This window comes from Astatotilapia calliptera, chromosome 22, assembly GCF_900246225.1.
Source record: "Astatotilapia calliptera chromosome 22, fAstCal1.2, whole genome shotgun sequence".
NCBI lineage: Eukaryota > Metazoa > Chordata > Actinopteri > Cichliformes > Cichlidae > Astatotilapia > Astatotilapia calliptera.
Window position 1 is genome coordinate 12,161,623 of NC_039322.1, and position 70,608 is coordinate 12,232,230.

Genomic DNA, 70,608 nt, shown 5'->3' on the forward strand with positions numbered 1-70,608 from the left:
ACGGGAAGCCGACGGGCAAAGTGATCGTTTTTTATCGGATTCCGTCGTGGAAAAGAAATTGTTCAAGCCGTGTTTCCGAAATAACAAAGAGCCGACGGATGGCCTGGATTGCAGCCATTCGAAGACCAAATATAACGTTTCAGAACACTTCAGCTCACATGTTAGTCTGCTCCAAGCATTTCCACAAAGGTAAGTCTTCTGTTGTAGTTATTACATAATTTATCACAACATAATTGTTGATGTAGGTTACAAATAAGTCTTAATTTTAATTGAATTTGTTGCACTATGCTGCTTTGTTCGCGGTGGCTTTGCGGGCTAATGTTTGTTGTGTTTTGTAGGACAACCAGCCTACAAAATGCTGGAATGCAATCCAGACTGGACGCCCTCTATCAACCTGGGTCATACCGAGTTTAAAGCTGCTACCACAGTGAGATTTAATCGGTTAAGAGAGAGAGCGAGATCAAAACAGACACGAAAAGTCCCGCATATATGTGCTCAAGTGTTGTATTGAAGCAATCAGCTGAAGAATAACTGTTTTCCAGTATGCTGTTTTGCAATGTTGTTGGGGTTTTTTTGTTGCATTGTTGATTTGTTTTTCACCGAAGCAGCTAATAAAGCACAATGGAATACAATTTTGCGTCTTTCCTGTAAGATTCTATAATAGAATGAAATAATAATGCCAGTTATAAATAAAGACAATAATTGAATGAATTACGAAACTCTTTTTTTTTTTATTAGATCCGAAAATGTTGTGTAACACTACAACCTGAAATGACAATTAGATTGCGTTGGCCTGTACAGGAGATAAAGAAAAAAAATCTAACAACAGCTGTGAAATGGAATAGTCCAAATCACCAAAGTAAACTGGACCTGGGCTTGTTGCAGGGATCTGAAGTTACTAAACATTTTGTGAGTGTATGCACTCACACTTAGGACCATATAATAATAATAATGTGCGTGATGAAAGTTGGGCAGCACGCTAACGTCCTTATTCCACTCTGTATGCTTGTATGGGTCTGACCCTTTCACTCCTTTGATTTTTTTCCTCATACTTTTTTTTGCCTTTTCGTCAAGTCTGTCTTTGTATGGACCTGCCGTGCATCGTTTTGTACATAACTGTTTTTGGGGTAAATAAAATGCAAGTAGGGATTAAAACTGCAGAATTAATGATTACCGGTGCTGGAAATGCTAGCGCTTGATGCAGTGTTTTGATTTTGTTGCCACTTGTACCTACAATGCAATGCGCGAAAGTCACGTTGTCTGTCAATCTCTATTGTTGCTGGCGACTTCAACCACACAAACTTAAAGACAGTCCTCCCCAGATTCCACCAACATGTCTCCTGTCACACCAGAGGGGACAAGACTGTAGACCATGTTTATTCCAACCTGGCTGGAGCCTACAAAGCAACACCCCTCCCCTACATTGGACAATCGGACCATCTCTCCCTGTTCCTCACACCTTGGTATTCACCACTCATCCAATGTGTGAAACCTGCTGTGAGGACAATTAGAGTGTGGCCAGAGGGGACAGACGCAGTTCTCCAGGACAGATTCAAAAACACGGACTGGAATACGTTCACCCACACAGACCTGGACCAGTATGCCTCATCTGTACTGAATTACATCTCCAAAACTACTAGCTCAGTCGGTAGAGCATGAGACTCTTAATCTCAGGGTCGTGGGTTCGAGCCCCACGTTGGGCGGTGAAATTTTTTTGAGGGTGGCTGTAGCTCAGGTGGTAGAGCAGGTCATCTACTGATTGGAAAGTTGGTGGTTCGATTCCTGGCTTCCCCTAGTCTGCATGCCAAATATCCTTGGGCAAGATACTAACCCCAAATTGCTCTCCGATGCATCCATCGGAGTATGAGTGTGTGTGAATGTTAGCTATAAAGCACTTAGAAAAATGTGCTTGTGTGAATGGGTGAACGCCCAAGTTGTATAAAGCGCTTTGAGTGCTCAGATGAGTAGAAAACAAATTTCCCACCTGTTGGACTAATAAAGCTTATTTTATCTTAAAAGCACTATATAAGAACCAGTCCATTTACCACCCAGAAACGGATCACCATGTACCCCAACCAGAAGCCTTGGATGAACCGGGATGTTTGTCTCCTCCTGAAGGCCCGCAACACCACCATTAGGTCAGGAGATGCACACGCCTACAGCACAGCCAGGGCTAATCTAAAGAAGGGCATCAAAAAAGCCAAACACCATTACAAAAAGAAGGTAGAAGAACACTTCTCCCACTCCAACCCCCGACGCATGTGGCAAGGACTCCAGACCATTACAGACTACAGGACCACCAAACCCTCCCCCGCATCCTCTGATGTCTCCTTTCTCAGCGAGCTCAACAACTTTTATGCTCGTTTTGAGCGAGGGAACCCCACAACCACAACCAAAGCAGACATGACACCAGGCCACCAACCTCTGACTCTCTCCCCCACCGATGTAGGAGCGGTGCTGAGCAGGATCAATGTCCACAAGGCTGCAGGTCCTGATGGCATCCCCGGGCGTGTTCTCAGAGCGTGTTCTGGGGAGCTTGCAGGAGTGCTGACAGACATATTCAACCTGTCCTTGGCCCATGCTGTGGTACCGGCCTGCTTCAAATCCACCTCCATCGTCCCGATACCCAAAAACTCCAACCCATCTAGCCTCAATGACTACCGCCCAGTAGCACTCACCCCCATCATCACAAAGTGCTTAGAGCAGCTGGTCCTAGCACACTTCAAATCCTGTCTCCCCCCCACCCTGGACCGCCACCAATTCACATACTGTCAGAACAGGAGCACAGAGGATGCAGTCTCCATCGCACTGCACTCTGTCCTCTCACACCTGGACAACAACAACACATACGCCAGAATGCTGTTTATAGACTTCAGTTCAGCGTTCAGTACAATCCATCCCTCGCAACGCATCAGGAAACTGACAGACCTGGCCATCAGTTCCCTCATCTGCAAATGGATACTGGACTTCCTGACCAACCGCCCCCAACATGTCCGGCTGGATAACCGCTGCTCATCTACAATCCCACCTGTCCTCAGACATCCTGGTGAAATCGCTGCACTATCGAGAGCATCCTGACCAACTGTACAACAGTCTGGTACGGGAACTGCTCTGCCTCGGACTGGAAGGCGTTGCAGAGGGTTGTGAAAACTGCCCAGCACATCGCCGGAGAACCACTTCCTGCCATAAAGGACATCTACAGGAAGCGGTGTCTGAAAACGGCTGGGAAAATCATCAAAGACCCCAGTCACCCATCACATGGACTCTTCACCCTCCTGCCCTCTGGGAGGCGCTACAGGAGCCTCCGGACTAAGACCACCAGGTACCGGAACAGCTTCCCCACAGCTGTCAGACTCCTGACATCTGACTCACATTAAACACATGGACTGGACATACAAACACCCACAACCACCTACACACACACACACACACACACACACAATGGACAACTGTACCCTCATACACACAATAATAACATGGACTGAACCACCACTCACAACCACTCTGTAGAAATTATCCACATATCTCACTTATCTTAACTGCACTACTGTATAATTCTGTATAAATAATCATTCTGTACAATACGATAATTTTTAATTCTACAACTGTTTATAACTTGCATAGTTCACATTTCTGTATAGTTTTTCATACTTATATCCTGTTCATAGCCTGTACCCACTACAGCCTGTACATACTTATAGCATATTCACAACATACCTTCATACCGTGTACATTATAACATACCATAATAGACCCATTTCTGTAATATACTTACTTACTAATATATTATTATTGCTAATATATATTGTAATATATCTGTATCATGGCTAAAGCACTTTCTGGATGGATGCAAACTGCATTTCGTTGCCTTGTACCTGTGACATGTGCAGTGACAATAAAGTTGAATTCTATTCTATTTAAAATTCTTAATATTCTAAATAACTATCTGTATATGTCTTTGTGCTACAACACAGCAATATAAAAAGTCATAAAACAGAAATAATATCAACAGAGAACGCTGTACTTTCATACAGTCTTTGAGCACATGTTTTTACCTTTGACTGTCAAACTAGAGAATTTTCTTGACAAAATATCAACTCAGTGTTTGTTTTTAAGGAATCTTCACCATCATTAACTTCAGGTACCGCATATTACTCTCAATAAACTTTGACCTTCAAAAACCTCATAATACTGCTTGCTAGGGAGTCAGTTCCAACACTTAATTAATTATCAGATGAGGCCTATAATAAAGACAATTATTCAGATTAGAAGAAGGAAATCAGAGGCTACGGAGCTAAATGACAAGCACAGTTGGTAACTTTGGCTACAGATAATCATCTTTTTAAGTATTAAATATTCTGTGTAAACTGCCAGTAGCAGTTCATATATTCTTAATTAGGATTAATGGCAGGCCAGCATTAAAATGTGATAGATAACGAGCATTACCAACTGGGGAGGTGGACATAAGAAAAATGAAGTCGTGAGGGCAGGTGGTAAAGTAGGGGTGGCAGCCTGCAGTCAGCACGTAGCGCCCCCGTGAGATGGCTCTAATGAGATGAGTATTTTCACCTCAGCAGTGCCAGTACACACAACATTTTATGGGCTCCGTTCCACGGGGTGCATTAAGAGACCTTGTATTTTTTGGTCTGAATAATGCCTCACCTCAAGTCTCCCCCTGCCTCCCAACGGACCTCGACAGCTCCTGTTGAGCACAGTGAACAACATTAAGATCTGAGCAGCATGTGACCATCAAAATGTCACTGTGCTCGTTTCTCTGCCAGAATAATGTGCCTGTGGACTTGTTAGTGGCTGCCTTGGGACTTGTAACATGCTGCACAGGGCCTCTCCTGTTCCTACAAACCTGAGGCTAATTTGGAGGCAAATGTGTGTTTTTTTTTTTGTTTGTTTTTTTAAAGATGAGGACAAACACACAAGACAGTTATAAATAAATCCAAAAAGTTGTGACATTATACTTCCTATTCATCCGAGACCTCCTTAGCTGTTGAAATGTTTCCTGCCAGCAAACGGTCACATTTGTTCCTCGTCGTGAACAGCCTGCCTTCACTTTGTAACCACTGCAGCATATAAAGACAAAAATTGCTGTCAGATCAGCTTCAGCCCCTTAACTCAGTCATTCTGTGCCAAACTGTTTTGCTCTGAACTTACCACTTACAATCAGCGGCTCAGTTTGAACTGAATTTGCATAAATGTCACCCACACACGCAAAAAAATTACAGGTTTTATTCCTCCAAATGGGGCAGTTAATGTAAGCCTGAGAGATGAATAAAAGGCATGAATGAAATGTACCTGAAACAGCAGCATGCTGGGCAGCTCAGGAAAGAAACGCTTATAGATGTGGTTAATATATCCTGAATAATATTTTGACTAATCTAAATATGAAGACATTTAAAGCCTCTCAAGTGGTCTCATATTTTTCCTCAACAAGTTAATCGGTCTGAGATGAGCACTGCTGTGTCTTTATAGGTGGACAGTCTTCACATTAGCGAGGTCTTACCAGACAGGAAGAGTCTGTACACTGCTAGAACGGTCTGAGAGCCATTTCATTTAACAGCAAGTGAAAATACTCCATGAAGCTAATTTATCCTCTCACCAGCCACTTTATTAGGTATACCTGTTCAACTACTCTTTATTATAAATCACATCAGCCAGTCTTGTGGCATCCACTATGTGCATGTAGGCATATAGACATGGTGAAGACAATCTACTGAAGTCCAAACGGATCATCAGAATGGGGAAGAAAGGTGATATTAGGGCCTCTGAATGTGGCATGGTTGTTGGTGCCAGTCTGATCTCAGTACCTCAGAAACTGCTGATCTGCTGGGATTTTCCCACACAACATCTCCAGGATTTACAGAGAATGATCTGAAAAACAGAAAATATCCAGTAAGCGGCGGTGAAAATGCCTTGTTGAGGCCACTCGTCACAGGAGATTGTCCAGACTGCTTCAAGTTAGTAGGAAGGCAACGGGAACTCTAATAACCACGTGATACAAACAAGGTACGCAGAATAGCATCTATGAACGCACGGTATGTCAAACTTTGAAGCAGATGGCTAATAGAAGATTAGAAAAATGTTGTCTGGTGTGCTGAACCTTGATTTCTTCTGTGACATTCAGATGGTAGGATCAGAATTAGGTACACACATTAAAGCATGGATGCATCCTGCTTTGTATCAATAGCTCAGGCTACTGCAAATCTGAAGCAACTGTGTGATGCTATCATGTCAGGAATGTTTCCAGCGCCTTACTGAAACTGTGCCATGAAAAAGAAGGGGGTCCAAGCCAGCACCAGCGGGGCACAGTTGATGCTGATGAGTGTACGTTTTGAGGGGAGTAAAAGAAAGCAGATCAATAGGATATTTTCCCAATATATAACTTTATTTAAAATATTGTTACAATTTATTACTCTACACAACATTTTCAAAACTTTTCTCTTTTTCTTACACTGGTTAGTAAACCTTCCTGGATAATTTTAGATATAAAACTCTCCATTTTTCCTTTTTTTTAAGCCTCAGGTGTTAATGTCTTTATACAGTAAATGAGACACCGCTTCTCTTTTAAACACCTTTTCTCTGTGTGTTTCACAAACGTTCCCCTCCTCGACACACACTCACACACGCGCACACAAACACACACACAAAAAAAAGATCACTGGTGGCTCTAACATTGTACACTATAATTTCCCCAATCTTTATAGTTTCTTTTTTTTTTTAAATAAATAAAAAGTTCTGAGTTGGAGAAACAAGAGTGCATTATTATTATTTTTTTGTCAGAAGAATATTCTTTTACTTTTTAAAACAGCTATTTACAGGTTATGCTGGAGATAGCAACAAGGCTTAGATTTGTAATCAACGTCGGTGTCAGCTTGCAATGGGAAAGCCCCCGTCTCTGTAAGCAATGAAGAGAAATTAATCACATGGAGGCCAGCACTTTTTGAACACCAATTACATCCACCCTTCAGATTAGTCATAGGGAGGACACATCAGCTAAAAACAGACAAGCCTACAGCTAATGTGCTCTGACCCAGATGTGCATTCCAGATGTGCATTCCAGAGGTCCAAAGACATCAAGTTTACAGAAAAATGCTGCTGACGACACCAACATAACCTCTGGACGAAGTCAAAAAAACAAAAAATAAATCAAAACTTCAAACAGATTAATCGAAACGCTGCAGCGTTCAAACAAACAGGCCTTCATATATTATCTGCCACTGAAAGATGTTATGAAAATCAGCACTGATTTGGCACACAAGACTCAGAAAACTGATGTGTTACTATAGCAACAGTATCATGTAGATGAGCGTTTCAGTGCTGGTTAGTGATGAAGACAAACTTTCTGAGCCCTCGTGTGCAGTCCACGCATGGACATTTTTTATTCTGCCATCACCACGTTTGCATTCACGTCATCTGTTAACCTCTTACAATCCACCCCGGTTGCTGGTGACCTAGTGCTAGGACAACGGGGACAACAGCATAGCCAAATGGCGGGAAAAAAAGCAGATTGGGAGAACCGTGAGGACAAAAATGACGTATGAGGATTAATCTGAATGTTAATGGTTCTGGAAATGTGCTCGTTTAACATGCAGATAAATCGCAACCAGGTCCCCGGTGACCTGCTGGATGTTAAAAGCTTAAGCACTGTGTGAAAATTTTATCTCATCTTCATAATTAAATACTCACTTTGAAGCCCAGGTGGGCCACGGCACCGCAAATACGCTGACAAACAGAAAGTAACACAGATCGACTGTACAAAGACATGCTTCTTAACATTCCCTTCATCTCTTAGCTGTCACCTACGCGCTGCTTTCTATGACATTTAGCTCGCAGAAGAAACGTCTCCAACGGACAACAGCTCACAGGGTACACACACCTGCCTGTGACTGAGCTTAAGATGGCATCTGGTGCAGACAAGACAAACCGAACCAGCGAGAAAAGAAAAGGAAAAAAACAAAAACAAAAAAACAACTAAACAAAAAACACAAAAAAACCACAGGGATAACAGCAGCTTTCTAAAAGCCTATTCACAGCAGCACGAGCCACGGGGACAGAGAACAAACATCAAACAGTAAAAACACACCGCTTTGAATACATTATTGGGAGGACCGAGTCAGTTGGCTGACAGGAATAAAAGGAACAGAGGCTGCACTGAGCGTGTGGAGACAACGTGGTGCTGCCACGGCAACCGCATCTCCTGCGCTGATGGGAGACCAACCTGGAGAGAGTACGAGCAGAGGACAGACAAACCTGCACGCAAGCACACAATCTAGCTTATACCCCCCACCCCAAAATAAAAAAAAAAAAAACCCCATCATGGTTGAATAGCTTTGATTCTTATGTCATCCATCTCTAAATTGCCTATTACTCTGCCTGTCAAAATGCCCATCCTGCATTGCAGTTTTTCCCCCCTCTTATTCCAGCTACTTGTGATGTGTTGCAAAGAACAAACAAACATGATACTACACTGAGGTATGTATTTCTATAAACTCCTGTATAACTGAGGCCTGTGCTCAGAAGCAACAATTGGGCTGCAATTAAAATATTTTGTGCGGCTGCAACAGTTTTGTGAGAGTAGCAGGGAGCTGGACTGGTGGCATTGGGGGTGGGGGGGTGCGCGTATGTGCGCTACGCTGAAAAAGCATGTGAGCGGCAAGGAATGTTTGCTAGACAATAGGAGACGCTTCCCCATTTGTCTCCATCTGTCTGGCGTCTCTGCTGTCGTACAGATACAAAACCCCCATCTTCATTTGCTGGCTCTGACACCGGCAGCTCATCAGACGCGGCCAATCAGAGCCTAAAAGCTTATCAGCAATGTCAATGATAAACACAGAGGACACACTCTGGCACAGCACACAAACATGCCCCAAGGTAACCGACTGAGAACAAATATACGGCTAAAACCTAGGCCTAAAATGAACAATTATATAGCCGAAACCTAATTTGAACTGTTTCAACTAATTTCAACTTCAGCGTAAAGGAAAACTTGGACCCGCGCTCCAAAAATTAGTGTCAGTTTCAGGGGTTTTTTTGGCTTTTTTTTCCCCACCCAATGCCAAGATAAACTAGTAGCCCTTGGTAAGATTAAACAAAACTTAAATCAATACATGTATGGAAAGAATCTGTGATTTTTCTTTCTTGTCAACATGTAAATCTGCTTTCTACATATTTCAGGTGAGAGAAGAGTAAAATCTGACTTTGACAGAGATAAAGAGAAACACAAGTAAACCTGAACTGTAAAATAATCACGAAATTATATTATATTACATTGACACATACACAACTAATACTGTATTCATTTAGGTGCAGCAGGAGGGGGACAGATGACTGCACTGCTATGTATGCTGATGGCTCACACAACCTTATGCACCATCTACTTTCTGCAGCACACGTGCACACACCCCATCTATCCTCCTGACTCTTGGTTAATGGACAAATTGCAGTGGAGTGATACTTTTGGGTGAGTTACAGAGCCAGAGGCATCGGTCTTTAGGAAAGTCTGAGAAGACTCCTCATACGTATGCTCTGCTGCTCCCTGCTGCCTGCTCAGGTAACTGCAGGCATTACAATCAAAACTCCCTGTTCGCCTTGACAATCTGTCGACAAGACAGCCCACATATAAAGGTGTGAAATTTAAAACAAACAAACAAACGCTTTGGCCCGTCAACCTTTTGTTCCAGAAATTACTCCTGCACAGAGCTAAAAATGAGAACGCCTCCTCTCCTCAGCTTCCAAGCCCTGCAAAATTCACCACAACAAAACACACACTGGGGGGGGGGGGGGGGGGGGGTAGCCATACTAACATTAACGGGCTGACTGCCAACAGATGTTGCTCTGTAGTCAAGGTGAAAAATGGAAATTAGTTATAGCATCTCGAATGAAATTCAGTTAGCGTTTCACTGTGTTATCTCAAGAAACCAGTTATTACAGCTCTTATATTAATCTATATTTTATCAGAAGTAAGATTGTTAAACATACAAATAATTACAAACACATTCTCTCAACATCCGTTTCATGTAGTTACATTTGTGCCGTTTATGATTTCTGATGAAACAGAGGACTCCAGAGACATAAAACACAACTTCTGTGTTAATGTCCAGCATCGGCGTAAAGGATGATTTTACTTTCGTCCTTTATCACAACTGTGAAAGAACCACCGAACTTTTTTCTGTTTCCCTCCATTATTATTTTCATCTCAGCTCAGTTCAGCAGACAAGGTCACCGCCGCGGGATCTGGATGGGTCCTGTTGGAAAAACCGAACGTCGCAACCTCAATTCTGGACTGTCAGCTCTCTCGACAAGCGGCGTTTCACTGCGGCGCTCCCTTCGCGCTGTGGTGACCCTGACCAATCACACGCTGTGGTGAGAATTCTCTCATGTCTTGCCTCACATCATGGGGCAGATGCATGGAGGAAAACAACAGTTACACTATGGAGGATCTAATAAGTGACGTGAAAGTTGGCTCTTGTTTATCTTCTTTCGATGCTCTTCCTACTGTTTTCATGTGTGTGTCTACATGTGTGTGTCCCCCTGGGTTCGGCAAGTGTTAATAATCCAATTTCCCAAGTCGGTCACTTCCAGTTTGTTTTTGGGGCAGGGTTCGCCTCGAGTCTGTCACTCAGTACTGGGTTTGTCGATGGGCTCTCTCTGGGGTGGCTGTGATGATGCAAGTGGACCAGTTTTAGTTCAAGTGATGACAAGTGACGGCTTTAGGAAGTTGCAATCTCTCCCCCTAGGTGGCGCCATCCCTTCTGCTGCGTCTCCAGAGGAGGCAGAAACTCTGCAACATAGATAAGACGATTCAGAATAGGAGGAAGTTTGAAGACGGTGTGAATTAATTACTGCACAGTCCCCGTGCAGCATCCTGAAGGCCTCTTATCTGAATGTCCTCAGCTTTCTCAGGCCTCAGCTGTCTGTTATCCTCCTGCCTTTGTGGTCTCTTGTCCATATTTCATTACATTTCACGTAAACTTTTACCATAATGCACAAAAATAAAAGCATGCATTAAATCTTATCCCTGCCCTTGACATTTTAACTTCTGTCATATTGGATTCCTTTGTTTTTTGCATAATTCATGCCGCCTGATGTGTGCCATCAATCAAAACATAACTCTGTACCAGATCTGAATGCAAATTTCTTTATGATTTGCCTCTGATCAAATTGGAGGCTCTAATCTTTCAGTGATGCTGTTTATCTCTTTGAATTGAGGGCAAAAAGGAGCACAAACAAACGCTTACTGCTTACCGTTGTTGCTGCAGTTTTTGTTGTCTTTATCAGACGCTTCTTCCTCAACCTGAGAGCAAAGAAATCAATACACCAGAAATATAAGACTAATCATTTTAAAGCAAAGACTAAAGAAAGGCTCCTGGATTTAAATAGAATACAAGAACAGGCTATGTTTAGAAAACCGAAGCTGGCATAGAGTTGCATGCTTCCCAGAATGAAAGAGGAAAGGAGTGGTTCTTACCTGTTTCCTCCACTTCAGCTCACAAAAGATCCGCTCAAAGCACTCGTGCATGTAGTTGAACTGGGAGGAAAAAGTAGACGTTATTGTAATCCAGGCTTCTAATACACCACAATTAGGAGAGTCACTGTGTAAAAGTCATGTTTCTGTTTACTTTTCCTGCTTCTCATTACTAAAGATTTTATTACACGTGAAGGAAAGTGGGTTGATTAATAAATCGGGGATTTTCCTATTTATTAAGCGTTTGTTCCCATCAAGGTGTGTCACTCTAAAAGCTGCTAACACAACAAAAAAACCAGAGAATGGCACACTTGAGTGTACACTTACATACGGAGTGAAGATCTTGACCCAGCGAGGTTTCTTTTCTCCTCTGGCATACTCAAAGCAGAAAGCCATCCCCTCCTCGTCCGTGTCCCAGCGCTGCATCTCCCCCCACTCAAAAGCTATTACCTGGTTCTGAGAGAGAAACAAGAGATGATAGAAGTTAAGCTCCATGCACAGAAATCTATACAGTGGTCCCTCGTTTATCGCGGGAGTTGCGTTCTAAAAATAACCCGCAATAACTGAAATCCGCGAAGTAGCCAACTTTATTTTTTACAATAATTATAGATGTTATAAGGCTGTAAAAAACCCCACTACACACTTTATACACTTTTCTCAGACAGGCATGAACATGTTCACATTTCTATCTCTTGTTTAAACACTCTCAAAGTTCAAACCTTGTAGAAAAATAAGTCCAGTATTATAGAATGAAACCAAAGGCACCCGAAGGTGACAACATTTCGTCGACAGTGTTGCGTGTTGGGGAGAAAACTTACAAACATACAGTACAACACTTCAGAGTCACACTGCTAGCGATCGAAGATGTATGTAAATTTGACATTCTGTACTGTGCAGGAGATACGGCACGAGATTGACTGACAATGCTCTACAGCCAATCAGGACGCAGAACACAATGCGCTGTAAAAAAACAAACAAACAAAAAAAACAAAGCATGCAAAATTGCACCAAAAAAAATCTGCGAAACAGCGAGGCCGCAAAAGGTGAACCGCGTACTAGCGAGGGAGCACTGCATTGACGTTTAGCTTAAAAATATAAAACGTTATCTATTTAAATGCTCACCTCCAGCGTGCCGTCCTCAGTGCAAGCATGCAACTTGAAGTGATTGATGCTGATCGCTGTGATGACGTGGCCCTTCCTTCTGGAGTCACAAGAGCAGTGGGGGAAGACCACCTCGTTGTAGCCCTCGCATGTCCGCAATAGACTCAGGTACTACGGTATTATAGAGGAAAAGTAACAGTCAACTTTATTTTCCTCCACAGAACACACTAAGGAAAGAAGTTAACTTATGAGAAATCTCATTACTGATGTGACAATGCTGTTTTTTTATTGTTAACACATTTGAGCTGACGGTCTCAGAAGAGCTTGCAGTTTGAGCTGTGAAGACTGACTCACAATGTGGATGAACTATAACACTGCACTCACGTCCACGTGTCTCTGTCATACAAACACGGCTGTAGATCCAAGTAAAGTATATGTAATTTTTCTGCTTTTTATTTTGTTTTAAGTTTAGAAAACCATGCTGAATACTTCCTAACATTTGGAGCTATTAGATAGCTTGTCGACACGTGAATGAACAAATAAATGAACCTTTTTCCTTCTAAGGCTGACATTCAAAGCCTCAGAAATGCTGCGTGAAAGCAGTAACATAGCTGCGAATGTCATCCAAATTTACACACATGCCACTTTCAGTTAATGTTCAACAAATATTCAAATACACCCAATTCCTTTATCTCTCTTTACACCACAGAGGGAAGAATTCTGAAGTGTGAAAGGCTTCTGAGACTGTCCATTTTTATTTGGTAGTGTTTTGGTGATAGCGCTGGTCAGCAGGCATAAAGTGTACTTATTCCAATCCCCTTCCTGAACAAAGACTGGTCTGTGGTACTGACCGTGGCCATCTTGCGCTGCTCTGCCAGTTTCTGCAGCTGGTAGGATTTGTCCTCTGTTTTTATGAATCCCTTCTTCACATCATCCAGTGCCTACACGAACAGGGAGAGGGGATGGGGAGACACAACATTTATCATTTAAGGTCATAAAATATAAACACATATATACATTAAGGCCATTCATCATGAAGGCATTCTCCCTTGTGTGAGAAAATTCAAACAATGACCGTAAAAATTACGTATGTGCATTTTTAGGCAGTCACAATGCATTTCTATATATTTTATTGAATGACTTTCAGCCTCCTAGCCCATAACTTTAATGCTTTGGTTCACTCTCGTCTCACAGCGTCATTTCTGGCTACAGCAGGCAGCTGTGCACCAACTGTTCAGCCTCTCTCTCAGCTGTCTTCTGAGAGTGTGAGAATATTAGAGTTATATTTGCCAGGTACAAATAAATGAAAGTGTACTTCATAACTGTGTGTGTAAAAAACAGCTTTTCACTGATATAACAATCTTTACCAGCTTAGTGGGTGATATGTCACCATTGTGTTCCCAGCTTTGCCCCCTTGGACAAACCCCACAAAAGTCATGGAGTTATTGCAGGTTCGCACACACTGGTGTGATTCTTTTTCATGAGGCACGCTTTAATGGGTCACTGCTGAACTTTGCATGCTTATCATGCTTCAGCTAGTGACCTTTACTGGTCAGTGGACAGCCTGTAGGTGGGTACTGAAGCTAATTTTAGTGAATTTAAATGAGGAGTATTTTTCTCAAGTTCACCTCTTCTACTTGAAAAACTGTGGAGGTTTTTGTGGATGTATTTGCATGAAAACTGACCCGAGGTGGGGCTTTGACCAGCTGAGAAATTATTAACTTTGGGTGTCGACCCAGATCTGGATCCAGACATTTTAATAACATTGTAAGACAAGGCAAAAATGGACATTTCACATCGTATCTACATAAACGCATATTTAGCTGAAAGAAGAAGAACCTGGGGATCATCTTGATGTCCTCGGGAAAAGGAAAAAAGACAGAGACTCTATTCACCCATCTTGTGAAGGGAATTTTTCAGCCTCGGAAGAAGTATGATATCTCCGAGCGCTCTTTTATTAGGGTGACATTATAGGTAAAGGCTTCTGTTATAGTCTGTGTCCAGAATTATAACAGAAAATACTCCTAAGCTAGAAATAATTCAGTCATCACAAAGTGAGAAAGCAGCTAGCAGGTGCCACAGTAGCTCACCTGGTTGAGCAAGTGACCTTTGTGCTAAAGGCTGCAGCAGGGATCCAGGCTCAAGTCTGGCCCTGAACATTCCCTGCATGTCAGGACTGATCCAGGGATCTTTTGCTCGTTAGGCCAATGTGTAAACCACTACACTACGGAGCCACTGAGACCAGTATGATCCGTTTAGTGTAAATCAGCAGTGTAATTGACCAACTTTCCCTCAATATGTTTAAGCATTTTCAGCTCAGAAGAATAAACTCTGAATCAAATCACTGTGTTCAGCTCCCCGAAATCCACGGCAAGAGGAATCCAATTACTGTTATTACCTGGTGAAAGCAGTAGTGCAGTGCCAGCGGATTGTCTCTGAGCAACTCCTCCTCCTGGAAGCTGAACAACCATTTGCGGAGTGCTAAGCAGGTCCCCGGGACGGCCGACGTGTAGTTCTGCACATATAGCTTGTGGGGAAACTCGTTAGGCGCCAGCTTCCGCACTGCAACAAAAACCGAGTAGAAGGAGAAGGGTGATGAACGGGGTTTGTTACTTAAAAAACCCCCCAACATACTAGTAACCTATACCAAAATACCTGCCCTTGCTGCCCATGATTACTCATATACCCAGAGGCCCAGTGATTTAAATTCAGAGGGTTTTATTTATTTTTAGTGGTCATGTCATAAACCCCCGAAACAGGATGTGCAAATTAAACAGGAGAGAATGTGAAAAAAAGGTCAGACATCTTTCCATGTGAAGTGCAACAAACACACGTGCAGCTCTTACCAAAGGAGTGGTTGATAACTTCAAACAGAGCAAAGTAGCTCGCCATAATACTGTCCATCCCAACCTTCATCACTAATGCCTACAGAAGATCAACACAACATCAGTTAGTTGTGGGGAAAAAAAACACTGATGGAAAATATTGTACAATATAGCTGTACAACTGGGAGTGGTCTTACCTGATACACCTGGTCTGTGGTACTGTTCTTACGGACTCTGACGGAGATGGTGGTCTTGTCTGGTAGGGCTATCCGCAGTTCTACATCTGACACGCCGTTGTAGTTCTGTACAGTGAAGCCAAACAGAATGAGAACAGCTGTAGAGCTGTGTTTACCCCAGTGGATTAATGAGGCTTTGTACGTGCTTGTTTGAATATGCAAGCCTTTGTTTGTTCTAAGTTACCACTAAGTACTTGTGGATTAAAAAACACAAACAAAAAACCAACAAGCCATAGCCAAACAAGACTTACAATCGGCAAGAAGTCTTAATCCCCCAAATTGCGCTTCTTTAAATGTGGGATTACATCAGTGCATTGGTATTTGTTTTGCTGCTGCACTTCCTTAAAACACCAGCAAGGTAACCAATTTCCAGCCTGCGTCACTGGCCAACACAGCTCTCAACTAAGCTCCCTTTAACCAGTGAAAGCTAAATGATACTAAATGATTCTCAAAATAGGCCAGAACAGTTTAAATACAGCTTAAGAGACTTGGAGTCAGATCCAATGCTGAAACCCCCCCTCCATTTTTGAGTTTGAATTCCTATAATTATGGAATACAAACAATAACATCTTCGGAAATTAAATCTCTAACTAAGATAGTACATATCTGATAATATAATATAATAAACAAAAAATGGACTGTTGAGCACTGTGCCAATTCAGAAAGTCACAAGTCCTAACAGTTTGGTAGGAAAAGAAAGTTCAACCCACAATATTTCAACACCCAGAATAAAAAGTCGCATTGCTACAACAATAATGCACGAGATGCATACCTCATCTGATTCCGAGAGAAACTCCTGCATGATGTCACTCTCCCCAATCACCCGCACAGAGCACACTAGAGACGAATAGGAAGGGAAAAGAAAAATGGCGAGCAATATATTAAATCAAGGTAAATAAAATAAACAAAGGGCAGCTAAATAACACTATGAATCCAGTGTTTAGATTTACTGTGTAATTTAGAAAACTAATAACAGTGGGTGCATGGTGTATTTTCCATCCTAACTACATATTCAATATTTAAATACATTTAATTCTTCTGGGACAGAAGAGCTAGTGATCTGTCCAAATCATCTTACCTCGCTCGAGATATTCCTCCAAGCCTCTACGTCGTGCATCCAGCTGCTGTTCTGATAGGGAGAAGGGCCATTTACCAGGAAGCTTTGGGAAGTTGAAGTTGGAGAATTCCCTTTTCAGGTTCTGGTGCAGGATGGCAAACTCACGATAGCGTTTTGAACACAGCTGCCTCCCTGACATATACACATTGTATACCTAGATGCATTAAAAAAAACAAAACATGAAGCAACTTTAGAGAAGACCGAGAGAAGGAAATGATTGCATCAGAGGGTTAAAAGTTTTCTTTCTACCACAGCATTAAAAAACATGTTTAGAGCAACCACAGGAAGCCGTTTCTTCTGTTTTGTTTTTTTCAAGAAAGAATTTAAGGTAACAGTGTTGCCTCTACAGCTGCCTTGGGAGGACGGACCACCTCCTGAGGTGAGATGGGTTGAAAGATCTTTAAGAACTGTCTTTAGATCGAACGCTTAAGCTCAAACATGTTATTCCACTTAAAACTGAAGACGGACAGGTCCAAAAGTATTTTAAAAATCAGGCAAACACACACACTCGTGGCCGCCCTCTCCACCCTTCCAGAGAAGCCCAGTCCCAGGCGGAAACATGTCAACTGTCAAATCAGCACTTACCACAAACCTCTCGGAGTGCTGTTCTACGTGCTTGTATGTGGGAATAGAAATGGGCACGGCCTGCTTGTCACTGTAGTCGTAGTTGGGCTGGACTTCCTCTCCTCCTTCCAAACCGTCAGCCTCCTGAGGTGGAACAGACAGCACAGCCAGAACCAGCTCCTTCTCCCCAGCACGGATCAGGTCCACCACCTGCTTATGAGTTGCACCTTCCACGTTCACGCCATTACTAGAAAAAAGAGAGAAAGAGCGCAGGAGAAACATGAGGCAAAGGGGAGGAACAAGCAGCTCTGACTTGTTCTCACACATTCAGACTATATTTGAATTGGAAGTTCATTCAACTCTCTACAAAAAAGGGAATGACGGATACAATTCAAAGCATTTAAAAATACCTCTGGAGAGATATTAAACTCTCTCCAGATTCCAATTCTATACAATAAATCAATGCATCTTCCAAAAGAAAAAAAGGACCTGTCACTATTATAAGCAGTTAAATTTAAAGCTAGACTGGTACAAAACAAACTTTAAAAAAAGCTTTGACCGAAGGGATTTGGAATGTGAGAAACGACCACACTGATAGATAAACTGCACTTGGTGCGGGCTGGTTATGTCGCAGCTGATAACTGATGCACTTAATGCAGTCACTACTGCTACAGATCAATGCAGCTGGGATTACAGTAACACAGTATAATCTATACATCATTCGAATAAAACTGGTACTCTTTTAGCTGCTAATGTACGCACTGTCCTAACATACTGTCTGGTAATATTAGCCCATTGTTCCCCATTTACTAACACAAGGCTGTGAGGCTTAAGCAATTAGGTTGGCTCCCATGTCCTTTTTCTCCTGGTGCCTTTTTGACTTCGCTGAGAGCAGATGGCACAAGCATCAGGTGTCTTTGCTAATCTTCCAATGAGAAACTGTGGGACAGACACTGAAAAGGAGGGGGCGAAGAAAAGTGTAGGCGTAGGCCTGCCCATTGATTGCCATGTTAGACGTAGCATTTATCTGTGTAGTGTCACTGACTTAAAATAGGAAGTTAAACATACAGAAAAAGAAGGGGTGTACATAATAGTTAACAGAAGAAGATTTGGAGTGGGGTGATGGGGGGGAGCTAATCTGAGTTGTTTGAGTGAAAAGCCAAATTAAGGGTGGGACAGAACCAAAAGGGTGAAACTGTCGTCATGACTACAATGTAAATTTGGCTAAGGCAGAAATAAAAACAGTATTAATACTTTTAATTGCTTAGTGAAACTGTTTGATGAAATATTACTCAGAGCTAAAAATAATACTAACAATAATAAAGAAATAATAATATAAAATAATTATATGCGAGCAGATATGTGTGTCTTGCAGGCTTGTACTGTTATTAATTATATTTTTTATCAGCCATTCCACTTGTTACTCTTTATTGTAAAATAAAGTCGCTGGTGAAAACTGATAAAAGCTCACTGATTAACAGTCAACTGATCCCCTAATTTGGCAGCTGGGAGGCACAGTGGTTTACACTCTGAGTACAGAGTCATGGGTTCAAACCCGTGGGGAGTTTTCATGTTCTGCCCATGATTCTGTGGGTTTTTCCCCAGCTGCTCTGGTTTCTCCCACCTCAGAAAACCGTACCAGGTTAACGGTGCTTATGTGGGCCCAGGATGCTCTCGCAAAAGAGGTTGTCGATCACTAGTTTCACTTCCTGGTTATATAATGTTTTACAAGTTGAACTTTACTGAACACAGCATTATCTTCTAAAAACACACACAAGGGCGAAGCAAGGTCATTTTTATTTGTTTCCCCTTTTTCTTGTCTTTTAAGGAAATCATGAAAAAAACAAAACAACTATGCTCACTCAGGCAGTAGTGATACACTCAGACAAGAAACACCACCTGAGCTGCTTACTGTAAATAAAGTACATTGCTGGCTTTCTTTGTTTGCTAAGTAAAATGCTGACAACTAACATATTTAACCGGCTGAAGTCCAGTTATGAGGCTTTTTTTTTTTTGCAAAATGGTCAAACGGGTTAACAGGTCACATGATAAGTATTGCCGCTATCATATGACAGCAGAAAGAACTAATGAGTAAAAAAAACAAAAAAAATAAAAAAAACCCAACGGAAAACAACATGCTGATGCCTCAGCAAATGGAAGTGAGAGCAGTGTTCCTTCTTTACCGTTTCTGTTCTTCCTTTTTCTAAGACAGCTTTATTGCTCCACTGTCAAGTGACATCAACACTACTCACACTAACTAAACACTGATTTTAAACGTAAGCAAAAAAGTTTGTAAGAACTGCTCTATTACCATTAACACTTCAGGTTTTACTGAAGGCCAGGGCTTTACATTCCTGCTTGTAGATTTGTTCACTTGGCTGACATTATTACAGGTTCTGTGTATGGACACATTTCCTGTTACATTTAAATGCCAGCTATGACTCAAAGGGAAGCAGTGTTTCACCGAACGCTGATAAATGGAAAGAGACTTGAAAGCAGACTTGACGAATGCTGGCACGATAGATAACATAAAAGCACTTCTAAAATGATCTCTTCACGTATATCAAACCCACTCGAGGTTACATATAGCGATAGAACAAAAGCAAACCCTAAAAATCAATAGAAAGCACCTCAAACTTCCCATGTAAACAGCACGGCTGGTGCGAATGCTAGCTAGTGAAAGCAAGTAAGACCACACACTCCTGTCATATGATGCTGAATTTGAGTGACAACACTGCCATCCTCTGTCATTTCACAGGCTAAGAACACATATGAACACTATTATGCATATGACAACGCAGTGGAAAGTGGACTGTCGTCTAAATGTCGTCCTACATCTCCCGCTGGAGCTGACACTGAGCAAGGAGCTAGCCAAACACATTAGCTACCTGGCTCGCTAGCGAGCTACAGCTAATCAACATGCACAGGCTGTTGTCCAACTTATGTAAGCTGGTTAGCTTTCTAGTTATCTCACCGGAGCTACAGCCTTAAATATTTACTCAGGTCAAAACGCTCCAAAGCTGAATAATTAATAAACTAGTGAGTTACTTTAATGGCAACAAGAAGCAAACCTCGAAGACGGAATAACACATGCTTGAAACTGGATCCACACAGGCTAAACTGGGTAGCTAGCTCCAATTGCTAACTCCGCGTCCTAACTGGAAGGGACAGAAGCTGACTTACACCTCCAGGATCCTGTCACCCTTCACTATTCCGGCTCGGTCCGCAGCACCTCCGGGTAAAACAGCGCTGACATGCTGAAGAGGGGCGTACAGCTCCCCGTTGATGCTCCGAAGCTGTCCTCCTTCGCTCACTTGACCGCGGACATTAAACCCGTAGCCGGACTCCGACTTGACGATCCTGACCATCCGCGGTCCCGATGTGACCATTGCTGCGCCGTGGCCCGCGGTGCCAGCCGACGAACCGACAACCGGACCGTTACGGGATGCCGAAGGGAGAACGGGCCGAGTTTCATCGCCTCCTACATCCGCCATCTTATTCACAGGCACTACCCCTCTCCAAATCGGCGTCTTCCAGCAAATTCAAAACAACACTCGGGCTCCGATCCTCTCTGTGAGGTTAGCTCCACAGACCGACTCTGTTGGTGATAACCCGCCCCCTGGCAGCGTCACGGGACACGGCCATGCAACGTGACCTGCCGGAGGCGTCACCGAAAGTGTGTTGTTTACTCTCGTTTCCATTCAACGCATTGAATGAAACAATGTCGTTGTTGATTAAAACGCATTCTTAATCCCTTTATTTTCTACTAAACCCTTTCTGTTTTATCTTAACAGACAAAGAGTGCCAGTGATTGCATTTAAATGATGCTGCAAACTTTGCAAACGGCAGGAGTTAAAGGATGAGAGGCACTGGACCCAACCACTATTGAGAAATATAAATGTATTTTTTTCCCACAATTTTAGTTATGATTCTACAGAGGAATCCAGAAATAAAGACATTATAATTATAAATACGTACAGCATTTTATCAGACATGTACACATATAGTGCTGTAAAAATATTTAGCTTTTTTCTGATTTCTTCTATTATTTTAATATTACAGATAACCTCGAGTAGACACAAAATGCAAGTTTTAAATAATTATTTCATTTATTACCAGAAAAAATAAACACACCTACCTTACCCTGCACTCACCCCCTAAACCTAATACCTGGTTTTGCCACCCTTGGTAGCAAGAACTGCAATTTTGTGAGTCTTTCACAAAAGCATTGGATTGGAGTCCAATCTGTCCACTCTTCTTTGCAGAAATGTTTTTATTCACCCACATTGGAGGGTTTCTGAGCTTAAACGACCCCGTTTAAAGTCATGCCAAAGCATCTCAAATGGTTTTAAGTTGAGACTTTGACTAGGCCACTCCAAAATCTCAATTTTGTCCTTTTTGAGCCATTCAGAGCTGAACTTGTTGGTGTGTTTTATGATTGTCCTGCTGCAAAACCCAGCTGCACTTCAGAGCATGATCTGATGGCTGGACATTCTCCCTCAGGATTTACTGGTAGTGAGCAGAATTCATTGCATCAATTACAGCAAATCGTCCAGGTCCTGAAGCAGCAAATCACCCCAGACTGCCATGCTACCACCACCATGTTTGACTGCTTTGACTGATATTCTTTTTATTAAATGCTGTTGTAGCTTTACACCAGATGTAATGAGTCCTAGTATCACTGTGGTTCACCAGAGTCCCAAAGCCTTAGAAATGTCTTTGTGATCCTTTGCAGACTGATGGATGTTTATTACTTTTTTCCTCTGGTGTTCTTGCTACCGAGGGTGGTAAAACAAAGGCCGACGACTTTATCACATAGGACCAGGTTTGTTTAGTCTTTCCCCTTAATAAATAAAATCATCATTTAAAAACTGCATTTTGTATTTACTCGGGTTATCTTTGTCTAATATTAAATTTTGTTTGATGATCTGCAACATGCAAGAGTGACAAAAAGGCAAATAAATAAATAAATAAAATAAATCAAGAAGGGAGCAAATACTTTTCACAACCTTGTCTTATTTTAATGTTCAACATTTCTTTCTCATTTATGCTGAACAGCTGATTGTTTTATGTTATCTTGTGTAAGCCTGCTAAACAAGATTGCACAACACATTTGCTGATTCCTTGTTTTAGAGTACTGAGGGAGAGATAAGCTGTCACTTCCTGTCTTATTTGATTGGAATGAAAACTTGCAGGTTGTAAACCACTAAACCACATGACTTGTCTTTATTGCCAACAATGCACTACGGTAGAATAATATGCAGTCATGTTAAAAAAGTTTTTGCAGACATATAAAACTTAAGTAAACTCTTACCGTTTCCATAGGAATTAAGAGGGCAAGTATTAGCTAGTTGCTGCTAATCAAATGCGGTTGATTAAATGATCATCAGCAAGTGTGAGCGCTTCTATAAAAGCAGATATTTTGGCAGTTTGCAAGTCTGGAGCATTCAGGTGTGTGTTAAAAGAATGCCACATTCTTGCCAAAGTGCAATGCTCAGAGAAACTGCAACAGTCCATCAACTACATCTCAGACTCTGCCTAGTTAGCATGAACAAATGTTAAAGTTCATGACAGTACAAATAGAAAAAGAATGAACAAGTACAGCTTGTTTAGAAGTGTTGCCATGAGAAGGTCTCACAAATTCAAAGTGGAGATGTTAGGCCATGATACTCAGATATGGCAAAAAACAAACAAATCATATCAGCACAAATACCTCGCACCAACTATCAAGCACAACGGTGGAGGAGTGAGGGTTTGGTGATGACTGAAAAAAAATAGGTGCAAGTGTAGGCCAGAATCTTTGTAAAACTCTGCTGGAAAACCATGTGGACCTGGGGCTTTGTTGTTTGGGAGATGCTGTGGGGCTTCTGGGAATTTTGGACATTGAAAGAGGTGAATCCAGATCCACAATCTGTCATGTAGTTTCGGTAGATTTATCTTCTGCAATGTCAGCGCTGGAAGGATTCATCTGTGTGGAGTATAAAGCTTCATAAAAGAGTAAAAGATTTTTTTTATTTGTTGTGGATCATGAGTAATGTTCCCAGTGGAATCCTTCATAGAATAAATAGTTGTAGTTGTTTTTTCTTTATTTAGTTTTAACTGTTCTGTTGTTTTTGTTCTACTTCTAATAAAAGCGTTTAATCCCTGCTTTATCTTATATGAACAGTAAGATATTATTTTCCTCACAGAAGACATGGTGAAACTGCTGATAGTGATTGGGCTTGTTTTGCAGCCACAAGACTTGGCCACCTTGCAGTCATTAAGTTGACTAAGAACTCGTCTGTATACCAAAGTATTTTCGAGTCAATTGTGAAGCCAATTGTCTGACAGCTGAAGCTGCAACAGGACAATAAATGTAAGAACAGCAGCAAATCTCCAACAGAATAAATGAAAAAGAAAAGACTCAAAGTGTTACAATGACACAGTCAAAGTCCAGACCTCAGCCAGATAAAAATATTGTAGTGGCACTTTAAGAAGGCGGTGCAAAAACAAATGCCCACAAACCTCAATGCACTGAATTCAATTTCAATTCAATTCAATTTTATTTATATAGCGCCAAATCACAACAAAAGTCGCCTCAAGGCGACTTTTACAATGAAGCAACATTGTAAAGATGAGTAGGCCAAAATTCCTCCACAGCAATGCAAGAAACCGATAAAGTCATACAGAAAGTGATTACTTCAAGTTATTGCTGCTAAATGTGGTTTTACAAGTACTGAATCATGGGTTGTAGGTATTTTTTCACAGTACTGCATAGAAGCCTGTGAGAAATTATTTTTCACATGACTCAAATATCCATCGTATTAGTACTGCGAACGATTGCCTAGAATTCCAAAGATTCATTCATTGATTAATTTTCAAGAAAAAATGTACAAATAAAGTAGCAAAAGTGGGAGATGGATAACATTTTGAAAATACTATATGCAGCAGTGCAACACACACTCTAACTATGCAACAAAAGCTATGAAATAAACAGGAAGGGTATATTGTGCCCCAAGTATTAATTCATTTTCAGTCTTACAGGAGTTACTTAAATGTTACACAAGCAAAGTCATGTGCAAAGTCATGTGCTGTTGTCATGGTTTTCTAGGAAAATGGGAAATAGATGCAGTGATTTATGGAGACCTGGACAAAGCTACATGGAAATACAGCACAAACAACAAAAACAGAATTTGAATGATCCAAAAATCTTTGGTATGACCGCCTATTCTTTGACATATTAGAGTAGTTTTCTAGCTAATTCTTTAAGTAGTCTTCAGGATTAGCTCTCCAGGTTTCTTCAATGACCTAAAAAACATTTTTTGTGTTGTTTTTTTTCTGTTGTCTGTCACAGTTTTGTTGCAATATACCTTCACCTTATAATATTTGTGTAATTTAGTACATAGCAGTCTTTTCTCCTTGCTTTCCTATCTTAAGAATGACTTCTTTATAGCTTCCTTACACTGAGACTATTTCTAATGAGGCTTTGGAGCCACTGAAAGTCCAGGGACACCTTCAGAAAGTCTGAAGCACTATTGCTCAAGACAGCACCCTATTTTTGCAGGATAACAAGCGAACAAGGCAGAGTAGCTAATTCAAACAATCAAAAAAAGTACAGCGGTTAAAATAGGTTTTGAACACGTCACCACTTTTCTAAGTAAACATATTTCTAAAGGTGTTATTGATGTGAAATTCTCACCAGATGTCAGTAACAACTGATCACATCCACACATGCAAAGAAATGAAACCACAGATATCCTTAAACTGTGTATAAAACTGAGAAATGACACAGGGAAAAAGTATTGAACACGCTTACTGAAATTTATTCAACACTTTGCACAAAAGTCTTTGTTGGTGATGACAGCTTCTTGATGCCTCCTGTATGGAGAAACTAGTCGCATGCTGTGCTCAGGTGTGATTTTGGCCCATTGTTCCACACAGTCTTCATATCCTGAAGGTTCCGTGAGCCCCTTCTGAACTCTGACCTTTAGTTCTTTCTATAGATTTCCAATTGAATTCAGGTCAGGTGATTGGCTGAGTCATTCTAGCAGCTTTATTTTCTTCCTCTGAAACAAACTGAGAGTTTCCTTGGCTGTGTAGTTGGGATCATTGTCTGCATTTCATCTTCATCAGATGGCAGCAGATCTTTATCAAAAATGTCTCGGTATATTTTTCCATCCTTCCTTTGATTATATGAAACGTGCCAGTACCGTACGATAAAAAACAGTCCCACATCACGGCGATTTTCACAGATTTTCTTCCAGTATTTCACAGGCTTATCTAAATGTTGTTCAGTAAACTTTAAACATGCTTTAACATGCTTTTTCTTCAGCAATGAGCATGGATACAGGGCAACGTGGTTGAGTGCATTAACTATTGTTTTCTTTCAACTCTTCAGATAATTCTTTTCACTCCTCTGTGTCACGGTACTGGGTCGTGTGACCCAGTGTTTGAGTTTTATGTATTTTTTGTATTCATTGTCAAACTAGTTAATTTCTAGGTTGCTGTTCAGACTTTATTTCTTAGTTATTTCTGTCATCTCCCCCTGTACTCAGTAAATTCATGTCATGTTTCATGTCTGTGGTTAAGTTCATCTCATGTTTTATCTCCATGTCTATGTCTCCGTGTTTCCTGTTTTATTTTGTAAGAGTCTGGTGTTCTTTGTTCATTGTAGTTAGTGTTACTCTCCCCTGTATTGTCATTATGTTTCATTCGAGTCAGCTGTGTTCTCATGTGTCTCCACTTCCCCTGATCACCTCATGTGTGTATTTAAGTCCTCAGTCTTCCTTTATTCGTTGTCGTGTTGTCTGTGTACTGCTCCCTGGTCAAGTTAAGTGGTTTTCAGGATTCTGTGCAGTTCATGTTTGCCATTTGGTTTATGTTGTTTTTCATGCAGCTGCACAATGAGGTTCCGTGCAGGTCATGTCTGTTTCGTCACGCTATTTGGTTCACAGTTACCATGCATCTGCACAGCATTCTGTTCACAGTGATCATAGTTATTCTTTTCAGTCAGGTTAGTGTTTCTCCTGTTTAGGATTTTGGTTAGTTGCAGTCTCTGTCCCTATTATGTTTTGTCCACTCCCCTCTGCATCAGCCTGAATAAAGGCTCGCTCTCAGTTTAAGTTCACTCCCATCTCCTCAACTGTGTTCGCGCCTGGGTCCACCACACACACTCTCCACACGGTCTGCCCCCGCTGACCGTGACACTGTGCTTGAAATCTTGCGGGGAGTACCTGGTCGTGGCCGGTTTATGCTGCAATTATGTTCTTTCCACTTTCGGATTATGGCCCCAACACTGAAACCTTCAGTAGTTTAGAAATTCTTCTTTAACCAATGAAATCAGTATGTTTTGCAACAATAAAGTTGCAAAGGGCCCGAGAGAGCTCGTTAGTTTTGCCCATCATTAAATGTTTCTTCATGCATTCAGTACTTTTTCCCTGTGTCATTTCCGAATATTACGCATATCTTAATTCATTGTGTGGAAATGGGTTCCAAAACTGAAACCCAGAGTGTGTTAAATTTAAGGATGTATGATATAAGGATGTTTTGCTTAAGAAGTTCACTTTTTATTAGTGAGATCAGGCTTGTGTTCTTGCTTCTTTCAAAAGTTTCTTCAGTGCAACTTCAAAAAGCCTGCTCTGGTAGATATTTTCAGTTCTGCATCTCTGTCAGCGTTGGTGACATCCTTCCTGTCAGAACTTGCAGTGGTATTGCTCCTTTCCTGAAGACACTTTAGGAAACTTAGACGATACTTCAGCTGCAAAGCATGAACTCTGCTGATAGAAAGATTTTGATTTCCGAGGCAAAAATTCTTGTTATCATAAGCCTTCCAAAGATTCTGCAATTGCTCAATACTGGAACAAATAGTTCTCCCAGTTAAAGAATGCACAAAATGCAACTCTAGTCTTTCAGAGAGAGAAAAAAAAAAGATTTATTTCATTTTGGATTTCAGTACAAGTTTGAATTCACTGTCATATATTTGTGTTTATATCTTTTTCAGAAAAGCTGTCAAGGGACACTTCCTGTCACCGAACGGCAGCTCTCTCAGTTGGCCGCAAGGTGGCGCTTGGATCCTTATTTTTCGGTGAAGAAATCGTTGCAGAGCATAGTGAGGCAGGCGACCAGCGTGACATACTCTTGAAAATCCACAGTGCCGTCCGCGTTTGCGTCCAGATCCTTGAAGATCTTGTCCAGTTTTGCCTTGTCAGTGGATTTCTGCAATGGAGAAAAGTGTTAGCTTGAATTTAGACACTAAGTGATCATAAAACAAAGAACTGCTCAGCCTACTTCTGCCCAAATAGTTGCGCAAACCACAGTGGAAAATCTGTGTATTTTCCACTCTCTCAAAGTAAAAGCTCTGCATCAGTATGGCAGTGTTTTCAGGCAACCTACTGGGTGTGAGATAGAGGGAGGATAGAGACCACTCACGCCAAATATGTCTCCAAGCTCATTTTGAAGAAGTTCCTTCAGCTCTCCCTTGCTTAGGGTGAGTTTGTCTCCCTCCTTGCCAGAGTATTTATGAAAGGCGCCAATGAGCAGTGCCATAGCCTGCTGGATGCTAGAAGACATGCTTGGGGCTAGTTTAGGGAGACAGAAGGAAAACAAAATGTTACGTCTGAGACTGCAGTGGTATTTGTTTATACAGGAAATCCACACTGATTAAAGAAAGATGCCTCCTCTGAATAACGTTTACACATAATTCTGCTATGACTCATTATCTGGTGCAGATTAGGCTGAATCACGTGGTATTGTGGTCAAATGTAGGATCTTAACAAAGGACATCATTGATATTTGGAACACGAGGAATTATTTAGAACTAAACGAGGGGGGAAAAGGGGAATAGGCAGGGCCTGCTTGGTAAAACCAGAGTGAAAGAGATTGAGTCGTTTAACCCTGTGAGGTCCATTTTAGGTTTGCCTAAAATAATGATGCAGTGAAGCTACTCAGTTACTTTTGAACCACTTCTACAAATTACATTGCTAATATATTTAAATTCTGGAATTATACATGTATACATGCAGTAAAACATATGCATGTGCAAGTGCATACTGGAGGTCATAGCAGAAAACAGTGGCTGATATTACTGTTTGTCTTTGCCAAAGTTTCTCTGGGTTCTCAGTGGAGCTTGATAAAAATAAACTCAAGATTTCCACCTGGGCCCCACCACTCTTATTTCCCTTTTCAGCGGTCTCTAATGTAGCGTCTCTGCCAAGTGACACAGGACATTGTTATGGCAACAGCAGAAGGAGATAAGGAAGCAGGTTGCAGCTTAATTAAAGTCCCCAAAGCAACATCAGATGTCTGTTCTTCTAACATAGTATATCTAAATTATGCGTTCTTTCCACTTGACTGTATAAACCCAAGAGATTTGCTAGTGGTTATGTTGTGAGTCATACAATGTTTTTCCCTCTCTAGGGTGCGCTAAGCTGAAGAAACTTTGGCATCAGAGAGTTTGGAAACCGAAGGGAGTTACAAGGAAAGAGAGCACAAAACCTGTACCGCATCATTCCTCAATTAGGTTGCAGTTAAAGGTGAGAATCGCTCCTAACCCCCCCCAAAAACTTTAATGCATTCGTAAAAATGAGTTTCCAAACAAGTTAGTTGGATTCAGACAAAATGAGCTCAGTCTTTTGCAGCATCAAGTTTCATAAGCAAGAAGAGAAGTTTAAGCATTAAAGTCCACATGGATGTGATAAACTTTGCAGTTCATCAATACTTTTCTGCTAATTCTTAATGTGCATTCATACAAAACTAACTGTAATGAGCATTGCTTGATCAAAACGAACAAACAAACAATCAAGAAAACCCAGGAAAAGTTTCCAGAGCGAGCAAAAAAAGCACTTGTAGGATTTTCTACTCACCAGTGCTGAGGTTTAAGACAATTGGAGGCTACTGTTGATCTTGGTAGAGCTGTTGTGATGAACCAGTGGGTGGCAAAGATGCTTTATACATCACCACACCCAGTATCCCTCCCCCCTCCCTCTAGAATGCTCCTTTCATCTCCAACCACTCCTCCTTCCTTCACTTTTTTAAAACATATTCTTTAACAAACACGACACTCGTGTGCTGTTACAGTGAATGTTTGCATTTGAGGATTTGGAGAATTCTAAAAACTTGCTGCATGTTTTACAAAATGTTTCTGATGTTATGATCTCAGGACTGCTTTTGAATCTGGAATTGCTGCAGAACAAAAGACAATAAAATATGAAATGTAAAGTTTGGGGTGCTGTGTCTTTAAGAGGACTCTTTGCATGAGACTATTAAAGTAAATTAAATAAATAATGGTCATGTAAGAGTCATGCATCAGGGATTTGACGGCCGCTCTCGCCGAGCGTCACGCTTCGCTCACCCAGGCTGGAGGGGGCACGGCAGAAACGAGGCGAGGCACTGGCTGCTCAAGTGGCGGAGAGACGTGGCTTGTTGGAGCACGCTGGGCTCATGGCGTTCACGCAGGAACTGTTGAAAGAAACAGATCCGCCCTGTTTTGTGCAGGCTTCTTGCCAGACTCATAACAGGTTTCCTTTTTGTTTACACTGAGTAATCACTCTCTGATTTGATAGAATAGATCTTAGATTAGCGCTTTCTTTCTTTTTTTGAGGGGAAATCTTCAGAGACTTCTCCGTGTTGTTTGGCTTCAGGGTAGAAGAAGCAGCCTTAGAATGTATAGGAATCATAACTTCCAATATAGGATTCATGTTTTATAATTGACTTGTTTTTCAGCTGATCATCTTGCCAAATAAAGAAACAGCATAAGCAGTGTTGTCAGTAAATCCAAAGAATAGCACAAAATGTGTGTATTGTCAAAGTTTCCAGTACCATATTTTTATTCTTGGAGTTGCTTTGCATGAGTCTTATTTATATAATAATAAGCCCCTTTGTTATTTTCTTTCTGTAACAAGCTGTTTTACCTCCCGTGCACCTTTGGGCCTACATTCTTATGACTGGCTGCCTATTTTATTACATTTACTGGGACTATTTGTGCATACCCTTAACTCATTATTAGAAAGTTCAGTTTATTGTTGCATCTGTTATTATAAAAGTAAATATCCATCAGAGAGGAGGCAGCAGACATGAAGTCTTTTCTTACACTTTTCAACAAGACATGCTTTGCTGAGGGTTTATAAGTATTAATGGTATATGTTGTTAAATAAGTGGTAAACTGGGTGTAGTTATATTGCACTGCATTATATAGAAAGTGTGATTGCCATGCGAGGCACAGTTCAAGTTGCATAAAGGACAGTAATTCTACATTATCATAAGACTGCATGGATGGAACAGTTATGGTTTCTTTCCATGTGCAAAATATGGATTTCTGACCAACTTAAATTGCAACAACACAAGAAGAAAATACAGAGACCCCTTTACATTTACTTTACTTTTGTTTTTCAGAGCCCTCCACTGGCTCTTGGCTGCTTAGCAAAAGGCAAAGCAATAAATTACCCAGGCATACTCACACTTGTGTGCTACATTCCTGTTTTCTTCTACTCAGTAAAATGTGCCTCAGATTAAATTGTTCTCATCTGTTTTGCCTGTCTCGCTCAGGTGCTGACTTGTCCAGAACACGACCAGGAGAAGCTGCAGTTCTATTGTCGGTCATGTCAGTGGCTGCTCTGCCCCCTCTGCAAACTGCGCCGCATTCACACCGGACATAAAATCCTCCCAGTGGCCCAGGCGTACCAAGCGCTGAAGGTTTGACTCACAATCTGACATCTATCTCTGTCCCGCACAGTGAAAGGTTTACTAGAGGCAGGAATACACACAAAGCAAACATGTAGTAGTGAAGCCAGCATATATGTGAATAGTGTGAAACCCTCCATTTCACAGTTTAAAATAATATATTATAGTAGTCAAAGACTGCTTCACTGCTTCCTCTGACAAACAAACTGAAATCAGCTGATTGTTGCACAAGTGCAAATGCAACCGATAAACAGGATCGATCGGCAGGCAGACTAACAATTACAAGGAATTGGACTAGAGAACCGGTTCTTGATTCCCGTCCCTATCTATCCTTCCATCTTCTTTCACTTGTCTGGAACACCTCACCCAGGTGCCATCTGACAAGGTCAGATAAACAACCTCAACTAGCTCCTTTTTATTTGGAGAAGTAGCGACTCTGCTCCAAGTCTTTCACGCAAGACTGCAGAGATGAGATTCTGAGCTATCATGGAGGAATTGTTGCACCACTTAGACTAAGTCTAGATCTCTAAAATAGTTTTGCACTTCACTAACATTTGAAATACAACCAGCAAATGCAATGAAGGTGAAGATAAAAATGATGCAGTGCTGTTTAAAAAGCTACAGTAATGCAGCTTTAACTGTTAGACAAGCATAGTGTGCAAGATAATGCAGATGTGTGGCTGTGTGAAACTGATAATCTGTGTGCATTTGTTGTTTCTGTGTCACGTATTCGGTGTTAATTTGACAGGAGAAGATTACAAAGGAGATGAACTACATTCTGTCCAACCAGGACACAGTTTTGGCTCAGATTACCCAGCTGGAGAGTTCCATCACACAGACTGAGGTGATTAATACTTCTGGCCCACAAAATCTCCCAGAACATGGGATTAAAATCAGTCAGCAGCTACTGCAAGTATTTGTTCAGCTTGACTGTTTAGGATTGGATACTATGCAACTGCTGCATGTTTCATACATAACTCTAAACATGTGTCTTTTCTCAAAGTGTTTTATAATGTTATTTGGACCCTTTTTAAGAATGTACCAGCAGAAGCCTGGTGTTAGTTCTCCAAACTTGTCTTTGTGCTTTTTCCTCACCAGGTAAACAGTGTATCGGCCAGAGAGCAGCTGGCTCAGAGCATCAGGGATTTGACGGCCGCTCTCGCCGAGCGTCACACTTCGCTCACCCAGGCTGGAGGGGGCACGGCAGAAATGAGGCGAGGCACTGGCTGCTCAAGTGGCGGAGAGACGTGGCTTGTTGGAACACGCTGGGCTCATGGCATTCACGCAGGAACTGTTGAAAGAAACAGATCAGCCCTGTTTTGTGCAGGCTTCTTGCCAGACTCATAACAGGTTTCCTTTTTGTTTACGTTGAGTAATCACTCTCTGATTTGATAGAGAGTCTCTTTTATCCCTACTGCGTCTTGTCTCCTTAATGGCAAATAATTGTCCTTGAATTTTCTATCATTATTATTGTTATTATTGTTTTATAGTATTGTTCTGTTGTTCTTATCCTCCTGCTGCTAAACTAATTTCCCCTTGTGGGACAATAAAGAAAATTGAATTTGAATTGAATTGAGAATAGATCTTAGATTAGCGCTTTCTTTCTTTCTTTTTTTGAGGGGAAATCTTCAGAGACTTCTCTTCGTGCATTCTTCTCTGTGTTGTTTGGCTTCAGGGTAGAAGAAGCAGCCTTAGAATGTATAGGAATCATAACTTCATTGGTTCCAATATAGGATTCATGTTGATCATCTTGCCAAATAAAGAAACAGCATAAGCAGTGTTGTCAGTAAATCCAAAGAATAGCACAAAATGTGTGTATTGCCAAAGTTTCCAGTACCATATTTGTTATTTTTTTTCTGTAACAAGCTATTTTAGCTCCCTTGCACCTTTGGGCCTACATTCTTATGATTGGCTGCCCAATTTATTACATACTGGGACTATTTGTGCATACCCATAACTCATTATTTGAAAGTTCAGTTTATTGTTGCATCTGTTATTATAAAAGTAAATATCCATCAGAGAGGAGGCAGGGAACACCCTGGCTAGGTTCAAATGTAAATATGTGAAAGGAAATATGGAAAGCCCCACATACAGCACAGTATCTGGAAATAAAAACTGAAGGGATGTCACTAATGTGCTGCTTATGTTTTTTATTATAATAGAAATATAGATTAAAAACAGTCTTATCTTTTATTCATTAATTTTTCTTTTTCATACGTCCTTAAAAAACTGTGAGTCTTCCTCACTGTCCCTCCTGAAAGCGTTTGTTGATTCCTTCCTTGCCCTCTGCCCCCTGAGTCTTCACCATCCTGGCACTTTTCTGTAGAGTATCGCCGTCGTGGTGTAGTACCAGGAGGAGCGTCCAGAGGTGGGATCAGAGGAGGACTGGCTGCTGCACGCTGGGGCTGGCAGCGATTGGACGAAGTGAGTGGAAGCAGAGCTGTGATTGACAGGTTGGAAATGGACAGCGTGTACGTGCTGCGGGTGAGAGGCTGCAACAAGGCGGGCTACGGAGAGTACAGTGAGGAGGTGTACCTGCACACCCCACCTGCACCAGGTGAGGGTACACACCGAGCTTCTTAGTTGTCCTTATTAACAACTGAACAGGAACACTTTGTCACAGTGTAAACACACCCAAACAACATGGCTGTTTGAGGAAAAAAAAAAAAACAGAAACATGTCAAACTAGTTTGACATGAGGTTGTTTACATGCATGTCACAGATTATCGTGGGAAAGCAACCACACCTTGAAACTGGACTACAACCAGTTTTATACCATATATATTTTTGGGAGTCAATGTTTTATTTATGAGCTCTTATCTGCCGACTCAACATTTACCCCAATTAATAATCACGACTATGACACCAAGCAATTGCATCCCAGTTTAAAGTGCAGTGACTTTCAGGCATTGCTTCAAAAAGGTTCAGATGGTTTCCTGCATAAAGTTTTTTAAATTTTCTGCACAGGCGGCCTCTGTAAGCACTGTGACTTTGTCAGAATTATCACCTTATGATTGTATCTCTCTTTCACCAAGCTAACTGATAATAAACATGCTGTGTATAAACACTGTTGTGTAAAAGTATTCGCCCCATCTGTCTTAGTTTTCTTCATATGTCACACTTACATGTTTCAGATCATCAAACTAATTTTAGTATTAGACGAAGATAATACAAATACAAAAAGCACGTTTTTGTATGATGATTTAAAGTTCTTAAATGATGATTTCAATTATTAGCAAGGGGGAGAAAAAGCTATTCAAGCCCACCCGGCCATGTGTGAACAAACAATTGCCCCCTGTTACGCCCCAGTCTAGGGGTACAAGAACATAACATAAGAGTTGAAAAGGATTGACCCTGCCCTGGTCCCCAAAACCATACACAGAGGGAAAACCAATTGCTTCATGAACAGTGGTTTATTGTCTGAAGCGTGACTCCGGGGTGAACAAAGGCCAAAATAACAAACAAAACCAGCTTAATCAGTCAAGGAGGTGCTACCTAAACCCTACGTGATGAAAAGAACAAACAAAAGACAAATGCTACGCCTAACTCCCTAACTGAATAAACAGGAGGGAACAATACAGAAAACAACAAGGCAGCTCACCCTTTCGGCTTCAGTGACTATTTACAAGGTGCTATTTACAAGTGAAGGCTAAATTACACACTATATACAAACTCAATAGGTCAAGAGAATCACAAATATCACAGAGTTTGGAGGCCAGGGTCAGGTCTGCTGCTGCTGTCAGTTGCTGCCCCGGGACAACTGCTGGTGAGGGATTTTGAAAGCGACCACATGATCAGGGGACCAATCAGCAGCTGTCAGCTTATCCAGTCAGGGACCTGCAAAGACTTAAAGACACAGAAAAAGAAACAGCCACCAAAACACATTATGGCCTGGGCCATAACACCCCCTAAACCTAGTCATTGTTGTGATGGCAGCAAGAACTGCAATCCAGCTTTTGCAATGCCTGCCAGTGAGTGATTCTCCCAGTCAGTCCTGCTCTGAAGGACCTTTGTGGCCGCCCAACTGACTTTTTCGCCGCTGCCCTCTGTGAAATCTTTGGCGATGACATACTTCCATCTCCTCCAGAACTTGACAGAGCTCACAATACATTAGCCCCAAAGCCGAAACAGGGCGACCGACCACGATCAGTGATTCTACGCTTCCACAGGTTTCAGACCAAAGAGCTCATTATCAGGGAGACACGTCGGAGGGGTGTTCTAAACTACCGGACCAGCCGATTCGCATCGTGGAGGATTACAGCCCCAAAATCTTAAACCAGAGGGCCGAGTACAGAGAGGTAATGGCAGAGCTTTACAATCGAGGCCTGAGGCCCTCATTGGCATACCCTGCCCGTCTCCGTATCACCTTAGCCGGAGGAGAGAGGAGGTGGCTACGTTCCGTTGAAGAGGCCTGGCGATACATCGACAACCACCCTACTGTGCAGCCCACACAGTAACTGAGACAGACTGACTTTTGGATCAACACAGCACCCTTACACAGACGACAAACCCCCTTTTTTTTTCTCCTCCCTTTTGTTTTTTAAGCACCCTACAACCTTTTCAAAGGGCCTGGACTCACCGTCAGCGCCTGAGTTACGGTCAGGTGACATAGCGTTTTAATTCCATACCCTCCTGTTCCATCTTAACTCAGAGGTAGAAGTGTTTATATATTTACATTTATATTTATTTTATTTTTATTTAATTTATTCACTTGTGTTGCCTTAAGTCAGAGCTTGTTAGTTTTTACTTCCAATAGTGTTAACCAGTGTTGGGTAAGTTACTTTAAATTAGTAACTTAGTTACAGTACTAGTTACTTCTATCAAAAGTAACTCAGCCACTTCAAGTTACTCGTTACTTTCAAAGTAACTAGGGAAAGTAACTTTGGTTTTACTCAGAATTCTCTTGTTAATGTGTTGCTTCCATAACTTTACCAGTCTTCTAGCTTGCTTACTTGCCACAAATGCACTGTGCCACCTACCAATAGAAAATAAAATAAAATAATGTGCATATTTCCACGAGAGAAATCCCACGCCTGGACCGTCATTGACCACTGCCATGATTCTAGCCTACGTTACAGCGTCATGTGCGCTTTTTACATCCAACACAAAAACTGCAGTCGTGGTGCTTTCGATTGTACTCAGAACTCGGAAATTCTGCACTCCGAGTAGGAAGATGTAGGTAACACCAGACTGCAGATGAGCTGCATACAGGGCTGGACTGGGACAAAAAATTGGCCCGCCATTATAGGAAAAATCATAAAGCCTTTGAATGAAAACAAACGCTGTTGTGACAGTGATGTACACTGTCTTGATGGTATATATGTATCAATCTATCAATCGCTTGTTGTAAGATTCAGATAATTATTTTTTAAAAGCTAGACATTTTAAATGAGAATAAGAAAGAAAAGTATTTCCTTGTGCCCCCCTCTCCCTGTTAATGCCCTACCTGGCTCCCTGGCAACACTTTGCTAGACCCGCCCCTGCACAGTTACCAGCTGTCAGCTACTTAAAAAAGGATCCTGGTGTTATTTGTCTCTCAGAAACAGTTCATAACTTCCCTTCAACTCATTCATGTCACCTAAAAGGTAAACCTGTTTCTCCATCACATGCTCAGCTCTGATGACTCGGTAAGAACATTTCCTGGTTTCATCTTCATGTTTCCCTCTCACCAGATAACCAAACCGATATCATGACCAGCAGCTTTTACGGCTGTGGCTCCAGCAAACATCAGCTGATAGTAGAAAGTAATATTAAATAAATTCTAACAACAGCTGATCAAGTTTAAACGTGCTGCTGTTGTTTAACGCGACATCGGCATGGTTTCTTTCGATAAACAAACAAGAAAGAAAAGCCGATCAGCTGATCATTGATTAGTTTTCATGATTGAAGTAGAAACAGGAGAGAGAGGGTGAGAGAAGAAGAGGCAGCTGTGCAGCAAACACGGAATAACTCCAGCTTTGTGTCTTTTCCATTGTAGCTGAAGTCCGGGACAAACTGCATTACTTTTCACATCAATACAGGGAGTGCAGAATTATTAGGCAAGTTGTATTTTTGAGGAATAATTTTATTATTGAACAACAACCATGTTCTCAATGAACCCAAGAAACTCATTAATATCAAAGCTGAATGTTTTTGGAAGTAGTTTTTAGTTTGTTTTTAGTTTTAGCTATTTTAGGGGGATATCTGTGTGTGCAGGTGACTATTACTGTGCATAATTATTAGGCAACTCAACAAAAAACAAATATTTACCCATTTCAATTATTTATTTTTACCAGTGAAACCAATATAACATCTCCACATTCACAAATATACATTTCTGACATTCAAAAACAAAACAAAAACAAATCAGCGACCAATATAGCCACCTTTCTTTGCAAGGACACTCAAAAGCCTGCCATCCATGGATTCTGTCAGTGTTTTGATCTGTTCACCATCAACATTGCGTGCAGCAGCAACCACAGCCTCCCAGACACTGTTCAGAGAGGTGTACTGTTTTCCCTCCTTGTAAATCTCACATTTGATGATGGACCACAGGTTCTCAATGGGGTTCAGATCAGGTGAACAAGGTGGCCATGTCATTAGTTTTTCTTCTTTTATACCCTTTCTTGCCAGCCACGCTGTGGAGTACTTGGACGCGTGTGATGGAGCATTGTCCTGCATGAAAATCATGTTTTTCTTGAAGGATGCAGACTTCTTCCTGTACCACTGCTTGAAGAAGGTGTCTTCCAGAAACTGGCAGTAGGACTGGGAGTTGAGCTTGACTCCATCCTCAACCCGAAAAGGCCCCACAAGCTCATCTTTGATGATACCAGCCCAAACCAGTACTCCACCTCCACCTTGCTGGCGTCTGAGTCGGACTGGAGCTCTCTGCCCTTTACCAATCCAGCCACGGGCCCATCCATCTGGCCCATCAAGACTCACTCTCATTTCATCAGTCCATAAAACCTTAGAAAAATCAGTCTTGAGATATTTCTTGGCCCAGTCTTGACGTTTCAGCTTGTGTGTCTTGTTCAGTGGTGGTCGTCTTTCAGCCTTTCTTACCTTGGCCATGTCTCTGAGTATTGCACGCCTTGTGCTTTTGGGCACTCCAGTGATGTTGCAGCTCTGAAATATGGCCAAACTGGTGGCAAGTGGCATCTTGGCAGCTGCACGCTTGACTTTTCTCAGTTCATGGGCAGTTATTTTGCGCCTTGGTTTTTCCACACGCTTCTTGCGACCCTGTTGACTATTTTGAATGAAACGGTTGATTGTTCGATGATCACGCTTCAGAAGCTTTGCAATTTTGAGACTGCTGCATCCCTCTGAAAGATATCTCACTATTTTTGACTTTTCTGAGCCTGTCAAGTCCTTCTTTTGACCCATTTTGCCAAAGGAAAGGAAGTTGCCTAATAATTATGCACACCTGATATAGGGTGTTGATGTCATTAGACCACACCCCTTCTCATTACAGAGATGCACATCACCTAATATGCTTAATTGGTAGTAGGCTTTCAAGCCTATACAGCTTGGAGTGAGACAACATGCATGAAGAGGATGATGTGGACAAAATACTCATTTGCCTAATAATTCTGCACTCCCTGTACAAAACTCGTGATATTTTCTCTGAATACGGGACGATTCAGTTTTTTACGGGAGGTTGGCAACTCTAATAATTATCCTTATGAACAAAATAAAGTTCAACATCACTAACATCATAGCACCCACCCAGCTGTATGTCATGCTAGCTAGTACGCAGTATGAAAAAGTCAGAATAACGAAAATAAACTCCACCTAAACTTGGTTTATATCTGACCCAGACAGACTGCAGGTCATAACTTCTTACCTGAAGTTGGGACCGGCGGCCACCTCGGGTCTCTCTTCCTTCTGCGTCCCCTTTCTGTCATCCACCTGCTGGCCTGAATCTGTGGAAGCTCCGCGATAACCCCCACACGAAGTAACGAGTAACGACCCTATCTAAATCCCAGTAACGACTAACGCGTTCCTGATTTTGGCATAATAACTAGTTACCGTGCTCGTTACCACAACAATAATGTGATTACTGTAACGCGAACGCGTTAGTCCCAACACTGGTGTTAACATACTACACAGGTCATGAACAAGATTTTTTTTTCTTTCATTCAAAGCAGTTAATTAAAAGTAGTCTAACATAATGTCATGGTCCTGAGTCTGAGGACTCAGTGTTTTTGTCATGGTCCTGAGTCTGAGGACTCAGTGTTTTGTGTTTCCTTATGCTTTTGTTCATTCCGAGTGTGTATTCTGTTGTGATTTTGCCATTTGTTAGGTTTCTGTTCTTTGCCTGCCTGCTCCCACTTCTCTGTGTTCCCTCTGTCTGTCCATGGTGTTATTGTGTCTGCTCATGAGTCTGCCTGTCAAGTTCAGTGTCCTGTCTGATTCTCTGTGTCTGTTAGTTTCCTGTTTTATTCTGAAAGTTCATGTCTCATGTCAGTGTGTTCAGTTTTACCTCTCCCCTGTCTCGTTAGCCTTATTGCTTCCAGCTGTGTCTCCCTCCTGTGGCCCATTCCCTGATTACTCCCCGTGTATTTAAGCCCTGTGTTTTCCTGTGCTCTCTGTCGCGTCGTCTGTTTAGTTCCATGTCAGTCTGCATTATTCTGTTACCTGGTATTCATTCTGCGTCTCTCTGCCATCTCTCTTTGTGCATTTCGCTCCTCCTCCCGTGAGTGTTTGGTTTAAGTTTTGTTCTTTAGTTTTCCCAGTTTAGGTTTGTTTACTCCCCGCTCTGCTCTTCCTGTTTTGTCACCTTCTCACCGCTGTAAATAAACACTCACTCGCACCCCAGCCGGTACCTGCATTTTGGATCCTTTTTTCAATACACCACACGACTGCTGTGCAGCCGTGACAGTACGACGCGACCACAAGATGGATCCAGCGGTCTTGGCCGGGGAGAGCGACCTCACATGTGCCCTACGCCTGGTGGACTGGGTAACCCACACCTCCAATGCACGAGCGAAGGTCGTGGGGATAAATGCCGTTGAGGCTATCCTGGCCGGAAATCCTTATCTCCACCAGGTCCGGGGATTTACAGACTTAATCGCTGAGCTGCATAAAGCCCGGGAAGCGGTGCAAGCTCGGGAAGTAGCGGATTCTGCCCAGCAACAATGGACTATGACCGCCACAAAGCATCCGTCTCAGATTCACCCACCGGAGGTTTCACGGCCCGACCCCCCAGAGGTTTTTCCCTGCCTGTCGGAGCCATCAGCGGTGGGGAGGAAACATTCGCGCCACCGGCGCTTCACCCCACAGCCGGATTCAGGGACTCCTGTGCATCCAGCTGTGGTGAGTTTTAAGGACGCTGGTGCTTCTGGGACTGTGTTTTCTGGGGCTGTTCATGGGGAGGGTAAAGACAGTACACGGTGTTTACCTACCTTCGTGGTAACTAACCTCTCACAAGTAACTGACTGTGTTTCATCCACTCCACCACCAACTCCAGTCTCACTTCAACCTGTACATCAGCCTTTAGCCAGTTCATTAGCCCAGCCTGCATCTATTCCATTAGCCCGGTCACCCGCTCCCTCCATACTGGACGCTGTGTCTGTGCCACCCATTTTGAACCCCGTTCCTAGCACCCATTTTGAGCGGAGAGACAAACGCATTAAAACCACTCTAGTTTCTCAGAAACTGGCTAATTTAGAGACTGTTACTCGCCCCAGGGCCTCCCCAGAGGCTGGGTCTCAGCCCCCAGCAGACTCTGGACCCCTGGCGGTTAAGAAGCCAGCTGAGGACCGCACCCAGCCGTCGCTGCCTGAGCAGACTCAATGCTCTGTGCAGCTGCAGTCTGCCATGTGTTTGCCAGAGGCCCGTGTGCCTGCTGGTTCTGTTCTGTCCCTGCCAGAGGTCTCCGCACCTGCTGGTTCTGTTCTGTCTCTGCCAGAGGCCCGTGTGCCTGCTGGTTCTGTTCCGTCCCTGCCAGAGGCCCGTGCGCCTGCTGGTTCTGTTCCGTCCCTGCCAGAGGCCCGTGCGCCTGCTGGTTCTGTTCCATCCCTGCCAGAGGTCCCCGCGCCTGCTGGTTCTGTCCTGTGTGTGCCAGGGGCTCCGGTGCCCACTGGTTCTGAGATTTTTTTCGCTGGGGGGCCCGAGGAGCCCGTCCAGCTTCCTGCCTCGTCAGCTGGAGGGCCCGAGGAGCCCGCCCAGCTTCCTGTGTCATCAGCTGGAGGGCCCGAGGAGCCCGTCCAGCCTCAAGACTCGTCAGCTGGAGGTTCAGGAGAACCTAGCCAGCATGCTGCCTCGTCAGCTGGAGGGCCCGAGGAGCCCGTCCAGCCCCAAGACTCATCATCCTCGCCAGCTGCAGTCTCATCATCCTCGCCCGCAGCAGCCTCCTCATCAGCCTCTGCCTCAGCTTCGCCTGATCCGGCTTCATCGGCTTCGTCCGGTCCGGCTTCAGCATCATCGGCTTCGTCCGGTCCGGCTTCAGCATCATCGGCTTCGCCCGGTCCAGCATCTGCTTCAGCTTCACCCGCTTCGCCTGGTCCTCATCTGCCTCAGCTTCAGCATCCTCATCTGCCTCAGCTTCAGCTTCCCCATCTGCCTCGCCTGGTCCGGCCTCTGCTTCCCCATCTGCCTCGCCTGGTCCGGCCTCTGCTTCCCCATCTGCCTCGCCTGGTCCGGCCTCTGCTTCCCCATCTGCCTCGTCTGGTCCGGCCTCTGCCTCTGCCTCGTCTGGTCCGGCCTCTGCCTCTGCCTCGTCTGGTCCGGCCTCCTTCTCACCTGGTACTGCGGGGGCCACGCAGCCTTCTGGTCCCCAGCTGCCGCCTCAACATCGTCGGTCATCTGCCAGGCCGCATGTTGGGAGTCTTCGCCACCGTGGCCGGCCTCCGGACTTGCATTGTCGCCACTGCTGTCGTGAGCACGGTCGGCCCCCAGAACTGTTTCCACGCCGCTGTTGCTGTCCGCACGGTCGGCCCCCAGAACTGTTTCCACACCACTGCCTACTGCGTGGCCGGCCTCCGGACCTGCCCCACTGCCGCTGCCTTTCACACGGTCGGCCCCCGGAACTGAACTGTTTTGGCCTCCGGGTCGGCCCCCTGACCTTGTCCGTCTGGGCCTTTTTGGACTATGTCCCTCCGTCCTGGGCCCCCACCGCCCGCCCTGGTCGGGTCGTTTTCTGTTTTTTTTGGTTTTGGGGGGGGGATGGGGCTGTTTTTGTGTTTCTGTTGGGCTGTCTGGTGCCAGCCCTTGAGGGGGGGGTACTGTCATGGTCCTGAGTCTGAGGACTCAGTGTTTTTGTCATGGTCCTGAGTCTGAGGACTCAGTGTTTTGTGTTTCCTTATGCTTTTGTTCATTCCGAGTGTGTATTCTGTTGTGATTTTGCCATTTGTTAGGTTTCTGTTCTTTGCCTGCCTGCTCCCACTTCTCTGTGTTCCCTCTGTCTGTCCATGGTGTTATTGTGTCTGCTCATGAGTCTGCCTGTCAAGTTCAGTGTCCTGTCTGATTCTGTGTCTGTTAGTTTCCTGTTTTATTCTGAAAGTTCATGTCTCATGTCATTGTGTTCAGTTTTACCTCTCCCCTGTCTCGTTAGCCTTATTGCTCCCAGCTGTGTCTCCCTCCTGTGGCCCATTCCCTGATTACTCCCCGTGTATTTAAGCCCTGTGTTTTCCTGTGCTCTCTGTCGCGTCGTCTGTTTAGTTCCATGTCAGTCTGCATTATTCTGTTACCTGGTATTCATTCTGCGTCTCTCTGCCATCTCTCTTTGTGCATTTCGCTCCTCCTCCCGTGAGTGTTTGGTTTAAGTTTTGTTCTTTAGTTTTCCCAGTTTAGGTTTGTTTACTCCCCGCTCTGCTCTTCCTGTTTTGTCACCTTCTCACCGCTGTAAATAAACACTCACTCGCACCCCAGCCGGTACCTGCATTTTGGATCCTTTTTTCAATACACCACACGACTGCTGTGCAGCCGTGACACATAAATGTAAATGCTGTGTGCACTAACATGGACTCGAATCAACCAGCGCCACCTCTGGCCAAGTGCCACAGCCTACAGCCAGATCAACTTGTGACACACATCTGCACCACGTTTGAATTCGTTTCATGCACAACACATTTGTACCTTTCAATTGTGTCTGTTTGTGCGTCATGCAAATAAACATTTGAAATGAATGAAATGGTATCATGTATCTATTTTTGGACCACATTTGTAAAAAATTCCAAATTATATACAAAAAGTCATAGGAATCACCACCCCTGTTCATCACGATTTTAATATTTTTGCCCATAAGAAAAATGTCTTGAACAAAAATGACACATCAATATTTCATTAGTGTTGTCACATCACATCCTGTAAGCATAGTCTGTCTGTGTCTTTTCTCTGCCAACAAACGTTTTAGAGTTGGTTGTTATATACAGTCTGTATAAGTGTGGTCAATTTAAAAACATTTGTAAGGAGATGGCAGTTACTGTGAATGTACAGCAGTTACACAGTGATTAGTAATAAACAGAGCTAGTGAGAGTGAGTGGATTTAAGAAAGTCAGTGACTCAGGTGTGTCGATTGGTTTGTCATCTTTTGAGTCTGAAGGAGATGTAGAAATCTTTTGTTTTAAATCTAAGTTGGGAAGATTCATGTTTTAAAACAAGCACTTTTTGTGAGAAATGCAAGAAGTACATCTGCAGTAAGCACACAGTTACATTCTGTCCATCATGTGGACAAAATTGAAAATGTTGAACATTGGAAAACTGAGAATATCGGGCAAGTTCAAAAGAAATGTGTTTGTAAGAACGAAAAACCTTTACCAAATTGTTCCTAAAAATAGTTATGGAACGTCAAACTGTATGTCTGTGTTCTACATATTTATTTAATGGAAATTAAAGTTGCTATTGTTTTAGTGCATTTTTATGACAACTCTGATTCTTTTGCGGGTCATTTTGACCCATACTGTGTAAATCCACTCAATGTCATTTTTTTTTCAACATAATACACGGGTTAATTTCCTAAACTTGCATATGGTCTTCAATTTGTAGCAAATACACTATCACATAGCAGCTGGAGCAGTCTCAAATGAGGTCAGTCCACTACTGCCACAGTTGGCTAAGTGCCACAGCCTACTACTAGATTAACTACTTCCTTTGGGGATAGTCCTCTGACTGAATTTTCTTTGTGACTGTACGACCTGGTATTACTGAACAGATTTTTCACATGTTGATAGCTGTGGATTAGCTATTGGATTTTTTATAATCTTGTTTTTTTTTTTTTTTGAGGATTATTGGGTTTTTGTCCTCTGTGTTATGGTGACTGTGGTGTACCTGTTTTTTTTTAATGGTGTTTTTTTGTTTGTGGTGTTTGTTTATTTGAGTGTGCAAGTGGAATTCAGCAGGGGGGAATGTAATAGTGTTTATGTGGTATTATTCCACTTGCCACAAATGTCAGTGTAATGGGGGAAAAGCGCCCCCCCTCTCGGTGTGGCTGGTTTGGTGAGGCTGGCTGCAGTAATCACTGCCAGTCTGCCGTAGCCATACGAGAGGCGAGTTGTATTGTTCCGCACACGATATAGCTAAGTAGTAGGCCTACAGACACACAAAACATGTTTGATTGGCTGATGGGCACCGAGTGTAATAAGTGCTTAGTGGACACATGTCCAACAGCAGTTTTATGTAGGCTACTCTTCATTTGTTTATTAATGTGTGAAACTGTATGCTAAAGCGGTATGCTAATGGGATGTTCTGCCGTAGTGTGCTGTGCGGAGTGGTGTGTGGCGAGCCTGTGCACTGATAATACACCGTTGTTTCCATTCAGGAAATAAAGTGGCAATGATCGATCAGAGACTCCTTGTCTTTTTAAAAACACTACACAACGCAGAGTTGAGGAGTCTGTTTGGGGCGAACTGTTGCAGCGGCATGAAGCAGAAACCGGTTACACTAGCCTGTTTGGCGCCCTGGGCGAACACTCCCTGGAACCATACTGAATTTCACCAGAGAAACACGCACATACATGAAGAGAGAGAGAGAGTATGCATAGTATGCAAACGACTACCAAACAGCCATCATCATTCGCCATACAATGAGAACAGGACAAATAAAGAATTGACAATGACTAATTAATATTGTGCTGAACACACGCTCTTTTCTACTCTGGAATATTCTCACTAATTTTCTTGATATTTATTTATAATCACCTCTGTTAATCCTTGATATTTATAATTGAGTGATCTGTATATATTAGTGCTATTTCGTAAATGTGTAAAATCTGTAACATAACGTATTGTTTGAAGTTTTGAAGTTTAGTCTGTTACTGTTACTATTTTTACCATTTCTTCTTGGAGCAACTGTAACCCACATGATTTCCTTAGGGATTAATAGTATTCTGATTCTGATTGTTTCAGGATACATGACCTGCCATTATCCAATGACACATCTGCTTACCTGTATCTTTTGCTCGTTTCTCCTCTTCTTTTCTCTTTTTTCTAAACTGAGGACCTGATGGCTTTGAACCCAGGATTCAAATCATGAATACATAATGGGTTTGGATTTACAACATTCTAAATGAAATGTGCTCTATTTGGAAGCAGCAGGTCTCCCTCCCCTTTCCACTGGTTGCGTGTAAGACATTAAATCATCAAAATATAAATTTTAAATTGTTATTGATCCCTTTACCTCGAGTCCTAAAGTGTATATTTATTTTTGTTGTAGTTGTAAAGAAAGACTTGGGGATGAAGACTGGTAAAGATTGAAATAAGTATAAGAATTTAGGAAGGATATTCATTTTAATTGAATTAAGTCGTCCGACCAGAGTTGTGTTCAGGGGTGACCACTGTTGAAGGCTTTGTCTGACATTCTTCAATAGTGTAAAAAGTTGGCTTTGAGAAGTTGCTTATACTTTCTTGTAATTGTAATACCCAGGTAGGTGAACTGCTCTTTAACCACTTTAAAGGGGAAACCCGACAAATCTATTGGGAATGCTTCTTCATTTAATAGACAAAGTTAGCTCTTGGACAGATTTAATTTATAACCAGAGACTTGACTGAAACGCGCGAGTAGAGACAATGGTAGGGAAGTATTTGGGTTTGAAATAAAAAGCAATAAATCGTCAGCATAGAGAGAGACATGTGCTGTGTCCGAATTCAGGGGAAGGATGCTCATAAGGACACTACCTACCTACGTCACAAGGTAGTGTCCTTAGACAGATGGGTAGTCAGGAAGTGAGCGGCTGTGGACAGCCCCCTTTTTTCTCCATAGAAACTTTATTGAACAAACAATGAGTATCCAACATAACAGATGGGCTGTGGACAGCCTCCCAGCCTTCAACTCCGCCCTTACTTGCGTGTTTTTCCGGTCGCTAGCGCCACAGCGCGAAAACTTTAAAATGGACCCAGAAATTTTGCTCCATTGTTTGGACAATTTTAATTCTTTTTTGTACCTTAGGCTCATCAGAGACAATCATGTCCAGGTAAAATAATTTCCTTTAATCTACACGCATTTAGGAATTACTTAGCTAACTACACGAATAATTGAATTATTGCCAGCGTTGTGCCAGTGTAACCGGTGTGATTCTGCGTTGTGTCTGATAAAAAAGGTAAAAGAAAGAAAGACCTCCAAGTAAATAATTTGCCCACTCCAGCTCCTCTCCCACAGGGCAATTGTAGAAAAAGGGGCTGGCATTTATTTTTACATTAAACATAAAATATTTATTTACACGTAACATATTTGACATAAGATAAAACAAAAACAACAACATGAAATCTGACATACCTGCTAAAAAAGGTAAAAGAAAGAAAGACCTCCAAGTAAATAATTTGCCCACTCCAGCTCCTAGACCAAATACAAACAGTGGGGAAGAGGGTTAGCTCAACCCACCACAGCTCCCAAGCTAGCAAGGAGTATATATTCATGCTAGCATTTATGGCGCCTAAAACACATTTATGATACACACATACTACACACTTATCACATCTTACAAAAACAGGCTTAATAATGACAATAACTGAACTAACATCGCAATCATAAACATCAGGGTGGCTAAATATGAATTATGTGTGTTTTTAAGGTGTTGGAAAGAAATGACACCCACCTCTCCCACAGGGGAATTGTAGAAAAAGGGGAGAGGCAAAAGGGGTACACTGTATTTATAGTATTGCACCAAAGAAGAAGAAGAAAAGAATGAGGAGGGGCTATAACTGATAATGAACACAACTACAGGCTTGGAGGTCCTAAAAGTCAGGTATAAAAGGAGCAGTTTGGGGGTTTAGAACACATTTTGTGTAATTATAACAATGTGATTTATGACCCTGTTACACCAAAAAAGTGTTCGCCTGCCAAGACTGATTTCCAATGTTTCTGTGTGTAATATCTTTATGTATGTTAGTAAATAGACTTCGGTGAACATGGTTTACAAAGGGGTTTTATATATACAATAATTACCTGTTGTTCAAGTATAACTCTGGTTATAATGTAGGTACAATTGATATATTTGTTGCGCTGTCTGCTGTCCTCTTGGCCAGATTACTCTTAAAAAATTAATTTCTAATGTTAACAAGATATTTTTTTAACTGGATAAATAAAGCAGATATAAAAGTCACTGCCAAAAACTGATTGCAGCTTCTACCTTGTTACAGGAATGTTGCTGGTGGCTCAAAGTGACTTGATATCATTAATGATGGAAACATTTGACATATGTTTCACGTATTATAGACCAGCAAGTTATTCATAGCAGGCAGGTTAAATAGAGCAATCAGTTTAGGGCAAAAACCGGAAATCAGTTTTGACAGACGATCATTTTTTGACACAACATCGGTCATTCTTACACATGTACTGTATCATATAAAATATATAAACTAAATATCTTTGAAACACATAGAATCTAATCTTTTGGGTTTTTTGTACATAGCACTTTATTAAACTGTTGTCTGCTACAGAGTTACAAGTATTATACTAATAATAAAGCATCCACCATCTCCTGTTTGCATATTTCTGAAAACATCTTAGTGGTGTGGCAGCCATTGATTGAGCCAGCCCTGCAAACCCTGTGGATGGATGATGCAGTGGACAGTGAGAGGAAGCATTCTAAAGCTCTTTGCAGACCACCCTGTGTGATTCTCCACTCGCAGACCAGAAAAGACAAACCTCAGTTGCAGCACCCCATCCACGTCTGATCTTGCTCGGGCAGATTCAACAACACTGCCAGAGACTTCCTGTAATCTATTACAGTTCAAGAAACGGTCCAGGAACAGGTCACTCAGGTTAATCCTGTGTGAACAACTGAAAATATTGTTTTTTCACCTTTACATACTGTGTATTTGAAATATTCTTGTTTAATTGTTATTGTTATTTACTTTATTGCTATCAAATAAATATCCAAGTAATATTGTTCAAAGTTAGCGTTATGTTCATACATGTTAAAAATGCCTGTAAATCAAATTGAGTTCAGTGACAATTACTGTTTGTTTGAATCAATTTATTAATAACATAAAACCTTTAAACCAATGCAACACATATAACAATGTAACAAATATATTCAGATAAATACATTTCTCAATACATAACTCATTTGGGAACTAGTCTTTCTAGAAGTGAAAACAGTCTGTCCATCCTCTCCCTGCTCTCCTCTCCTCAGCCTCTCTTTGCTGCCTCATGTCCTCTCTGATGAGGTCTAGCAGCTCATCATCTCTTTTCCTCTTTCTCCCTGTCGTAAGTGGCTGACTCACTTCGTCATCGCTGTCGTTTTGGTCACCCAAAGCTGTGCTTGGCCCTGGATTGTCCTCAGGGAGAGAGGACATTAGGACAGGAGGCTTAATGGAAGGCATCTGTCCTATCACCTCATGCAAGAGGTGGCAAACCAGGGCCAAGTAGCATCAGTGGGCTTCCCACTGACCCCCTCTCCTGAGCCTGGATACTTGCAATCCTAAAGGCAGAGGAAATCAAAAATGACAGCATGCAAATAACAACACTACAACAACTCTTAGTAATTGCACATTTATTAACTTGTGTTCATAAGAATTATCTTCTTGATAACACACATACATACTTTGTATTCTTTAAACTTATCTAATGTCTTCTGGCCTGCAAGGGGGTGACTTTCCCCTGCAGGCCCATCTTCCCCAGAATTGTCCTGATCACACACAACAAATAAGAGAAGAAAGGAAACCATGGCAACTATGTTAATCACTAAACCCAAAAGTTTTCAACACCAGAGGAATACCGTCTGGACATCACAGGTTCTGTACAGCAGCAGTCTGTGAGTCGTTTGGTACCAGGCCACGAGAGTGGAGGCTCCGCGGTGAAATTTATGGTTTTCAGGGTTTTTAATTGTTAACTCGATTTCCCTGGGTCTTTTCCCTTGTTGTAGTTGTGCGTCTTATTTTGAAAGAAATATTTACACGTTACCATAGCGACAAGAGAGCATTAAGCGGCAGAGAGGAGGATGTTACTCTCAATTTGGCACATTTTCAGGAGGACGCTGCTAATAAAGTTACACAATTACACAGTACATTCACGATGCCACAGTTTTTGTCTTGGTCGGATCATTTTATGTGGTTGTATTTATCCGCGATACCTTAAAGGCCGCTCCGTGTCTGACAACTGATCTGTGGCGCAAAAAGGTTGGGGACCGCTGCTGTACAGCATGGTGGTTAATAGAACCGTACTCATATGAATATGATGTGTATGTGACAGGTGAGACCTGGAGACTTGGGACCGCCCCTGGTGGGCGGAGCTGGTCTTCGCTCCTTTCATAAGCGCAGGTGTGGGCAATTGGGTATTCCTTTGCAAACCTGAAGCTGCGAGTGCTTGGTCCGAGTTTGGCAAGTTGGTGTTTCTTAACTATGAAAGTCTGATATGCGTCCTCCCCTAAACTTCTGTTAGAACGGTAGGTTACACAAAAATGTACCACTTGAGCTCTGGCTGTTGGCAGAGGTTTACAGTTATTTGCACCCTTGTAGGTGGGAAACATTGCTCCCGTGAGAACGGTATAGTGGACTTCATCGCCACTGACCCACATTTATTAGGGTGTGACACGAACTTGTGGACAGGTAATAAAACCAATTCAGTGGAGGAATATTCCTGTGTTTTATTGTCCAGCTAGTGATCTCCTGCCTTTTATTCACAGAGTACCGAGCTGCTGCTTTGCCAGGTGGATTTCTGGCTGCGGGCAAAGGACCCGACACATCAGTGTGTTTTAATTTGTTTTAAACTGGTGTAAGCCGACAGACTGACTGCTGCGGCTGTCGATGGTTTTGTTTTTTTGTTTTACTTTTTCTGTATCAGTAGGCACCACAGATATTGATTCGCAGGCGGTGAAGGCGCTGCAGGGAAAACAAATCCTTTTTTTGTCTCCCCGCTCTTGCATGCACAGCGGGGGGCCCGAGTGAAGACGGCACCGAAGATTTGCCTTTTTTTTGTATAGTGTTTTACCCATTTGGGGTCATGTGTGAGTTGCCGTCCATTTTTAACCTGTGTGCTATGTCGATTTGTTTTTAAACTGTTCCCCGCAGCGCTTGTCCTGCCTCACGGGCAATCGTACAGTTTTATAGTTTTTTTAATAAGGTAACGTTTTTAATTGTTTTTAGGTGCTGCTGTTACACTGTTTCTTTTATTTTGTATTAAAAATTAAACTCTTTTAAACTGACTGTGCGCCTACGGCTCTGTCCTATTTTAAATAGGTACCTACCACGGGTCACAAACTGGCGTTGTCGACAGGATGAGCCTCTAGGTGTGCACAGCGATTAGTCAGTTGGTTTGTGTAAAATTTTTATTTTTATGGGTGTGTGTTTTAAACTGTTTTATATTTGTATTTATTTATTTATTTTTGGCAAAGCAGCAGCTGGTAAATCCTGGTGGTAACAAAGTGTAATCTGCATTTAAACACAGTAGGCACTTACTGTTGAGGGTTTTTATTTTTTTATTATGGAGTCCCAATCAGGCATTTCTAGCCCCTGTAGACCTCATGACTCTACCCCTATGGAGGGCTCTCTCCAAGAGAGGCTGGTTTATATCCCTAGAGAGAGGTCGTGCCCCCTGTTTAGTGGAACTGGGGAAATTAGTGTCCAAAGTTGGGTGGAGGAAATAAAATCTGTAATGCGCACTCGTAGACTTGCCCCTGTTGATAGAGCCCATTATGTCTATGATCATTTGACTGGTGATGCTCGTGAGGAAATAAAATATAGGTCCCAGCAAGTAAGAGAAGGTCCAGACTGCATTTTTGATATTCTCCTTAGCCAGTATGGTTGCCCCATGTCCTTTATTGCTGTTAAGGAAGCTTTTTATGCAAGAAGGCAGCAAGAAGTAGAGTCACTGAGGGAATTCTCCCATGCATTGTTTTCTCTCATGGACAAAATGATCCAAAGTTTTCCAGACAGGCGAATTCCTGAGGCTGCTAGACTGCTTTCTGATCAGTTTGTAGAGGGTGTCCGGGATGGAAATTTGAGCCGCGAGCTTAAAAGGATTGTTCGCGAACATCCAGATTATGACCTCCATACTTTAAGAGATGAAGGCCTCAGGTGGGAGCGGGAAGGCAGAGTAGGAGTAGAACCCGGCCGGTTCAGGACTTATTCTGTCCCAGCAGTCTACAGCATTCAGCATACAGGACAAACAAAGGGGCCAAGGGATACTATTGGGTCAGAATTAGCAGAGGTTAAGGAAATGTTAAAACGGCAGCAGGCCCAGATTGATCAGCTTACACATGAGTTGAGAGTTGCCCATACATCAGGTAAGTCTAGGTTCACGCAGAGAGGAAGGCAGGTTATTTGCAGACGGTGTCAGAAACCTGGCCATTTTGCTAAAGACTGTGATGATGAGAGGGTAGTAGCCTTTGAATCTACAGCCCCTAGCAGGAGCTCATCTGGGCAGGGCACGTTTTCCATGCAGGCGGAAAACTAGCACCCTCTGTTATGCTGAGCCACATATCAGATGGGGACATAACTGGCTCCAACAGTTGTAATGCTCAAATGTCTGGTCCCCCACCCAAGTTGGTAGGCTCCTGTCCAAAGGTTACCATTAATATGGGAGGGGTAGATGTCTCCTGTTTATTAGACACTGGATCCATGGTCACTACCATCACGGAGAGTTTTTTTGCCAAACATTTTAAGAACTGGGGTCCAGAGAAACTGAAAGCATGCCATTGGCTGCGGTTACGGGCAGCTAATGGGCTAGATATTCCCTATGTTGGCTACCTGGAGCTTGATTGCCAAGTGTTAGGGAGGCAAATACCGAAACGTGGTGTGTTAGTTGTTAGAGATCCTTTGGAGCCCAGCCCCAACTCAGAAATATGTGGAGTACTCGGCATGAATGTGATCCGTGAGTGTTATAGGGAGCTGTTTTTGGAACATGGCTCTGCTCTTTTTGACCTTCCTTTAGTGCAGGAGGATCCTTGGCAGCGTTGCCATACAGCGCAGCTACAGCCTGAAGCACAAGTTAGTGGCCCAGTGAGAGTTAAGGGTAGAAGAAAAATTTGCATCCCCGCAGGCACAATGAAGTTTGTACCAACTACATGTCGGAAAGCCCCTTCAGCACACACTGGAACAGCGCTTTTCGAACCATTAGATGCCGGTTTGCCTCATGGTCTCCTTTCTTCTCCAGCTTTGGTCCAGGTGGTCAGTGGCACTGCATTTATCCCAGTTACCAATGTGGGATTAACTGAGGCCATTTTGCCACCTCGCAGTCAGCTTGGCACCTTGTGCCAAGTTGAAATTGTCAGCCAATCGGATGGCTCGACCAGGCTCTTGGAAGATTTGGGAGAGGAAAAATGTGTTACCATGGCAACCCAGAGTGTGGAATCCAACCCTCTGAAAACTGCAATTAATGCAATTGATCTCTCAGCCCTCACTGTACTGGATCAGGACAAGGTAAGGGCCCTTTTGCATGACTACCAATCTGTTTTTTCTTCTCATGATGGTGATTTAGGGTGTACCAATTTAATGACTCACGAGATCCCACTTTTAGATGAGACTCCGGTCCGCCAGCGGTATCGACGGATTCCACCTTCAGAGTATGAGAGCGTTAAGGCCCATATTCAACACCAGTTGGAGAGTCAGGTGATCAGAGAAAGTTGTAGCCCTTTTGCATCCCCAATCGTGGTAGTATGAAAGAAGGACTCCAGTATTAGGCTTTGTGTGGATTACCGTCTGCTGAACTCAAGGACTAGGAAGGATGCTTTTCCCTTGCCCCGAATTGAGGAGTCCTTGGATGTGTTGTCAGGTGCATATTGGTTCTCTACCTTGGACTTAGCTAGTGGCTACAATCAGGTCCCTGTTGCTGAGCCAGACAAAAAGAAAACTGCTTTCTGTACTCCTTTTGGGTTATTTGAGTTCAACCGCATGCCGTTTGGCCTCTGTGATGCACCAAGCACCTTTCAGAGATTGATGGAGCGAATGTTTGGTTCCCAGAATCACCAGTCTTTGTTGTTGTACTTGGATGATGTGATTGTCTTCTCTACCACAGTAGACGAGCATATTCAGCGCCTAGGAGCAGTACTGGAGACCTTGCGGGTACAAAACTTGAAGGCCAAGTTGGAAAAATGCTGTTTTCTGCAGACAGAGGTAAAGTACCTTGGGCATGTGATCTCCAAGGACGGGGTAGCCACGGACCCAGACAAAATATCTGCGGTGTCTAATTGGCAAACTCCTAGCTCTGTTGCTGAATTGAGATCATTCTTAGGGTTTGCTAGTTACTATCGCCGCTTTGTTCCAGGTTTTGCATCCCTAGCTGCTCCGCTCCACCAGCTGGTGGCCGAACTGGCTGGGACTAAGCACAAACGCCCCTCCAAGCGTGCATTGCAGGAAGTTTGGACCGAGCAGTGTGAAAATAGCTTTCAAGAGTTGAAAGCTCGGTTGGTGCATTCCCCCGTATTGGCTTATGCTAATTTTTCACAACCTTTTATCTTGGAGGTTGATGCCAGCCACTGGGGTCTGGGGGCAGTGCTTTCACAACAGCAAGCTGATGGCAAGGTGCGTCCTATAGCTTATGCTAGTCGAGGGCTAAAGCCCACGGAACGTAACATGTCCAATTACAGCTCCATGAAACTTGAATTCCTAGCCTTGAAATGGGCTATGACTGAAAAATTCAGAGAATATTTGCTGGGTAACAGGTGTGTTGTCTATACAGACAACAACCCCTTGAGCCATCTGAATACAGCAAAGCTTGGAGCTTTGGAACAGCGCTGGGCGGCTCAGCTCTCTTCTTTTGATTTTTCAATTAAGTATCGTCCGGGTCGTACAAATGGCAATGCAGATGCTTTGTCCCGACAGTGTCAGCCATCTGATCAAACTGTGTCTTTAGAAACACTGCTTCCTGGTACTTCCCTTCCAGACTCTTTAGTCCAAACAGTTTTACCACCAGAGCAAGTAATCCAATCTATGATTTCGGTTTTATCCTCTAATTCACTTGCAGACCTTGCTACTTTGCAGAGGGAGGACCCCACGATTAGTGGCTTTTTGAAGTTTTGGCGCAGAGGAACTGGCCCTACTCGCCAGGAGAGAAGAGATTTGCCAGCAGCAGTGCTGGAAATGTTGCGCCAGTGGAGGAAACTGGTAGAAAAGGAGGGCGTCCTTTATCGGCAGATCTTTCAGCCAGATGGGGGGGAACCAGTGTGCCAATTAGTGGTCCCTCAGAGTCTCAAGAATGAGGTTTTACATGGCTTGCATAATGACCATGGTCACCAGGGAACTGACAGGACTGCAGACTTGATACGCAAGAGGTGTTATTGGCCAGGTATGTCTAAGGAGGTTCAGGATTACTGTCAGCAATGTGAACGTCATGTCATCTCATGGCTGCGAGGCCCAATCAGATTCTGGCAATTGATTTCACATGCCTTGAACCCTCCGTTGATGGCCCTGAAAATGTATTGATTCTTACTGATGTGTTTTCAAAGTTCACTCAGGCCATTTCTACTAAGGATCAAAAGGCAACTACTGTGGCCAGTGTTTTGGTTTGAGTGGTTTTATCGCTTTGGTGTTCCCTCTAGGATCCACTCCGATCAGGGGAGGAGTTTTGAAGGAGCATTAGTTCAGCAGCTATGCCAGTTATATGGTGTGGAAAAGACTCGCACCACTCCTTACCACCCACAAGGTAATGGCCAGTGTGAGCGTTTTAATCGGACTCTGCATGATCTGTTGAGAACCCTGCCCCCTGAGCAAAAGCGTCATTGGCCCATGTATTTACAGCAGCTCACCTTTTCTTACAATACCACAATCCATCAAACTACGGGTGAGTCACCCTATTTCCTTATGTTTGGCCAAGAGCCCCAGCTCCCAATTGACTTCCTGTTAGGCAGAGTGGAGGAACCCACCCACGGCCCGGTGCACACTTGGGTCCAAGAGCATCAGAAACGTCTAGATGTAGCTTATAAAGGTGTGAGTAACCGCACCAAAGCAGCAGCGACGCTGCGTGCAGATCGTCAACCTGCCCCATATTCTGACCCCTTGCCATTGCATCAGTTAGTGTATTTGAGAGATCATAGCATTCGGGGACGGAATAAAATCCAAGATTTTTGGGGCGTTACACCGTATTGTATTGTCCGTGCCCCTGCTGATGCTGGTCCTGTGTATACAGTGGCCCCACTCAATGATGCAGAACAGAAAAGACAGGTTAATAGACAATTTATCAAGCCGATCCCTGCTGATATCTGTGAGAAAATAAGGGCAGAGCTCCAGCAAACTGCTAACCCTAGAAGTTCACCTGACCGGTTACCCCCGTCTGAGGAGGAGGGAGACTTTTATGTGTGGCAACGAAGGGAGTCCCCAAGAGGTGACCCCCAAAGTGTACAAACTGATTCTGCACCTTGTCCCCAACAACTCCCAGAAGACCTGGCTATAGTAATGAGGCCGCAGTCCAGAAGGACTGAGCCTGGTACCCTGACTCCACAGTGTAGTGTCCCCACTCCATTAGCTGAAAGTGGTACAGTTAGAAGAACGACACGCTCAACAGCTGGCCACCATTCCAATCCACACCATCTGCCCCAATCAGCTGAAGCAAGGCCACCTAGTGTACATTCAGTTACAGCTTTTTATAGACCGTGGCTTTAAGGTTTCATTGTCGGGTCGCCAATGCAAAAACCAGGGGGGAGAATGTGACAGGTGAGACCTGGAGACTTGGGACCGCCCCTGGTGGGCGGAGCTGGTCTTCGCTCCTTTCATAAGCGCAGGTGTGGGCAATTGGGTATTCCTTTGCAAACCTGAAGCTGCGGGTGCTTGGTCCGAGTTGGGCAAGTTGGTGTTTCTTAACTATGAAAGTCTGATACGCGTCCTCCCCTAAACTTCTGTTAGAACGGTAGGTTACACAAAAATGTACCACTTGAGCTCTGGCTGTTGGCAGAGGTTTACAGTTATTTGCACCCTTGTAGGTGGGAAACATTGCTCCCGTGAGAACGGTATAGTGGACTTCATCGCCACTGACCCACATTTATTAGGGTGTGACACGAACTTGTGGACAGGTAACAAAACCAATTCAGTGGAGGAATATTCCTGTGTTTTATTGTCCAGCTAGTGATCTCCTGCCTTTTATTCACAGAGTACCGAGCTGCTGCTTTGCCAGGTGGATTTCTGGCTGCGGGCAAAGGACCCGACACATCAGTGTGTTTTAATTTGTTTTAAACTGGTGTAAGCCGACAGACTGACTGCTGCGGCTGTCGATGGTTTTGTTTTTTTGTTTTACTTTTTCTGTATCAGTAGGCACCACAGATATTGATTCGCAGGCGGTGAAGGCGCTGCAGGGAAAACAAATCCTTTTTTTGTCTCCCCGCTCTTGCATGCACAGCGGGGGGCCCGAGTGAAGACGGCACCGAAGATTTGCCTTTTTTTTGTATAGTGTTTTACCCATTTGGGGTCATGTGTGAGTTGCCGTCCATTTTTAACCTGTGTGCTATGTCGATTTGTTTTTAAACTGTTCCCCGCAGCGCTTGTCCTGCCTCACGGGCAATCGTACAGTTTTATAGTTTTTTTAATAAGGTAACGTTTTTAATTGTTTTTAGGTGCTGCTGTTACACTGTTTCTTTTATTTTGTATTAAAAATTAAACTCTTTTAAACTGACTGTGCGCCTACGGCTCTGTCCTATTTTAAATAGGTACCTACCACGGGTCACATGTACATTGATTTATTCTTGTACCTCCACGCCCCAGCAGCCCAAATTCTTCACCCCAGTGAAGAGGTGATCAGCCGCAGTGTTCACATGCAGTGTGGAAAAAAGTAGTGGCTTATTACCCGAAAACTACTGTAATTTTGGCGACATTTTCCCCTCTTTTCAGGCCTCATACTTTGACTAACTCTTCCTTGGATTTCATCAAAATGACGTGATCTCTGGTGCATGGAACCTAAAGACCTTTGTGGTGCTAAATTGCAAAGCTTTTTATGTTTAGGGAAACGGGGTGGTCATGGCAGCACGTGGAGTTTCAATCACTCGCCAAAGAGCAGTAATCTGCTGTCACTCAAAAACACAATGTCCAATCTCTCCCAAACGTCGCAGACATGAGTCAAGAGTCAAGCTCAGAAATGTTTAAAAAAAGCAATTTCACAAAGCAGGAACTCCAGCAACACTTGAGGGAAGATGAACAACTTTAATAATAGACCTATTATTAAAGTTGTTCATCTTCCCTCAAGTGTTGCTGGAGTTCCTGCTTTGTGAATTCTTTTGTCCTCTCCATGCACCTTGGAAGCAGGTGAAGTTGTGCCAGAAAATTCTTTTTGCTGCTAAAAAAGCGATTTGTCAGTAATGGTTAGAGCGCCACCTAGTGGGACGACTATAATCAGCATTGAATGAGATGAAATCTTAGCTCGTGGTTCTACGCATGAATTCCATCAATGTGACATCAGATTGGACGTGATGGGTGGAGGTGTTGGGCGTGGCTCGATGCGCTGGGGTGCGAGGGCCCTCATAACGTTGCTTATATTGTATTGCCTCCTGCAGGACAGGCTGCACATGTGAATTTGTCACTGTTTTTTCCTCCTTCTCCTTTTCGTTGCGTTTTTCTCCTAAGTTGGTTTTAGAGTAGGGTCATCCTTTAAAACCGATTTTTTTTATGCTGGGTTTGTTTTTATTTCTACTGGGCTGGTGCAATATTAGTCCGGCAATGTGCAATCCCTGAGCTGGGCTCTTACCTTAGGGGAATTAGATCTTTTAGAGGTGCTCTGTGTGGATTTGCGGTGAATAAGTTTTATTAAGAGTGATTTTAGTGCCACCAATTATTGCCTGAACTAAAACACTTAGTGCATGCGATAAGTGCTCTGTTGGGCTCGTATTTATTTGGGGTGGATTTGTTTCTTTTAAAGCAGCGAACATCTGGGACCGCCGGGGAGAGCAAGCCCTCGGGTGATAGTTGCATTGCTGGCAGGTTGCACCAATAAGACTATATTGTGGTCTTTAGTGACCTTTTTATTGTGATGTTTTAGGCCTATTGCAAACCCTTTGTGTTTTCTTTTAAAATAATAAACTGTAACGTATCTCGCTTATACTTACCCTCTTGTCCCGTTTATTCTGGGTTCGTTCCTGTAAGAGCTTTGGGGCTGAAAGTTTGCACGAGTAGTACAGAGGCCCTTAGTGGTTACTCGGTGGCTTTTACTCGCTACATTTATCTTATGTGAACAGTAAGATATTATTTTCCTCGCATTACTATCTTTCCTGTTATCGAAATACATTGCCCATTGCTTTTTAAAATAATTAATGAAGTCTTGTTTTTCAAGTAATGATGTTTGAAATCTCCAGCTTCTAATTAGTGGTGTGACTCTTTTTTTTTGTGTTAGAGAGACAGACGCAGGTGCATAACCACTGATTGTGATGATTGTGATTGGGCTTGTTTTACAGCCACAAGACTTGGCCACCTTGCAGTCATTAAGTTGACTAAGAACTCGTCTGTATACCAAAGTATTCTCGAGTCAATTGAGAAGCCAATTGTCTGACAGCTGAAGCTTGGCTGAAACTGGATCATGCAACAGGACAATAAATATAAGAACAGCAGCAAATCTCCAACAGAATAAATGAAAAAGAAAAGACTCAAAGTGTTACAATGACACAGTCAAAGTCCAGACCTCAGCCAGATAAAAATATTGTAGTGGCACTTTAAGAAGGCTGTGCAAAAACAAATGCCCACAAACCTCAATGCACTGAAGCAACATTGTAAAGATGAGTAGGCCAAAATTCCTCCACAGCAGTGCAAGAAACCGATGAAGTCATACTAAATAGATAAAGTGATTACTTCAAGTTATTGCTGCTAAATGTGGTTTTACAAATACTGAATCATGGGTTTGTATATGCAGCAGTGCAACACACACTATGCAACTATGAAACAAAAGCTATGAAATAAACAGGAATGCTATATTATGCCCCAAGTATTAATTCATTCTCAGTCTTACAGGAGTTACTTAAATGTTACACATGCAATGTGTCATGTGGAGTCATGTGCTGTATGTCCACGTCCTTTATGTTTTTTCTAAGACAATACATCACATACAACAAAAACAGAGTTTGAATGATAAAAAAAACCCCTTTGGTATGACCACCTTTATTCTTTGGCATATTAGGGAAGCTTTCTAGTCAATTCTTTAAGTAGTCTTCAGGATTAGCTCTCCAGGTCTCTTTAATAACATTAAAAACATTTTGTGTGTTGTTTTTCTCTCTATTGTCCATCACAGTTTTGTTGCAAGATACCTTCCCCCTCTAATATTTGTGTAATTTAGTACATAGCAGTCTTTTCTCCTTGTTTTCCTATCTTAAGAATGACTTCTTTATAGCTTCCTTCCACTGAGAATATTTCTAATGAGGCTTTGGAGCCACTCAAAGGCCAGGGACACTTTCAGAAAGTCTGAAGCACTATTGTTCAAGACTGAAAAAAGTCTGGCTGTTTGGAAGAAAAATATGAAGAAATGGAGGTTGACTTAAGACTTTTGCACAGCACCCTATTTTTGAAGAATAACTAGTGACCAAGGCAGCGTAGCTAATTCAAACAATCAAAAAAGTACAGTGGTTAAAATAAGTGTTGAACATGTCACCACTTTTCTAAGTAAACATATTTCTAAAGGTGTTATTGATGTGAAATTCTCACCAGATGTCAGTAACAACCGATCACATCCACACATGAAATGTTTCTTCATGCATTCAATACTTCCCCCCTGTGTCATTTCTGAAGATTACACATATCTTAATTCATTGTGTGATTTTTTTTTTTTTTTTTTTTTGTTGCGCATGTGAACTGAATGGGTTGTTACCAACATCTGGTGGGCAGAAAAACGCCTTTAGAAATATATTTACTTAGAAAACCGGGGATGTGCTCTGTACTTATTTTACCTGCTGTGTCTCTGTAAAGTTATTGCAGACTACTTTGAAACCTGAGTTAAAGCAAGAATATGTGACTTCAAACTACAATTACAGGGTAATGGAGTTGGCTAAAATGTAACATAATAGCAGCACAAGCAGAAACGTGTCATAAAGTCAATAAACTGATTCAACAATGGCCATGGGTATCGTAACATCACTTTAGGCCCTCAGACTATTAAAGCTTCAGAAGGAAAAAAAAACCCTAAAAAAACAAACCTAAAGTTTTCTGAGACCCCAAATGATTCAAGGCTTGGGGCTCAAATGAGTTGCTAGTATTAAAGTAACTTCATGCAACATGTGTTTTGCCAAACTGAAACCCAGAGTGTGTTAAATTTAAGGATGTATGATATAAGGATGTTTTGCTTAAGAAGTTCACTTTTTATTAGTGAGATCAGGCTTGTGTTCTTGTTTCTTTCAAAAGTTTCTTCAGTGCAACTTCAAAAAGCCTGCTCTGGTAGATATTTTCAGTTCTGCATCTCTGTCAGCGTTGGTGACATCCTTCCTGTCAGAACTTGCAGTGGTATTGCTCCTTTCCTGAAGACACTTCAGGAAACTTAGACGATACTTCAGCTGCAAAGCATGAACTCTGCTGATAGAAACATTTTGATTTTCGAGGCAAACATTCTTGTTATCATAAGCCTTCCAAAGATTCTGCAATTGCTCAATACTGGAACAAATAGTTCTCCCAGTTAATGTAAGAATGCACAAAATGCAAACTAATCTTTCAGAGAGAAAAAAAAAGATTTATTTCATTTTGGATTTCAGTATAAGTTTGACTTCACTGTCATATATTTGTGTTTATATCTTCTTCAAAACAGCTGTCAAGGGACACTTCCTGTCACCGAACGGCAGCTCTCTCAGTTGGCCGCAAGGTGGCGCTCGGATCCTTATTTTCTGGAGACGAAGTACTCGTGGCACATCTCAGTGAGGCAGCAGACCATCCTGACAAACTCACCAAAATCCACACTATTGCTCTTGTCTCTGTCCAGATCATTGAAGATGCGGTCTATTGCTGCCTTGTCATTGGATTTCTGCAGTGGAGAAAAGTGTTAGCTTGAATTTAGACACTAAGTGATCATAAAACAAAGAACTGCTCAGCCTACTTCTGCTCAAATAGTTACGCAAACCACAGTGGAAAATCTGTGTATTTTCCACTCTCTCAAAGTAAAAGCTCTGCATCAGTATGCCAGTGTTTTCAGGCAACCTACTGGGTGTCAGATAGGAGGATAGAGACCACTTACGCAAAGCATTTCTCCAAACTCATTTTGAAGAAGATCCTTCAGCTCTTCCTTGCTTAGGGTGTTTTTGTCTCCCTCCTTGCCAGAGTATTTATCAAAGGTGCTGATGAGCAGTGCCATAGCCTTCTGGATGTCAGACATGATTAGGGCTAGTTTAGGGAGACAGAAGGAAAACAAAATGTTACGTCTGAAACTGCAGTGGTATTTGTTTATGCAGGAAATCCACACTGATTAAAGAAAGATGCCTCCTCTGAAAAACGTTTACACATAATTCTGCTATGACTCATTATCTGGTGCAGATTAGGCTGAATCACGTGGTATTGTGGTCAAATGTAGGATCTTAACAAAGGACATCATTGATATTTGGAACACGAGGAATTATTTAGAAGCAAACGAGGGAGAGAAAGGGGAATAGGCAGGGCCTGCTTGGTAAAACCAGAGTGAAAGAGATTGAGTCGTTTAACCCTGTGAGGTCCATTTTAGGTTTGCCTAAAATAATGATGCAATGAAGCTCCTTTCAGTTACTTTTGAACCACTTCTGCAAATTACATTGCTAATATATTTAAATTCTGGAATTATATATGTAAACATGCAGTAAAACATATGCATGTGCAAGTGCATACTGGAGTTCATAGCAGAAAACAGTGGCTGATATTACTGTTTGTCTTTGCCAAAGTTTCTCTGGGTTCTCAGTGGAGCTTGATAAAAATAAACTCAAGATTTCCACCTGGGCCCCACCACTCTTATTTCCCTTTTCAGCGGTCTCTAATGTAGCGTCTCTGCCAAGTGACACAGGACATTGTTATGGCAACAGCAGAAGGAGATAAGGAAGCAGGTTGCAGCTTAATTAAAGTCCCCAAAGCAACATCAGATGTCTGTTCTTCTAACATAGTATATCTAAATTATGCGTTCTTTCCACTTGACTGTATAAACCCAAGAGATTTGCTAGTGGTTATGTTGTGAGTCATACAGTGCTTTCCCCTCTTTAGGGAACACTAAGCTGAGGAAACTTTGGCATCAGAGAGTTTGGAAACAACGGGAGTTACAAGGAAAGAGAGCACAAAACCTCATTCCTCAATTAGGTTGCAGTTAAAGGTGAGAATCGAGGGGTGCTGCTAACCAAAAAAAACCCTTTAATGCATCCGTAAAAATGAGTTTCCAAACAAGTTAGTGGGATTCAGACAAAATGAGCTCAGTCTTTTGCAGCATCAAGTTTCATAAGCAAGAAGAGAAGTTTAAGCATTAAAGTCCACATGGATGTGACAAACTTTGCAGTTCATCAATACTTTTCTGCTAATGCTTAATGTGCATTCATACAAAACTAACTGTAATGAGCATTGCTGGATTAAAACAAACAAATAAACAATCAAGAAAACCCAGGAAAGGTTTCCAGAGCGAGCAAATAAAAGCAGATAACAAACAAAAAAAGCACTTGTAGGATTTTCTACTCACCAGTGCTGAGGTTTAAGACAATTGGAGGCTACTGTTGATCTTGGTAGAGCTGTTGTGATGAACCAATGGGTGGCAAAGATGCTTTATACATCACCACACCCAGTATCCCTCCCCCCTCCCTCTAGAATGCTCCTTTCATCTCCAACCACTCCTCCTTCCTTCATTTTTTAAAACATATTCTTTAACAAACACGACACTCGTGTGCTGTTACAGTGAATGTTTGAATTTGAGGATTTGGAGAATTCTAAAAACTTGCAGCATGTCTTACAAAATGTTTCTGACGTTATGATCTCAGGACTGCTTTTGAATCTGGAATTGCTGCAGAACAAAAGACAATAAAATATGAAATGTAAAGTTTGGGGTGCTGTGTCTTTAAGAGGACAATTAAAGTAAATTAAATAAATAATGGTCATGTAACAGTCTTACAAAATACCCTTTTTGCAGTGATGGATTCAAGACTATAAAAATGTTATGTTTATTGTTGATTTACAGTTTTTTATTTCACCCATTTGATTGACTTTATGTGACTATATTTTGGGGAAACCCCATAAGCAGCATTTTGTGGCATCTCTCTTCGAGGCTTTTGCTGATGAAAGGAGGGAAGCAGCATTTACATGTGAACTGAATCACGTTTTGTGCTCCATTTGAAGGTCACTTTTGTTAATTCTGTAAAAGAAAGTCCACAGTTTGGTTCGTACATTTCATTCCGTCATAAACGAGTTTCTTGTGACTTTTGGTGGTGGAGTCATGGGACAAATGTTTGATCTGCTTTTAGAGATTTTAGAAGTAATTTTGCCCCGAATAAGAAACTTTGATCTTTACAAGATTTCATACATGATTTTGAAGCATTTGTGCTATTATGTAAATGCCGTTTTTCTACAAATGCATTAAAATTCTTTTTGACTTTTCTAACAGGATGACCAAACCCACTTCCTCTTTTTAAAAACTTACCGCTTGGCACAATAGGACCAAAGAAATGAACAGTTACGTATGTTTTAAGCAAAACGTGCATCGCAGGAACCCTTAATTGTACCAACTAATTTCTGGTGTGTTTCTTTTGTATGTAATTAAAAATTTTCTTTTTTATTGACTTGTTTGAGATGCACATTATGTTAAAGTAAAAACACGGGGACAGTGACTCACTAGCACTGATTGTTATGGTTGTGAGTGGATCCACTCTTCTTTACAATTTTGCAGAGAGGCTGTGACTCATAGTCATGTCCCCAAAACCAAAGTCACAGAGTCCAAAAAAAAAGCAAAGGAAGGAAGGAAGAAAAGAAAAAAAGCTGCACTGTGGCAACTCTGTTTGCATGTTTGTTTCTCCCTGTCCGTGTGGCCTGTTGCATAACTTGAATTAGATATTTCTGGCATTGGTCTGGGCATTGTTTAGTCCTGTAATTAACAACTTCAAAGCGCAGCTGAAAGCAGATGATAGGTTAGAATTCACTGTCACCATCATTTACAGCATTTTTAAACATTGTGCCATCCTTCTTCACTGTGTGGAAATCATGAGTCACACATCTTCCTGTCGCCTTTTTCTCGATCTTATTCACTCACTCACATTTACCAAATAATGGAGGGAGTATCCATGGTCACCACATCCTGTGTCATATCCAGCTGTGATACACACAAAACTGTTTGTTCAGTACAACTGGAGTGGATTTAATCACACTCACTCAGACCAATTTTTAACACTATAATTACAGATATGTGCCATCTAGTGGTTACAAACAGACATTTTTAGTGTCCAGCTCCAGCCATGTGTGCTCTAATGTAAGTTGTTTCTTCAGAAAGACATACGTCATGCAAATGCTGCATAGTGAATGTCACCCTAGAACCTTGTAGCTAGGATTATAGAAATAATGAAGTCATGCATCTACGAGGAAACTATTTGGAGGTATGCAGCAGAGACAGTTTAAGATACAAATCACAGGAAATGACTGGAGGAAGTATTCAAGAGTTTTATTAAGGTAACACTAATAATAGAAAAAAAAGACCTCAACAGAACTGCACTAAAAGATGCTCTAAAATTATGTACGCATATGTGCATCTATCATCTTCATTGTATCAGCTGAAGTATCAAAAGTAAAAACTGAAGTGAAAGGCTACAAGACATGCATAATATTATCATTCATATGTCATGACTTTAGCTGGAGGGAGTAAATTAATGTTTCCATGTATTGATGTTCAAGGCCTTTACAGCCAGTCTGGTTGTTGTTTATTCAATTAATAAGTTTAGTGCCTCATTTGTAAAACACTCAACTTCATGCACTAAATTTATTATAACATAAAAAACTGCATACAACACTGCGCTAGAAAACCTTGCCTTGTAAACAAGGTTTTTTTAAGGTGGGTGAAAACTTGCAAATTCTTCAAAACATACTTAACTAGAAGTACATGGTTAGATTTTACCACTGTCTCATGTTTGCAGTTTGCATGTATGCACCTAAACCTTTAGGTCATAGGCTCTTTATGTCACGGTCTGGCTGGCAGACCATGGGGATATGGGGGAATGAGGACCCAAAACGCATGGTTCTGCAATACAAACAGTGCACTTTATTTACAGCGAAGGCTGTAAACACAATAACTCCCCGTTGCTCCCTTGAATCCTGTGTGTGTGTGCTCCCCTCCAACGTCTGTGCTCGTGCTACCCGCTGTTGTGTTCTCGCACACCCTGTGTGTGCTGCCGTTCTGGTCCACTCTTCCACCTGGGGGGAAAACCACAAAAACAGCCATCAACACCAACCCCGGCAGGCATACACGAACAGCACCGTTGTACGCTGACAGAGACACACTAACTTGGGTAGACAACTCAATGATCCCACGCCGGTGGGAGCTCCAACACTCTCCTAAGTAGCTCCCCCAACGAGCCCTGATCACCAACAGGTGTGTGGCAGGAACTTCCGGTGTGGCCAGTCCTCCTGCAGGGGCACACCCATCAGGCCTGCATGTGGCTGTTCTCCATCCTCCAGCCACACATGTACACACCCACACCCTGCCTATACATATAATGAGTGGAACACAGACTAACACAGCATTGTGCAGAAAGACACACACATCACCAAATAACAACAATAATAATAATAATCATAATAATAATAACAACAACAGTCCAAACTGCTCACGGACCCCCGAGTCCTCCAGAGCCGGGTCCGTGACACTTTATTTTGGTAACCTGTTTTGGTGTCAACTTCTGTCAGTTCAACTGGTTCAAAGCTCCCTCTCTGTGTGTCTATCAATAAAAGAACAGAAGAGAAGTGAAACAGAAGAATCAGGTTATAAAATACACATTTTGGGGCGATCGTGGTTCAAGAGTTGGGAGTTCGCCTTGTAATTGGAAAGTTGCCGGTTCGAGCCCCGACTTGGACAGTTTTGGTCGTTGTGTCCTTGGGCAAGACACTTCACCCGTTGCCTACTGGTGGTGGTCAGAGGGCCCGGTGGTGCCAGTGTCCGGCATCCTCGCCTCTGTCAGTGCGCCCCAGGGTGGCTGTGGCTACAATGTAGCTTGTCATCACCAGTGTGTGAATGTGCGTGTGGATGACTGGATGTGTAAAGCGCTTTGGGGTCCTTAGGGACTAGTAAAGCGCTATACAAATACAGGCCATTTACCATTTTTACATAGCAGCAGCAACAACATTAAAACCACTGACAGGTGAAATGTATTGACCCTGCCTTTTTCAATATAACCTTCTACCCCCTCTTCTGCCTTCACTCCCTGAAGGCAGAAGAGGGGGTACAACTCCAAAACCCAGATTGCAATTTGAACAAGCTTGATTCATCGAAGTCCAGCCCTGCTGTGGATACTTTGTGTCCTGTGGGCTGCAGGGCTGGGCTTCGATGAATCAAGCAGGACACAAAGTTTCCTCTCCCAAACACGCAGGTCCAATGGGACAGAGCTGTGTTGGCAGCTTGAGTAGGACCTACAAAACAATAAGCAGGTGATATTAATGTTTTGGATAAAGTGCCAAGTATAGGTTTTAAACTGTGGGATTTAAATGTCTATTGGTTTCAAATGCTCACATTTGAACACTGGGAATAAAAAAAACATACAACTAAATGTAACTGTGAATTGAATCAGTATCAGGTTCACAATAGTTATTTCCCATGGCAACATCTGCATGCAGACTGGACGTTGGGGATGGTTGGTATGTTTTGGACATTAATGTTATTGTTTAACAAGTTTCCACAGAGAGGGGATTTATTTTTTTTTTGGTGTGTCCAAGATGGGCGTGGCATGCCACAGTGAATATTTGGTACACCCCGAACTCACACCACAGAACGCCCCCGCCAGGAATGACTTGAGCAACTTTAAAACCAAAAGCATGCAGGATTATTTCAGTGAGAAAAATGTTGCGACAAATTTCATTATTACTATATTAGAAAGTCTGTGTTAGAAAACTAGACATGACACATACAGTGGTGTCACCGATCAGCGTCTGGTAAGATCAAAGAGTAATTCATCTAGACAAATGATGATTTTCTTTTCTTTTCGGCAACATGATAAACATATAGCCTGCAGGAGGCACTAAACACAAGGAAATGCACTGAAAAAGCAGCAGTCTCGGAATCTCAGCTGTGGGTCACATGGGTGTGGTGCTTCTGTAAACCAAGTGGTGCAAACTTTAGCTACACACACACGCACACACTTAAGACTAATCACATAGTCACATAGCAACTTCAGTGTTTTCCCAGTATCCATGAACACTGACAAACCAGTAGTTAAGCCCTGCCCAAAGCGGTGTTTGCCAAGAGCTCAAGAAGACCTCTTCCTCCTGGGCTTAGCCTTTCAGGCAGGCTTTTCTCAGGCAGTAAAAGCTTTGATGACTTCACTGGGATCGGCAGGCCATCATAGTAAACAGTGGCTCACAGTCTACCAATAACAGATTTGATTGTTGGAGCATTCCTGAGAGGTAGGGCTGCCTGGAAGACTTCGTTTTAGAGAAAAGATATTTGTTCTGTTCAGTAAGAATAATGAGAGACGGGTGGTGAAGGGGTTATCTTGTTCCTCTTTCTCTGGTGTTATTCAACTTTCACCAGACATGAAACATGGTGGGATTTTTGTGATCTGCACAAGAACAGTGATGTGCTGTTCTTGTGAGTCAGTTGAGGGCTTGCAAAATACAAATCAAACTGACTAGGCAATGTTATCACCCGTTTTATTCATAGAGTTGCAACATCCTCTGAGAGTTTATGCCTCACTGAGAGAGGTGTGTTCATGCCTACAACATTCAGCAGATTCCTCAGAGCAGTGATAAAGCAGGGACTTTGTCTGGGAGGGAGTGGCTCATCTGCCCTTTAACACTCGGGGAAACATAAAGTACTCACTCAGTTACAAAGCCAACAGAGAAAGCTGTCTGGATTAAGCTTTACCAGCTTCTCAAATGGAAATGGTTCTGGTGCTTGCTTAAAAAAAACACATGTATAAAAAGTTGAAGGGGATTTATGGACAAATCTGTCTAACTTAAAGATTAGATAGTTAGGAAACACAAGACACAAGAGATTTAAAATGATTCAGCACTTTTAATGAACAAAACTTTACAAAAAAAAAACAAAAAGCAATGCTTTTTGGTCGCTTCTCTTCCACTGTTGTACTTCCTACTTCTTTCCAGCCTTTTTCATTTGCTGATAGCACTGCTCACATGCAACAGACAGTCCAACAACCAGAGAAACAAACTCCTCAAAGTTCACAAGACCATCACCGTTGGCGTCCAAGTCTTTCATGATCTTGTCTACAGCAGCAGGATCTTTTTGAGACTGTGTTTAAAAAAAGGGTGTGTGAGGATACATCAGCAACAGTGAGATTGCACAAGAAGTGGCATAGTATTGGATTACAGTGTGTAAATGATGCGCAGTGTGATTGCACAATTTACGTTTTGGTCTCATCTCACCTTAAGGAAGCTGGAAAGCTCAGCCTCCATTAGCTGTCTGAGGTTTTGCCGGGTGAGCGAACCGTCCTTGGCGTAACGGTGGAACACCTTGATGAGTCCTTCCATGCAGTTTTCCAGTTCTGAAGGCATGGTTGCTGGAATGTGTTTAGACTGAAAAACAATGTTCAGAAAATGTTGACTATGACAACTGATAGCAAGTCAGTTTAACTTCAGCTGACATTTTCCAAACAAGTCCATAGAAAGCATTTATGAAAGCTGCTTTGGTTGAGATGCTGTTAAACTCATCCATTATTGATGGAACTGACACATTTGGGTCTTTGTTTTACTTCTCACTGATGAGTGATGCTCGTGGGAAGACAGTAAAGGTATGTCATTGAAATTTTAGTAAACCACTGTGCAAAATACAGAAAATCTCAACATTTGAGTTACTGTCTTTGTAGCTGTAAGAGTTAAAAGAAAGGAGAAGTAGGAGGGAGGGTGTGTTATTTGTGCGCAAGAGAATGGAAAATGTGAACAACTTGAACTGAAAAAAGTTAGACCCAAAATGGTGGGATTCAATGTGAGTAATGAGATAGGACACTGCAGGAACAAGCACATGTGTGTACATGCCCACAGTCCAACCACACCCTTACAAAGGCTTATATTTACTATATGGAGACCTAGTTAACTGTCTTAAATGTGAATCAGAGCTTAATGTAAAAATGTTAATTATATATTTTATTAATAAGAATAATCATAACACTGGAAAAACAATTAAAGTGTAATTATAGTGAAAGATTGAAAACAAGAGAAAGAAACAAGATAAACTAACTAAAAGTTGGAGCCTAACTTAGTTAACAGCAGAGGAAATACACGGATCCGTTAGATACCGTTAGAAATTCACAGAGGGAGCTTCAGTAAATACAAAGCAGTGACTGGGAGCGGATTAAAGTAGGTTAAACAGTATGAAACACTATTCTCACACCTCCTAGCTGTATATCTGTATGTTTTAGCAACTAAAGTTTATATTTAAAAAAAACATCGTGGCAAAGCCACACCTGTAGGACAAGAGCAGAAAGTTTCTTACCGTACAGTTGCTGGGACGTGGCAACAGAAGAGGTGCAAATGTTCAGACGTCTGCAACAAGCAACAGAGATTTTATAGTCAGGCGCCGCCCTGGCTGTGCGCACTGACTCACACTGTGGCTCTGCAGACGCTGGACTCTCTGAATAGTTAATACACTGGAAAGGTTTGTAATAGGACAGTAAATATATTAGTACGACTTTAGCTTAAGTTCAGTCATCTGATTTAAAAACAAGGAAAAAGTTACTATTGCTGCTGATAGAAGAGCTAAAAGCCGTTTTTGTGGAATTTAAGATAAAGTTTCATTAAAGTTTAGGCTACCGGTTTAACTGACCCTCCGCCCCTCTCCACCGCCCACCTCCCACACACACGCTCTACCTTTTTATGTTAATCTCTCATAATAAACACACCTTAGGTTTAAGGGATTTTAAAAAGTATTTACTGTAATTTCGAAAATCTGTAATTTACCTGTAAGACTAACTGATACCTAAAGAAGAGCCAATCAGCAGCATTCTGCTGAGTACAAGATCAATTCTGCAAACTAGAGCTATCATCCACAACAGAGGCAATCCAGCCAGTGTGGCTTCAAGGACTGTTTTGTCTCATATTATCTGCATTTATATTCCTATCATAACCTGAACCTTTACTCCTATTATCCTGAAAAGCGTTTTATATCAAAGATGGACGACAGATAGCTAGGTGGATACAGTGTGCCACATTGTGGTGAAAACAGGGTATTACAAATGGCACGCTTTGCAGC

The 70,608-nt window shown here is 42.3% G+C and overlaps 4 protein-coding genes, 2 long non-coding RNA genes and 1 other non-coding gene across 7 annotated transcripts; 3 read left to right on the plus strand and 4 right to left on the minus strand.

Moving 5' to 3' along the window:
* The first annotated feature begins 1,630 nt into the window (after nucleotides 1-1,630).
* On the plus strand, nucleotides 1,631-1,703 carry trnak-cuu (transfer RNA lysine (anticodon CUU)). Its single transcript has one exon. It is a non-coding gene; the product is annotated as a tRNA-Lys (tRNA).
* An 8,242-nt stretch (nucleotides 1,704-9,945) lies between these two features.
* snx27a (sorting nexin 27a) lies at nucleotides 9,946-20,929 on the minus strand. The gene is made up of 13 exons (XM_026156137.1): nucleotides 20,503-20,929; nucleotides 17,341-17,566; nucleotides 16,717-16,909; nucleotides 16,411-16,475; nucleotides 15,600-15,704; nucleotides 15,424-15,502; nucleotides 14,976-15,139; nucleotides 13,429-13,518; nucleotides 12,599-12,748; nucleotides 11,804-11,932; nucleotides 11,480-11,539; nucleotides 11,257-11,305; nucleotides 9,946-10,792 (listed from the first exon to the last, which is right to left on the minus strand). Exons 1-13 carry the CDS (start codon nucleotides 20,811-20,813, stop codon nucleotides 10,722-10,724), a joined length of 1,692 nt encoding a protein of 563 aa, XP_026011922.1. The 5' UTR covers nucleotides 20,814-20,929; the 3' UTR covers nucleotides 9,946-10,721.
* Nucleotides 20,930-27,202: 6,273 nt separating this feature from the next.
* Nucleotides 27,203-29,240, minus strand: LOC113015368 (ictacalcin-like). The gene is made up of 3 exons (XM_026157390.1): nucleotides 29,160-29,240; nucleotides 27,727-27,875; nucleotides 27,203-27,513 (listed from the first exon to the last, which is right to left on the minus strand). Exons 2-3 carry the CDS (start codon nucleotides 27,865-27,867, stop codon nucleotides 27,373-27,375), a joined length of 282 nt encoding a protein of 93 aa, XP_026013175.1. The 5' UTR covers nucleotides 27,868-27,875; nucleotides 29,160-29,240; the 3' UTR covers nucleotides 27,203-27,372.
* Nucleotides 29,241-49,583: 20,343 nt separating this feature from the next.
* On the plus strand, nucleotides 49,584-50,476 carry LOC113015376 (uncharacterized). Its single transcript, XR_003271092.1, has 3 exons — nucleotides 49,584-49,777; nucleotides 49,851-49,940; nucleotides 50,018-50,476. It is a non-coding gene; the product is annotated as an uncharacterized LOC113015376 (long non-coding RNA).
* Nucleotides 50,477-56,091: 5,615 nt separating this feature from the next.
* LOC113015375 (uncharacterized) lies at nucleotides 56,092-56,871 on the plus strand. The gene is made up of 3 exons (XR_003271091.1): nucleotides 56,092-56,172; nucleotides 56,246-56,335; nucleotides 56,413-56,871. It is a non-coding gene; the product is annotated as an uncharacterized LOC113015375 (long non-coding RNA).
* A 4,054-nt stretch (nucleotides 56,872-60,925) lies between these two features.
* On the minus strand, nucleotides 60,926-62,981 carry LOC113015370 (ictacalcin-like). Its single transcript, XM_026157391.1, has 3 exons — nucleotides 62,899-62,981; nucleotides 61,450-61,595; nucleotides 60,926-61,239 (listed from the first exon to the last, which is right to left on the minus strand). Exons 2-3 carry the CDS (start codon nucleotides 61,585-61,587, stop codon nucleotides 61,096-61,098), a joined length of 282 nt encoding a protein of 93 aa, XP_026013176.1. The 5' UTR covers nucleotides 61,588-61,595; nucleotides 62,899-62,981; the 3' UTR covers nucleotides 60,926-61,095.
* Nucleotides 62,982-68,398: 5,417 nt separating this feature from the next.
* On the minus strand, nucleotides 68,399-69,908 carry LOC113015367 (protein S100-A10-like). Its single transcript, XM_026157389.1, has 3 exons — nucleotides 69,853-69,908; nucleotides 68,787-68,936; nucleotides 68,399-68,652 (listed from the first exon to the last, which is right to left on the minus strand). Exons 2-3 carry the CDS (start codon nucleotides 68,913-68,915, stop codon nucleotides 68,494-68,496), a joined length of 288 nt encoding a protein of 95 aa, XP_026013174.1. The 5' UTR covers nucleotides 68,916-68,936; nucleotides 69,853-69,908; the 3' UTR covers nucleotides 68,399-68,493.
* Nucleotides 69,909-70,608: the final 700 nt, after the last annotated feature.

What these genes read in the sequence shown, in the direction of transcription:
- LOC113015367 (XM_026157389.1), bottom strand. Translation starts at nt 68,915, where the DNA reads ATGCCTTCAGAACTGGAAAACTGCATGGAAGGACTCATCAAGGTGTTC. An exon ending in AGCTTTCCAGCTTCCTTAAG is followed by an intron (nt 68,653 to 68,786) that starts GTGAGATGAGAC and finishes TTTTAAACACAG; the next exon opens with TCTCAAAAAGATCCTGCTGC.
- LOC113015370 (XM_026157391.1), bottom strand. Translation starts at nt 61,587, where the DNA reads ATGTCTGACATCCAGAAGGCTATGGCACTGCTCATCAGCACCTTTGAT. An exon ending in AGTTTGGAGAAATGCTTTGC is followed by an intron (nt 61,240 to 61,449) that starts GTAAGTGGTCTC and finishes TCTCCACTGCAG; the next exon opens with AAATCCAATGACAAGGCAGC.
- LOC113015368 (XM_026157390.1), bottom strand. Translation starts at nt 27,867, where the DNA reads ATGTCTTCTAGCATCCAGCAGGCTATGGCACTGCTCATTGGCGCCTTT. An exon ending in AGCTTGGAGACATATTTGGC is followed by an intron (nt 27,514 to 27,726) that starts GTGAGTGGTCTC and finishes TCTCCATTGCAG; the next exon opens with AAATCCACTGACAAGGCAAA.
- snx27a (XM_026156137.1), bottom strand. Translation starts at nt 20,813, where the DNA reads ATGGCGGATGTAGGAGGCGATGAAACTCGGCCCGTTCTCCCTTCGGCA. An exon ending in AGCAGCGCAAGATGGCCACG is followed by an intron (nt 12,749 to 13,428) that starts GTCAGTACCACA and finishes ATAATACCGTAG; the next exon opens with TACCTGAGTCTATTGCGGAC. An exon ending in CAAAAACTGCAGCAACAACG is followed by an intron (nt 10,793 to 11,256) that starts GTAAGCAGTAAG and finishes TCTATGTTGCAG; the next exon opens with AGTTTCTGCCTCCTCTGGAG.